The sequence below is a fragment of the Macaca mulatta genome, chromosome 20, assembly GCF_049350105.2.
Source record: "Macaca mulatta isolate MMU2019108-1 chromosome 20, T2T-MMU8v2.0, whole genome shotgun sequence".
NCBI lineage: Eukaryota > Metazoa > Chordata > Mammalia > Primates > Cercopithecidae > Macaca > Macaca mulatta.
The window spans coordinates 34,780,689-34,852,777 of NC_133425.1; positions in this window are offsets into that span (position 1 = coordinate 34,780,689).

Genomic DNA, 72,089 nt, shown 5'->3' on the forward strand with positions numbered 1-72,089 from the left:
AGCCCATAGAGGGCTGAGGTGAAAAAGGAAGTATCCTCAGATGAAATCTGGAAAGAAGCTTTCTGAGAAACTGCTCTGTGATGTGTGACTTCCACTCACAGATTTTCATCTGTATTTCGTGGATCTCTTTGCTAGCATTATTTCTGTGGAATCTGAGAACAGATATTTCGGATCCCTTTGAAGACTATAGGGCCAAAGGAAATATCATCTGATAACAAAGAGAAAGAAGCTTTCTGAGAAACTTCTTTGTGTTCCGTGAAATCATCTCACAGAGTTACAGCGTTCCCCTCAAGAACCCTTTCGCAAAGTCACATCTTGTGGAATTGGCAAAGTGATATTTGGAAGCCCTTTGAGGGCTACGGTGAAAAAGGAAATATCCTCAGATGAAATCTGGAAAGAAGCTTTCTGAGAAACTGCTCTGTGATTATTGACTTCCACTCACAGAGTTACATCTGTATTTCGTGGATCTCTTTGCTAGCTTTATTTCTGTGGAATCTGAGAACAGATATTTCGGATCCCTTTGAAGACTATAGGGCCAAAGGAAATATCCTCCGATAAAAAAGAGAAAGAAGCTTTCTGAGAAACTTCTTTGTGTTCTGTGAAATCATCTCACAGAGTTACAGCTTTCCCCTCAAGAAGCCTTTCGCTAAGACATTTCTTGTGGAATTGGCAAAGCGATATTTGGAAGCCCACAGAGCGCTATGGTGAAAAAGGAAATATCCTCAGATGAAATCTGGAAAGAAGCTTTCTGAGAAACTGCTTAGTGTTCTGTTAATTCATCTCACAGAGCTACATCTGTATTTCGTGGATCTCTTTGCTAGCCTTATTTCTGTGGAATCTGAGAACAGATATTTCGGATCCCTTAGAAGACTATAGGGCAAAAGGAAATATCCTCCGATAACAAAGAGAAAGAAGCTTTCTGAGAAACTTCTTTGTGTTCTGTGAAATCATCTCACAGAGTTACAGCTTTCCCCTCAAGAAGCCTTTCGCTAAGACAGTTCTTGTGGAATTGGCAAAGTGATATTTGGAAGCCCTTAGAGGGCTATGGTGAAAAAGGAAATATCCTCAGATGAAATCTGGAAAGAAGCTTTCTGTGAAACTTCTTAGTGTTCACTTAATTCATCTCACAAAGTTACATCTGTATTTCGTGGATCTCCTTGCTAGCCTTATATCTGTTGAATCGGAGAACAGATATTTCGGATCCATTTGAAGACTATAGGGCCAAAGTAAATATCCAACGATAACAAAGAGAAAGAAGCCTTATGAGAAACCTCTTTGTGTTCTGTGAAATCATCTCACAGAGTTACAGCTTTCTCCTCAAGAAGCCTTTCGCTAAGACAGTTCTTGTGGAATTGGCAGAGTGATATTTGGAAACCCACAGAGGGCTATGGTGAAAAAGGAAATATCCTCAGATGAAATCTGGAAAGAAGCTTTCTGAGAAACTGCTTAGTGTTCTGTTAATTCATCTCACAAAGTTACATCTGAATTTCGTGGATCTCTTTGCTAGTCTTATTTCTTTGGAATCTGAGAACAGATAATTCGGATCCCTTTGAAGACTATAGGGCCAAAGGAAATATCCTCCGATAACAAAGAGAAAGAATCTTTCTGAGAAACTTCTTTGTGTTCCGTGAAATCATCTCACAGAGTTACAGCTTTCCCCTCAAGAAGCCTTTTGCTAAGACAGTTCTTGTATAATTGGCAAAGTGATATTTGGAAGCCCCTAGACGGCTATGCTGAAAAAGGAAATATCCTCAGATGAAATCAGGAAAGAAGCTTTCTGCGAAACTGGTTAGTGTTCTGTTAATTCATCTCACAGAGTTACATCTGTATTTCGTGGATCACTTTGCTAGCCTCATTTCTGTGGAATCTGAGAACAGATATTTCTGATCCCTTTGAAGACTATAGGGCCAAAGGAAATATCCTCTGATAACAAAGAGAAAGAAGCTTTCTGAGAAACTTCTTTGTGTTCTGTGAAATCATCTCACGGAGTTACAGTGTTTCCCTCAAGAACCCTTTCGCAAAGGCACTTATTGTGGAATTGGCAAAGTGATATTTGGAAACCCTTAGAGGGCTACGGTGAAAAAGGAAATATCCTCAGATGAAATCTGGAAAGAAGCTTTCTGAGAAACTGCTCTATGATTATTGACTTCCACTCACAGAGTTACATCTGTATTTCGTGGATCTCTTTGCTAGCTTTATTTCTGTGGAATCTGAGAACAGATATTTCGGATCCCTTTGAAGACTATAGGGCCAAAGGAAATATCCTCCGATAACAAAGAGAAAGAAGCTTTCTGAATAACTTCTTTGTGTTCTGTGAAATCATCTCACAGAGTTACAGCTTCCCCGTCAAGAAGCCTTTCGGGAAGACACTTCTTGTGGAATTGGCAAAGTGATATTTGGAAGCCCATAGAGGGCTATGGTGAAAAAGGAAATATCCTCAGATGAAATTTGGAAAGAAGCTTTCTGAGAAACTGCTTAGTGTTCTGTTAATTCATCTCACAGAGCTACATCTGTATTTCGTGGATCTCTTTGCTAGCCTTATTTCTGTGGAATCTGAGAACAGATATTTCGGATCCCTTAGAAGACTATAGGGCAAAAGGAAATATCCTCCGATAACAAAGAGAAAGAAGCTTTCTGAGAAACTTCTTTGTGTTCTGTGAAATCATCTCACAGAGTTACAGCTTTCCCCTCAAGAAGCCTTTCGCTAAGACAGTTCTTCTGGAATTGGCAAAGTGATATTTGGAAGCCCATAGAGGGCTATGGTGAAAAAGGAAATATCCTGAGATGAAATCTTGAAAGAAGCTTTCTGGGAAACTTCTTAGAGTTCACTTAATTCATCTTACAAAATTACATCTGTATTTCGTGGATCTCTTTGCTAGCCTTATGTCTGTTGAATCGGAGAACAGATATTTCGGATCCCTTTGAAGACTATTGGGCAAAAGTAAATATCCTACGATAACAAAGAGAAAGAAGCTTTATGAGAAACCTCTTTGTGTTCTGTGAAATCATCTCACAGAGTTACAGCTTTCTCCTCAAGAATCCTTTCGCTAAGACAGTTCTTGTGGAATTGGCAAAGTGATATTTGGAAACCCCCAGAGGTCTATGGTGAAAAAGGAAATATCCTCAGATGAAATCTGGAAAAAAGCTTTCTGAGAAACTGCTTAGTGTTCTGTTAATTCATCTCACAAAGTTACATCTGTATTTCGTGGATCTCTTTGCTAGCCTTATTTCTGTGGAATCTGAGAACAGATATTTCGGATCCCTTTGAAGACTATAGGGCCAAAGGAAATATCCTCCGATAACAAAGAGAAAGAAGCTTTCTGAGAAACTTCTTTGTGTTCTGTGAAATCATCTCACAGAGTTACAGCTTTCTCCTCAAGAAGCCTTTCGCTAAGACAGTTCTTGTGGAATTGGCAAAGTGATATTTCGGAGCCCCTGAGGGCTATGTTGAAAAAGGAAATATCCTCAGATGAAATCTGGAAAGAAGCTTTCTGAGAAACTGCTCTGTGATGTGTGACTTCCACTCACAGAGTTACATCTGTATTTCGTGGATCTCTTTGCTAGCCTTATTTCTGTGGAATCTGAGAACAGATAATTCGGATCCCTTTGAAGACTATAGGGCCAAAGGAAATATCCTCCGATAACAAAGAGAAAGAAGCTTTATGAGAAACCTCTTTGTGTTCTGTGAAATCATCTCACAGAGTTACAGCTTTTCCCTCAAGAAGCCTTTCGCTAAGACAGTTCTTGTGGAATTGGCAAAGTGATATTTGTAAGCCCATAGAGGGCTATGCTGAAAAAGGAAATATCCTCAGATGAAATCTGGAAAGAAGCTTTCTGAGAAACTCCTTAGTGTTCTGTTAATTCATCTCACAATGTTACATCTGTATTTCGTGGATCTCTTTGCTAGCCTTATTTCTGTGGAATCTGAGAACAGATATTTCGGATCCCTTTGAAGACTATAGGGCAAAAGTAAATATCCTCCGATAACAAGGAGAAAGAATCTTTCTGAGAAACTTCTTTGTGTTCCGTGAAATCATCTCACAGAGTTACCGCTTTCCCCTCAAGAAGCCTTTCGCTAAGACAGTTCTTGTGGAATTGGCAAAGTGATATTTGGAAGCCCATAGAGGGCTGAGGTGAAAAAGGAAGTATCCTCAGATGAAATCTGGAAAGAAGCTTTCTGAGAAACTGCTCTGTGATGTGTGACTTCCACTCACAGATTTTCATCTGTATTTCGTGGATCTCTTTGCTAGCATTATTTCTGTGGAATCTGAGAACAGATATTTCGGATCCCTTTGAAGACTATAGGGCCAAAGGAAATATCATCTGATAACAAAGAGAAAGAAGCTTTCTGAGAAACTTCTTTGTGTTCCGTGAAATCATCTCACAGAGTTACAGCGTTCCCCTCAAGAACCCTTTCGCAAAGTCACATCTTGTGGAATTGGCAAAGTGATATTTGGAAGCCCTTAGAGGGCTACGGTGAAAAAGGAAATATCCTCAGATGAAATCTGGAAAGAAGCTTTCTGAGAAACTGCTCTGTGATTATTGACTTCCACTCACAGAGTTACATCTGTATTTCGTGGATCTCTTTTCTAGCTTTATTTCTGTGGAATCTGAGAACAGATATTTCGGATCCCTTTGAAGACTATAGGGCCAAAGGAAATATCCTCCGATAAAAAAGAGAAAGAAGCTTTCTGAGAAACTTCTTTGTGTTCTGTGAAATCATCTCACAGAGTTACAGCTTTCCCCTCAAGAAGCCTTTCGCTAAGACATTTCTTGTGGAATTGGCAAAGTGATATTTGGAAGCCCATAGAGCGCTATGGTGAAAAAGGAAATATCCTCAGATGAAATCTGGAAAGAAGCTTTCTGAGAAACTGCTTAGTGTTCTGTTAATTCATCTCACAGAGCTACATCTGTATTTCGTGGATCTCTTTGCTAGCCTTATTTCTGTGGAATCTGAGAACAGATATTTCGGATCCCTTAGAAGACTATAGGGCAAAAGGAAATATCCTCCGATAACAAAGAGAAAGAAGCTTTCTGAGAAACTTCTTTGTGTTCTGTGAAATCATCTCACAGAGTTACAGCTTTCCCCTCAAGAAGCCTTTCGCTAAGACAGTTCTTGTGGAATTGGCAAAGTGATATTTGGAAGCCCTTAGAGGGCTATGGTGAAAAAGGAAATATCCTCAGATGAAATCTGGAAAGAAGCTTTCTGTGAAACTTCTTAGTGTTCACTTAATTCATCTCACAAAGTTACATCTGTATTTCGTGGATCTCCTTGCTAGCCTTATATCTGTTGAATCGGAGAACAGATATTTCGGATCCATTTGAAGACTATAGGGCCAAAGTAAATATCCAACGATAACAAAGAGAAAGAAGCTTTATGAGAAACCTCTTTGTGTTCTGTGAAATCATCTCACAGAGTTACAGCTTTCTCCTCAAGAAGCCTTTCGCTAAGACAGTTCTTGTGGAATTGGCAGAGTGATATTTGGAAACCCACAGAGGTCTATGGTGAAAAAGGAAATATCCTCAGATGAAATCTGGAAAGAAGCTTTCTGAGAAACTGCTTAGTGTTCTGTTAATTCATCTCACAAAGTTACATCTGAATTTCGTGGATCTCTTTGCTAGTCTTATTTCTGTGGAATCTGAGAACAGATATTTCGGATCCCTTTGAAGACTATAGGGCCAAAGGAAATATCCTCCGATAACAAAGAGAAAGAATCTTTCTGAGAAACTTCTTTGTGTTCCGTGAAATCATCTCACAGAGTTACAGCTTTCCCCTCAAGAAGCCTTTTGCTAAGACAGTTCTTGTATAATTGGCAAAGTGATATTTGGAAGCCCCTAGACGGCTATGGTGAAAAAGGAAATATCCTCAGATGAAATCAGGAAAGAAGCTTTCTGCGAAACTGGTTAGTGTTCTGTTAATTCATCTCACAGAGTTACATCTGTATTTCGTGGATCACTTTGCTAGCCTCATTTCTGTGGAATCTGAGAACAGATATTTCTGATCCCTTTGAAGACTATAGGGCCAAAGGAAATATCCTCTGATAACAAAGAGAAAGAAGCTTTCTGAGAAACTTCTTTGTGTTCTGTGAAATCATCTCACGGAGTTACAGTGTTTCCCTCAAGAACCCTTTCGCAAAGGCACTTATTGTGGAATTGGCAAAGTGATATTTGGAAACCCTTAGAGGGCTACGGTGAAAAAGGAAATATCCTCAGATGAAATCTGGAAAGAAGCTTTCTGAGAAACTGCTCTATGATTATTGACTTCCACTCACAGAATTACATCTGTATTTCGTGGATCTCTTTGCTAGCTTTATTTCTGTGGAATCTGAGAACAGATATTTCGCATCCCTTTGAAGACTATAGGGCCAAAGGAAATATCCTCCGATAACAAAGAGAAAGAAGCTTTCTGAATAACTTCTTTGTGTTCTGTGAAATCATCTCACAGAGTTACAGCTTCCCCGTCAAGAAGCCTTTCGGGAAGACACTTCTTGTAAAATTGGCAAAGTGATATTTGGAAGCCCATAGAGGGCTATGGTGAAAAAGGAAATATCCTCAGATGAAATTTGGAAAGAAGCTTTCTGAGAAACTGCTTAGTGTTCTGTTAATTCATCTCACAGAGCTACATCTGTATTTCGTGGATCTCTTTGCTAGCCTTATTTCTGTGGAATCTGAGAACAGATATTTCGGATCCCTTAGAAGACTATAGGGCAAAAGGAAATATCCTCCGATAACAAAGAGAAAGAAGCTTTCTGAGAAACTTCTTTGTGTTCTGTGAAATCATCTCACAGAGTTACAGCTTTCCCCTCAGGAAGCCTTTCGCTAAGACAGTTCTTCTGGAATTGGCAAAGTGATATTTGGAAGCCCATAGAGGGCTATGGTGAAAAAGGAAATATCCTGAGATGAAATCTTGAAAGAAGCTTTCTGGGAAACTTCTTAGAGTTCACTTAATTCATCTTACAAAATTACATCTGTATTTCGTGGATCTCTTTGCTAGCCTTATGTCTGTTGAATCGGAGAACAGTTATTTCGGATCCCTTTGAAGACTATAGGGCAAAAGTAAATATCCTACGATAACAAAGAGAAAGAAGCTTTATGAGAAACCTCTTTGTGTTCTGTGAAATCATCTCACAGAGTTACAGCTTTCTCCTCAAGAAGCCTTTCGCTAAGACAGTTCTTGTGGAATTGGCAAAGTGATATTTGGAAACCCCCAGAGGTCTATGGTGAAAAAGGAAATATCCTCAGATGAAATCTGGAAAAAAGCTTTCTGAGAAACTGCTTAGTGTTCTGTTAATTCATCTCACAAAGTTACATCTGTATTTCGTGGATCTCTTTGCTAGCCTTATTTCTGTGGAATCTGAGAACAGATATTTCGGATCCCTTTGAAGACTATAGGGCCAAAGGAAATATCCTCCGATAACAAAGAGAAAGAAGCTTTCTGAGAAACTTCTTTGTGTTCTGTGAAATCATCTCACAGAGTTACAGCTTTCTCCTCAAGAAGCCTTTCGCTAAGACAGTTCTTGTGGAATTGGCAAAGTGATATTTCGGAGCCCCTGAGGGCTACGTTGAAAAAGGAAATATCCTCAGATGAAATCTGGAAAGAAGCTTTCTGAGAAACTGCTCTGTGATGTGTGACTTCCACTCACAGAGTTACATCTGTATTTCGTGGATCTCTTTGCTAGCCTTATTTCTGTGGAATCTGAGAACAGATAATTCGGATCCCTTTGAAGACTATAGGGCCAAAGGAAATATCCTCCGATAACAAAGAGAAAGAAGCTTTATGAGAAACCTCTTTGTGTTCTGTGAAATCATCTCACAGAGTTACAGCTTTTCCCTCAAGAAGCCTTTCGCTAAGACAGTTCTTGTGGAATTGGCAAAGTGATATTTGTAAGCCCATAGAGGGCTATGCTGAAAAAGGAAATATCCTCAGATGAAATCTGGAAAGAAGCTTTCTGAGAAACTGCTTAGTGTTCTGTTAATTCATCTCACAATGTTACATCTGTATTTCGTGGATCTCTTTGCTAGCCTTATTTCTGTGGAATCTGAGAACAGATATTTCGGATCCCTTTGAAGACTATAGGGCAAAAGTAAATATCCTCCGATAACAAAGAGAAAGAATCTTTCTGAGAAACTTCTTTGTGTTCCGTGAAATCATCTCACAGAGTTACCGCTTTCCCCTCAAGAAGCCTTTCGCTAAGACAGTTCTTGTGGAATTGGCAAAGTGATATTTGGAAGCCCATAGAGGGCTGAGGTGAAAAAGGAAATATCCTCAGATGAAATCTGGAAAGAAGCTTTCTGAGAAACTGCTCTGTGATTATTGACTTCCACTCACAGAGTTACATCTGTATTTCGTGGATCTCTTTGCTAGCTTTATTTCTGTGGAATCTGAGAACAGATATTTCGGATCCCTTTGAAGACTATAGGGCCAAAGGAAATATCCTCCGATAAAAAAGAGAAAGAAGCTTTCTGAGAAACTTCTTTGTGTTCCGTGAAATCATCTCACAGAGTTACAGCGTTCCCCTCAAGAACCCTTTCGCAAAGTCACATCTTGTGGAATTGGCAAAGTGATATTTGGAAGCCCTTAGAGGGCTACGGTGAAAAAGGAAATATCCTCAGATGAAATCTGGAAAGAAGCTTTCTGAGAAACTGCTCTGTGATTATTGACTTCCACTCACAGAGTTACATCTGTATTTCGTGGATCTCTTTGCTAGCTTTATTTCTGTGGAATCTGAGAACAGATATTTCGGATCCCTTTGAAGACTATAGGGCCAAAGGAAATATCCTCCGATAAAAAAGAGAAAGAAGCTTTCTGAGAAACTTCTTTGTGTTCTGTGAAATTATCTCACAGAGTTACAGCTTTCCCCTCAAGAAGCCTTTCGCTAAGACATTTCTTGTGGAATTGGCAAAGTGATATTTGGAAGCCCACAGAGCGCTATGGTGAAAAAGGAAATATCCTCAGATGAAATCTGGAAAGAAGCTTTCTGAGAAACTGCTTAGTGTTCTGTTAATTCATCTCACAGAGCTACATCTGTATTTCGTGGATCTCTTTGCTAGCCTTATTTCTGTGGAATCTGAGAACAGATATTTCGGATCCCTTAGAAGACTATAGGGCAAAAGGAAATATCCTCCGATAACAAAGAGAAAGAAGCTTTCTGAGAAACTTCTTTGTGTTCTGTGAAATCATCTCACAGAGTTACAGCTTTCCCCTCAAGAAGCCTTTCGCTAAGACAGTTCTTGTGGAATTGGCAAAGTGATATTTGGAAGCCCTTAGAGGGCTATGGTGAAAAAGGAAATATCCTCAGATGAAATCTGGAAAGAAGCTTTCTGTGAAACTTCTTAGTGTTCACTTAATTCATCTCACAAAGTTACATCTGTATTTCGTGGATCTCCTTGCTAGCCTTATATCTGTTGAATCGGAGAACAGATATTTCGGATCCATTTGAAGACTATAGGGCCAAAGTAAATATCCAACGATAACAAAGAGAAAGAAGCTTTATGAGAAACCTCTTTGTGTTCTGTGAAATCATCTCACAGAGTTACAGCTTTCTCCTCAAGAAGCCTTTCGCTAAGACAGTTCTTGTGGAATTGGCAGAGTGATATTTGGAAAACCACAGAGGTCTATGGTGAAAAAGGAAATATCCTCAGATGAAATCTGGAAAGAAGCTTTCTGAGAAACTGCTTAGTGTTCTGTTAATTCATCTCACAAAGTTACATCTGAATTTCGTGGATCTCTTTGCTAGTCTTATTTCTGTGGAATCTGAGAACAGATATTTCGGATCCCTTTGAAGACTATAGGGCCAAAGGAAATATCCTCCGATAACAAAGAGAAAGAAGCTTTCTGAAAAACTTCTTTGTGTTCTGTGAAATCATCTCACAGAGTTACAGCATTTCCCTCAAGAAGCCTTTCGCTAAGACAGTTCTTGTGGAATTGGCAAAGTGATATTTGGAAGCCCATAGAGGGCTATGCTGAAAAAGGAAATATCCTCAGATGAAATCTGGAAAGAAGCTTTCTGAGAAACTGCTTAGTGTTCTGTTAATTCATCTCACAAAGTTACATCTGTACTTCGTGGATCTCTTTGCTAGCCTTATTTCTGTGGAATCTGAGAACAGATATTTCGGATCCCTTTGAAGACTATAGGGCAAAAGTAAATATCCTCCGATAACAAAGAGGAAGAATCTTTCTGAGAAACTTCTTTGTGTTCCGTGAAATCATCTCACAGAGTTACCGCTTTCCCCTCAAGAAGCCTTTCGCTAAGACAGTTCTTTTGGAATTGGCAAAGTGATATTTGGAAGCCCATAGAGGGCTGAGGTGAAAAAGGAAGTATCTTCAGATGAAATCTGGAAAGAAGCTTTCTGAGAAACTGCTCTATGATGTGTGACTTCCACTCACAGATTTTCATCTGTATTTCGTGGATATCTTTGCTAGCATTATTTCTGTGGAATCTGAGAACAGATATTTCGGATCCATTTGAAGACTATAGGGCCAAAGGAAATATCATCTGATAACAAAGAGAAAGAAGCTTTCTGAGAAACTTCTTTGTGTTCTGTGAAATCATCTCACAGAGTTACAGCGTTCCCCTCAAGAACCCTTTCGCAAAGTCACATCTTGTGGAATTGGCAAAGTGATATTTGGAAGCCCTTAGAGGGCTACGGTGAAAAAGGAAATATCCTCAGATGAAATCTGGAAAGAAGCTTTCTGAGAAACTGCTTAGTGTTCTGTTAATTCATCTCACAAAGTTACATCTGAATTTCGTGGATCTCTTTGCTAGTCTTATTTCTGTGGAATCTGAGAACAGATATTTCGGATCCCTTTGAAGACTATAGGGCCAAAGGAAATATCCTCTGATAACAAAGAGAAAGAAGCTTTCTGAGAAACTTCTTTGTGTTCTGTGAAATCATCTCACAGAGTTACAGCTTTTCCCTCAAGAAGCCTTTCGCTAAGACAGTTCTTGTGCAATTGGCAAAGTGATATTTGGAAGCCCATAGAGGGCTATGCTGAAAAAGGAAATATCCTCAGATGAAATCTGGAAAGAAGCTTTCTGAGAAACTGCTTAGTGTTCTGTTAATTCATCTCACAATGTTACATCTGTATTTCGTGGATCTCTTTGCTAGCCTTATTTCTGTGGAATCTGAGAACAGATATTTCGGATCCCTTTGAAGACTATAGGGCAAAAGTAAATATCCTCCGATAACAAAGAGAAAGAATCTTTCTGAGAAACTTCTTTGTGTTCCGTGAAATCATCTCACAGAGTTACAGCTTTCCCCTCAAGAAGCCTTTCGCTAAGACAGTTCTTGTATAATTGGCAAAGTGATATTTGGAAGCCCCTAGACGGCTATGGTGAAAAAGGAAATATCCTCAGATGAAATCTGGAAAGAAGCTTTCTGCGAAACTGGTTAGTGTTCTGTTAATTCATCTCACAGAGTTACATCTGTATTTCGTGGATCACTTTGCTAGCCTCATTTCTGTGGAATCTGAGAACAGATATTTCTGATCCCTTTGAAGACTATAGGGCCAAAGGAAATATCCTCTGATAACAAAGAGAAAGAAGCTTTCTGAGAAACTTCTTTGTGTTCTGTGAAATCATCTCACGGAGTTACAGTGTTCCCCTCAAGAACCCTTTCGCAAAGGCACTTATTGTGGAATTGGCAAAGTGATATTTGGAAGCCCTTAGAGGGCTACGGTGAAAAAGGAAATATCCTCAGATGAAATCTGGAAAGAAGCTTTCTGAGAAACTGCTCTGTGATTATTGACTTCCACTCAGAGAGTTACATCTGTATTTCGTGGATCTCTTTGCTAGCCTTATTTCTGTGGAATCTGAGAACAGATATTTCGGATCCCTTTGAAGACTATAGGGCCAAAGGAAATATCCTCCGATAACAAAGAGAAAGAAGCTTTCTGAATAACTTCTTTGTGTTCTGTGAAATCATCTCACAGAGTTACAGCTTCCCCGTCTAGAAGCCTTTCGGGAAGACACTTCTTGTGGAATTGGCAAAGTGATATTTGGAAGCCCATAGAGGGCTATGGTGAAAAAGGAAATATCCTCAGATGAAATTTGGAAAGAAGCTTTCTGAGAAACTGCTTAGTGTTCTGTTAATTCATCTCACAGAGCTACATCTGTATTTCGTGGATCTCTTTGCTAGCCTTATTTCTGTGGAATCTGAGAACAGATATTTCGGATCCCTTAGAAGACTATAGGGCAAAAGGAAATATCCACCGATAACAAAGAGAAAGAAGCTTTCTGAGAAACTTCTTTGTGTTCTGTGAAATCATCTCACAGAGTTACAGCTTTCTCCTCAAGAAGCCTTTCGCTAAGACAGTTCTTGTGGAATTGGCAAAGTGATATTTCGGAGCAAGTGAGGGCTATGTTGAAAAAGGAAATATCCTCAGATGAAATCTGGAAAGAAGCTTTCTGAGAAACTGCTCTGTGATGTGTGACTTCCACTCACAGAGTTACATCTGTATTTCGTGGATCTCTTTGCTAGCCTTATTTCTGTGGAATCTGAGAACAGATATTTCGGATCCCTTTGAAGACTATAGGGCCAAAGGAAATATCCTCCGATAACAAAGAGAAAGAAGCTTTATGAGAAACCTCTTTGTGTTCTGTGAAATCATCTCACAGAGTTACAGCTTTTCCCTCAAGAAGCCTTTCGCTAAGACAGTTCTTGTGGAATTGGCAAAGTGATATTTGGAAGCCCATAGTGGGCTATGGTGAAAAAGGAAATATCCTCAGATGAAATCTGGAAAGAAGCTTTCTGAGAAACTGCTTAGTGTTCCGTTAATTCATCTCACAAGGTTACTCTGTATTTCGTGGATCTCTTTGCTAACCTTATTTCTGTGGAATCTGAGAACAGATATTTCGGATCCCTTTGAAGACTATAGGGCAAAAGTAAATATCCTCCGATAACAAAGAGAAAGAAGCTTTCTGAGAAACTTCTTTGTGTTCTGTGAAATCATCTCACAGAGTTACAGCTTTCCCCTCAAGAAGCCTTTCGCTAAGACAGTTCTTGTGGAATTGGCAAAGTGATATTTGGAAGCCCATAGAGGGCTATGGTGAAAAAGGAAATATCCTCAGATGAAATCTGGAAAGAAGCTTTCTGAGAAACTGCTTAGTGTTCTTTTCATTCATCTCACAAAGTTACATATGTATTTCGTGGATCTCTTTGCTAGTCTTATTTCTGTGGAATCGGAGAACAGATATTTCGGATGCCTTTGAAGACTATAGGGCAAAAGGAAATATCCTCCAAAAACAAAGAGAAAGAAGCTTTCGGAGAAACTTTTTTGTGTTCTGTGAAATCATATCACAGAGTTACAGCTTTCCCCTCAAGAAGACTTTCGCTAAGACAGTTCTTGTGGAATTGGCAAAGTGATATTTGGAAGCCCACGGAAGGCTATGGTGAAAAAGGAAATATCTTCAGATGAAATCTGGAAAGAAGCTTTCTGCGAAACTGCTTAGTGTTCTCTTAACTCATCTCACAGAGTTACATCTGTATTTCGTGGATCACTTTGCTAGCCTTATTTCTGTGGAATCTGAGAACAGATATTTCGGATCCCTTTGAAGACTATAGGGCAAAAGTAAATATCCTCCGATAACAAAGAGAAAGAAGCTTTCTGAGAAACTTCTTTGTGTTCTGTGAAATCACCTCACAGAGTTACAGCTTTCCCCTCAAGAAGCCTTTCGCTAAGACAGTTCTTGTGGAATTGGCAAAGTGATATTTGGAAGCCCATAGAGGGCTATGTTGATAAAGGAAATATCCTCAGATGAAATCTGGAAAGAATCTTTCTGAGAAACGGCTTAGTGTTCTGTTAATTCATCTCACAGAGTTACATCTGTATTTCGTGTCTTTCTTTGCTAGCCTTATTTCTGTGGAATGTGAGAACAGATATTTCGGATCCCTTTGAAGACAAAAGGGCCAAAGGAAATATCCTCCGATAACAAAGAGAAAGAGGCATTCTGAGAAACTTCTTTGTGTTCCTTGAAATCATCTCACAGAGTTACAGCTTTCCCCTCAAGAAGCCTTTCGCTAAGACAGTTCTTGTGGAATTGGCAAAGTGATATTTGGAAGCCCGTAGTGGGCTATGATGAAAAAGGGAGTATCCTCAGATTAAATCTGGAAAGAAGCTTTCTGAGAAACTGCTCTGTGATTTGTGACTTCCACTCACAGAGTTACATCTGTATTTCGTGGATCTCTTTGCTAGCCTTATTTCTGTGGAATCTGAGAACAGATATTTCGGATCCCTTTGAAGACTATAGGGCCAAAGGAAATATCCTCCGATAACAAAGAGAAAGAAGCTTTCTGAGAAACTTCGTTGTGTTTTGTGAAATCATCTCAGGGAGTTACAGCTTTCCCCTCAAGAAGACTTTCGCTAAGACAGTTCTTGTGGAATTGGCAAAGTGATATTTGGAAGCCCATACAGGGCTATGGTGAAAAAGGAAATATCCTCAGATGAAATCTGGAAAGAAGCTTTCTGAGAAACTGCTTAGTGTTCTGTTAATTCATCTCACAAAGTTCCATCTGTATTTCGTGGATCTCTTTGCTAGCCTTATTTGTGAGGAATCGGAACACAGATATTTCGGATCCCTTTGAAGACTATAGGGCCAAAGGAAATATCCTCCGATAACAAAGAGAAAGAAGCTTTCTGAGAAACTTCTTTGTGTTCTGTGAAATGTTCTCACAGAGTTACAGCTTTCCCCTCAAGAAGCCTTTCGCTAAGACAGTTCTTGTGGAATTGGCAAAGTGATATTTGGAAGCCCATAGAGGGCTAGGATGAAAAAGGAAGTATCCTCAGATGAAATCTGGAAAGAAGCTTTCTGAGAAACTGCTGTGTGATATGTGACTTCCACTCACAGAGTTACATCTGTATTTCGTGGATCTCTTTGCTAGCCTTATTTCTGTGGAATCTGAGAACAGATATTTCGGATCCCTTTGAAGACTATAGGGCCAAAGGAAATATCCTCCTATAACAAAGAGAAAGAAGCTTTCTGAGAAACTTCCTTGTGTTCTGTGAAACCATCTCACAGAGTTACAGCTTTCCCTCAAGGAGTCTTTCGCTAAGACAGTTCTTGTGGAATTTGCAAAGTGATATTTGGAAGCCCATAGAGGGCTATGGTGAAAAAGGAAATATCCTCAGATGAAATCTGGAAAGAAGCTTTCTGAGAAACTGCTTAGTGTTCTGTTAATTCATCTCACAAAGTTACATCTGTATTTCGTGGATCTCTTTGCTAGCCTTATTTCTGTGGAATCGGAACACAGATATTTCGGATCCCTTTGAAGACTATAGGGGCAAAGGAAATATCCTCCGATAACAAAGAGAAAGAAGCTTTCTGAGAAACTTCTTTGTGTTCTGTGAAATCATCTCACAGAGTTACAGCTTTCCCCTCAAGAAGCCATTCGCTAAGACAGTTCTTGTGGAATTGGCAAAGTGATATTTGGAAGCCCATAGAGGGCTATGCTGAAAAAGGAAATATCCTCAGATGAAATCTGGAAAGAAGCTCTCTGAGAAACTGCTTAGTGTTCTGTTAATTCATCTCACAAAGTTACATCTGTATTTCGTGGATCTCTTTGCTAGCCTTATTTCTGTGGAATCTGAGAAGAGATATTTCGGATCCCTTTGAAGACTATAGGGCAAAAGTAAATATCCTCCGATAACAAAGAGAAAGAATCTTTCTGAGAAACTTCTTTGTGTTCCGTGAAATCATCTCACAGAGTTACCGCTTTCCCCTCAAGAAGCCTTTCGCTAAGACAGTTCTTGTGGAATTGGCAAAGTGATATTTGGAAGCCCATAGAGGGCTGAGGTGAAAAAGGAAGTATCCTCAGATGAAATCTGGAAAGAAGCTTTCTGAGAAACTGCTCTGTGATGTGTGACTTCCACTCACAGATTTTCATCTGTATTTCGTGGATCTCTTTGCTAGCATTATTTCTGTGGAATCTGAGAACAGATATTTCGGATCCCTTTGAAGACTATAGGGCCAAAGGAAATATCCTCCTATAACAAAGAGAAAGAAGCTTTCTGAGAAACTTCCTTGTGTTCTGTGAAACCATCTCACAGAGTTACAGCTTTCCCTCAAGGAGTCTTTCGCTAAGACAGTTCTTGTGGAATTTGCAAAGTGATATTTGGAAGCCCATAGAGGGCTATGGTGAAAAAGGAAATATCCTCAGATGAAATCTGGAAAGAAGCTTTCTGAGAAACTGCTTAGTGTTCTGTTAATTCATCTCACAAAGTTACATCTGTATTTCGTGGATCTCTTTGCTAGCCTTATTTCTGTGGAATCGGAACACAGATATTTCGGATCCCTTTGAAGACTATAGGGGCAAAGGAAATATCCTCCGATAACAAAGAGAAAGAAGCTTTCTGAGAAACTTCTTTGTGTTCTGTGAAATCATCTCACAGAGTTACAGCTTTCCCCTCAAGAAGCCATTCGCTAAGACAGTTCTTGTGGAATTGGCAAAGTGATATTTGGAAGCCCATAGAGGGCTATGCTGAAAAAGGAAATATCCTCAGATGAAATCTGGAAAGAAGCTCTCTGAGAAACTGCTTAGTGTTCTGTTAATTCATCTCACAAAGTTACATCTGTATTTCGTGGATCTCTTTGCTAGCCTTATTTCTGTGGAATCTGAGAACAGATATTTCGGATCCCTTTGAAGACTATAGGGCAAAAGTAAATATCCTCCGATAACAAAGAGAAAGAATCTTTCTGAGAAACTTCTTTGTGTTCCGTGAAATCATCTCACAGAGTTACCGCTTTCCCCTCAAGAAGCCTTTCGCTAAGACAGTTCTTGTGGAATTGGCAAAGTGATATTTGGAAGCCCATAGAGGGCTGAGGTGAAAAAGGAAGTATCCTCAGATGAAATCTGGAAAGAAGCTTTCTGAGAAACTGCTCTGTGATGTGTGACTTCCACTCACAGATTTTCATCTGTATTTCGTGGATCTCTTTGCTAGCATTATTTCTGTGGAATCTGAGAACAGATATTTCGGATCCCTTTGAAGACTATAGGGCCAAAGGAAATATCATCTGATAACAAAGTGAAAGAAGCTTTCTGAGAAACTTCTTTGTGTTCTGTGAAATCATCTCACAGAGTTACAGCGTTCCCCTCAAGAACCCTTTCACAAAGTCACATCTTGTGGAATTTTCAAAGTGATATTTGGAAGCCCTTAGAGGGCTACGGTGAAAAAGGAAATATCCTCAGATGAAATCTGGAAAGAAGCTTTCTGAGAAACTGCTCTGTGATTATTGACTTCCACTCACAGAGTTACATCTGTATTTCGTGGATCTCTTTGCTAGCTTTATTTCTGTGGAATCTGAGAACAGATATTTCGGATCCCTTTGAAGACTATAGGGCCAAAGGAAATATCCTCCGATAACAAAGAGAAAGAAGCTTTCTGAGAAACTTCTTTGTGTTCTGTGAAATCATCTCACAGAGTTACAGCTTTCCCCTCAAGAAGCCTTTCGCTAAGACAGTTCTTGTGGAATTGGCAAAGTGATATTTGGAAGCCCATAGAGGGCTATGGTGAAAAAGGAAATATCCTCAGATGAAATCTGGAAAGAAGCTTTCTGAGAAACTGCTTAGTGTTCTGTTAATTCATCTCACAGAGCTACATCTGTATTTCGTGGATCTCTTTGCTAGCCTTATTTCTGTGGAATCTGAGAACAGATATTTCGGATCCCTTAGAAGACTATAGGGCAAAAGGAAATATCCTCCGATAACAAAGAGAAAGAAGCTTTCTGAGAAACTTCTTTGTGTTCTGTGAAATCATCTCACAGAGTTACAGCTTTCCCCTCAAGAAGCCTTTCCCTAAGACAGTTCTTGTGGAATTGGCAAAGTGATATTTGGAAGCCCATAGAAGGCTATGGTGAAAAAGGAAATATCCTCAGATGAAATCTGGAAAGAAGCTTTCTGGGAAACTTCTTAGTGTTCACTTAATTCATCTCACAAAGTTACATCTGTATTTCGTGGATCTCTTTGCTAGCCTTATATCTGTTGAATCGGAGAACAGATATTTCGGATCCCTTTGAAGACTATAGGGCCAAAGTAAATATCCAACGATAACAAAGAGAAAGAAGCTTTATGAGAAACCTCTTTGTTTTCTGTGAAGTCATCTCACAGAGTTACAGCTTTCTCCTCAAGAAGCCTTTCGCTAAGACAGTTCTTGTGGAATTGGCAAAGTGATATTTGGAAACCCACAGAGGTCTATGGTGAAAAAGGAAATATCCTCAGATGAAATCTGGAAAGAAGCTTTCTGAGAAACTGCTCTGTGATGTGTGACTTCCACTCACAGAGTTACATCTGTATTTCGTGGATCTCTTTGCTAGCCTTATTTCTGTGGAATCTGAGAACAGATATTTCGGATCCCTTTGAAGACTATAGGGCCAAAGGAAATATCCTCCGATAACAAAGAGAAAGAAGCTTTATGAGAAACCTCTTTGTGTTCTGTGAAATCATCTCACAGAGTTACAGCTTTTCCCTCAAGAAGCCTTTCGCTAAGACAGTTCTTGTGGAATTGGCAAAGTGATATTTGTAAGCCCATAGAGGGCTATGCTGAAAAAGGAAATATCCTCAGATGAAATCTGGAAAGAAGCTTTCTGAGAAACTGCTTAGTGTTCTGTTAATTCATCTCACAGAGCTACATCTGTATTTCGTGGATCTCTTTGCTAGCCTTATTTCTGTGGAATCTGAGAACAGATATTTCGGATCCCTTTGAAGACTATAGGGCAAAGGTAAATATCCTCCGATAACAAAGAGAAAGAATCTTTCTGAGAAACTTCTTTGTGTTCCGTGAAATCATCTCACAGAGTTACAGCTTTCCCCTCAAGAAGCCTTTTGCTAAGACAGTTCTTGTATAATTGGCAAAGTGATATTTGGAAGCCCCTAGACGGCTATGTTGAAAAAGGAAATATCCTCAGATGAAATCTGGAAAGAAGCTTTCTGCGAAACTGGTTAGTGTTCTGTTAATTCATCTCACAGAGTTACATCTGTATTTCGTGGATCACTTTGCTAGCCTCATTTCTGTAGAATCTGAGAACAGATATTTCTGATCCCGTTGAAGACTATAGGGCCAAAGGAAATATCCTCTGATAACAAAGAGAAAGAAGCTTTCTGAGAAACTTCTTTGTGTTCTGTGAAATCATCTCACGGAGTTACAGTGTTCCCCTCAAGAACCCTTTCGCAAAGGCACTTATTGTGGAATTGGCAAAGTGATATTTGGAAGCCCTTAGAGGGCTACGGTGAAAAAGGAAATATCCTCAGATGAAATCTGGAAAGAAGCTTTCTGAGAAACTGCTCTATGATTATTGACTTCCACTCACAGAGTTACATCTGTATTTCGTGGATCTCTTTGCTAGCTTTATTTCTGTGGAATCTGAGAACAGATATTTCGGATCCCTTTGAAGACTATAGGGCCAAAGGAAATATCCTCCGATAACAAAGAGAAAGAAGCTTTCTGAATAACTTCTTTGTGTTCTGTGAAATCATCTCACAGAGTTACAGCTTCCCTGTCAAGAAGCCTTTCGGGAAGACACTTCTTGTGGAATTGGCAAAGTGATATTTGGAAGCCCATAGAGGGCTGAGGTGAAAAAGGAAGTATCCTCAGATGAAATCTGGAAAGAAGCTTTCTGAGAAACTGCTCTGTGATGTGTGACTTCCACTCACAGATTTTCATCTGTATTTCGTGGATCTCTTTGCTAGCCTTATTTCTGTGGAATCTGAGAACAGATATTTCGGATCCCTTAGAAGATTATAGGGCAAAAGGAAATATCCTCCGATAACAAAGAGAAAGAAGCTTTCTGAGAAACTTCCTTGTGTTCTGTGAAACCATCTCACAGAGTTACAGCTTTCCCCTCAAGAAGCCTTTCGCTAAGACAGTTCTTCTGGAATTGGCAAACTGATATTTGGAAGCCCATAGAGGGCTATGGTGAAAAAGGAAATATCCTGAGATGAAATCTTGAAAGAAGCTTTCTGGGAAACTTCTTAGAGTTCACTTAATTCATCTCACAAAATTACATCTGTATTTCGTGGATCTCTTTGCTAGCCTTATGTCTGTTGAATCGGAGAACAGATATTTCGGATCCCTTTGAAGACTATAGGGCAAAAGTAAATATCCTACGATAACAAAGAGAAAGAAGCTTTATGAGAAACCTCTTTGTGTTCTGTGAAATCATCTCACAGAGTTACAGCTTTCTCCTCAAGAAGCCATTCGCTAAGACAGTTCTTGTGGAATTGGCAAAGTGATATTTGGAAACCCCCAGAGGTCTATGGTGAAAAAGGAAATATCCTCAGATGAAATCTGGAAAGAAGCTTTCTGAGAAACTGCTTAGTGTTCTCTTAATTCATCTCACAAAGTTACATATGTATTTCATGGATCTCTTTGCTAGTCTTATTTCTGTGGAATAGGAGAACAGATATTTCGGATCCCTTTGAAGACTATAGGGCAAAAGGAAATATCCTCCGACAACAAAGAGAAAGAAGCTTTCTGAGAAACTTCTTTGTGTTCTGTGAAATCATATCACAGAGTTACAGCTTTCCCCTCAAGAAGACTTTCGCTAAGACAGTTCTTGTGGAATTGGCAAAGTGATATTTGGAAGCCCACGGAAGGCTATGGTGAAAAAGGAAATATCTTCAGATGAAATCTGGAAAGAAGCTTTCTGCGAAACTGCTTAGTGTTCTCTTAACTCATCTCACAGAGTTACATCTGTATTTCGTGCATCACTTTGCTAGCCTTATTTCTGTGTAATCTGAGAAGAGATATTTCGGATCCCTTTGAAGACTATAGGGCCAAAGGAAATATCCTCCGATAACAAAGAGAAAGAAGCTTTTTGAGAAACTTCTTTGTGTTCTGTGAAATCATCTCACAGAGTTACAGCGTTCCCCACAAGAACCCTTTCGCAAAGGCACTTCTTGTGGAATTGGCAAAGTGATATTTGGAAGCCCTTAGAGGGCTATGGTGAAAAAGGAAATATCCTCAGATGAAATCTGGAAAGAAGCTTTCTGAGAAACTGCTCTGTGATTATTGACTTCCACTCAGAGAGTTACATCTGTATTTCGTGGATCTCTTTGCTAGCCTTATTTCTGTGGAATCTGAGAACAGATATTTCGGATCCCTTTGAAGACAAAAGGGCCAAAGGAAATATCCTCCGATAACAAAGAGAAAGAGGCTTTCTGAGAAACTTCTTTGTGTTCCTTGAAATCATCTCACAGAGTTACAGCTTTCTCCTCAAGAAGCCTTTCGCTAAGACAGTTCTTGTGGAATTGGCAAAGTGATATTTGGAAGCCCGTAGAGGGCTATGATGAAAAAGGGGGTATCCTCAGATGAAATCTGGAAAGAAGCTTTCTGAGAAACTGCTCTGTGATGTGTGACTTCCACTCACAGAGCTACATCTGTATTTCGTGGATCTCTTTGCTAGCCTTATTTCTGTGGAATCTGAGAACAGATATTTCGGATCCCTTTGAAGACTATAGGGCCAAAGGAAATATCCTCCTATAACAAAGAGAAAGAAGCTTTCTGAGAAACTTCCTTGTGTTCTGTGAAACCATCTCACAGAGTTACAGCTTTCCCTCAAGGAGTCTTTCGCTAAGACAGTTCTTGTGGAATTTGCAAAGTGATATTTGGAAGCCCATAGAGGACTATGGTGAAAAAGGAAATATCCTCAGATGAAATCTGGAAAGAAGCTTTCTGAGAAACTGCTTAGTGTCCTGTTAATTCATCTCACAAAGTTACATCTGTATTTCGTGGATCTCTTTGCTAGCCTTATTTCTGTGGAATCGGAACACAGATATTTCGGATCCCTTTGAAGACTATAGGGGCAAAGGAAATATCCTCCGATAACAAAGAGAAAGAAGCTTTGTGAGAAACTTCTTTGTGTTCTGTGAAATGATCTCACAGAGTTACAGCTTTCCCCTCAAGAAGCCATTCGCTAAGACACTTCTTGTGGAATTGGTAAACTGATATTTGGAGGCCCATAGAGAGCGAAGGTGATAAAGGAAATATCCTCAGATGAAATTTGGAAATTAGCTTTCTGAGAAACTGCTTAGTGTTCTGTTAATTCATCTCACAAAGGTACATCGGTATTTCGTGGATCTCTTTGCTAGCCTTATTTCTGTGAAATCTGAGAACAGATATTTCGGATCCCTTTGAAGACTATAGGGCCAAAGGAAATATCATCTGATAACAAAGAAAAAGAAGCTTTCTGAGAAACTTCTTTGTGTTCTGTGAAATCATCTCACAGAGTTACAGCGTTCCCCTCAAGAACCCTTTCGCAAAGTCACATCTTGTGGAATTGGCAAAGTGATATTTGGAAGCCCTTAGAGGGCTACGGTGAAAAAGGAAATATCCTCAGATGAAATCTGGAAAGAAGCTTTCTGAGAAACTGCTCTGTGATTATTGACTTCCACTCACAGAGTTACATCTGTATTTCGTGGATCTCTTTGCTAGCTTTATTTCTGTGGAATCTGAGAACAGATATTTCGGATCCCTTTGAAGACTATAGGGCCAAAGGAAATATCCTAAGTTAACAAAGAGAAAGAAGCTTTCTGAGAAACTTCTTTGTGTTCTGTGAAATCATCTCACAGAGTTACAGCTTTCCCCTCAAGAAGCCTTTCGCTAAGACAGTTCTTGTGGAATTGGCAAAGTGATATTTGGAAGCCCATAGAGGGCTAGGGTGAAAAAGGAAATATCCTCAGATGAAATCTGGAAAGAAGCTTTCTGAGAAACTGCTTAGTGTTCTGTGAATTCATCTCACAGAGCTACATCTGTATTTCGTGGATCTCTTTGCTTGCCTTATTTCTGTGGAATCTGAGAACAGATATTTCGGATCCCTTAGAAGACTATAGGGCAAAAGGAAATATCCTCCGATAACAAAGAGAAAGAAGCTTTCTGAGAAACTTCTTTGTGTTCTGTGAAATCATCTCACAGAGTTACAGCTTTCCCCTCAAGAAGCCTTTCGCTAAGACAGTTCTTGTGGAATTGGCAAAGTGATATTTGGAAGCCCATAGAGGGCTATGGTGAAAAAGGAAATATCCTCAGATGAAATCTGGAAAGAAGCTTTCTGAGAAACTGCTCTGTGATGTGTGACTTCCACTCACAGAGCTACATCTGTATTTCGTGGATCTCTTTGCTAGCCTTATTTCTGTGGAATCTGAGAACAGATATTTCGGATCCCTTTGAAGACTATAGGGCCAAAGGAAATATCCTCCGATAACAAAGAGAAAGAAGCTTTCTGAGAAACTTCGTTGTGTTTTGTGAAATCATCTCAGGGAGTTACAGCTTTCCCCTCAAGAAGACTTTCGCTAAGACAGTTCTTGTGGAATTGGCAAAGTGATATTTGGAAGCCCATAGAAGGCTATGGTGAAAAAGGAAATATCCTCAGATGAAATCTGGAAAGAAGCTTTCTGAGAAACTGCTTAGTGTTCTGTTAATTCATCTCACAAAGTTCCATCTGTATTTCGTGGATCTCTTTGCTAGCCTTATTTGTGTGGAATCGGAACACAGATATTTCGGATCCCTTTGAAGACTATAGGGCCAAAGGAAATATCCTCCGATAACAAAGAGAAAGAAGCTTTCTGAGAAACTTCTTTGTGTTCTGTGAAATGTTCTCACAGAGTTACAGCTTTCCCCTCAAGACGCCTTTCGCTAAGACAGTTCTTGTGGAATTGGCAAAGTGATATTTGGAAGCCCATAGAGCGCTATGTTGATAAAGGAAATATCCTCAGATGAAATCTGGAAAGAAGCTTTCTGAGAAACTGCTTAGTGTTCTGTTAATTCATCTCACAGAGTTACATCTGTATTTCGTGTCTTTCTTTGCTAGCCTTATTTCTGTGGAATCTGAGAACAGATATTTCGGAACCCTTTGAAGACTAAAGGGCCAAAGGAAATATCCGCCGATAACAAAGAGAAAGAAGCTTTCTGAGAAATTTCTTTGTGTTCTGTGAAATCATCTCAAAGAATTACAGCTTTCCCCTCAAGAAGCCTTTCGCTACGACAGTTCTTGTGGAATTGGCAAAGTGATATTTGGAAGCCCATAGAGGGCTATGATGAAAAAGGAAGTATCCTCAGATGAAATCTGGAAAGAAGCTTTCTGAGAAACTGCTGTGTGATATGTGACTTCCACTCACAGAGTTACATCTGTATTTCGTGGATCTCTTTGCTAGCCTTATTTCTGTGAAATCTGAGAACAGATATTTCGGATCCCTTTGAAGACTATAGGGCAAAAGTAAATATCCTCCGATAACAAAGAGAAAGAAGCTTTCTGAGAAACTTCTTTGTGTTCTGTGAAATCATCTCACAGAGTTACCGCTTTCCCCTCAAGAAGCCTTTCGCTAAGACAGTTCTTGTGGAATTGGCAAAGTGATATTTGGAAGCCCATAGAGGGCTGAGGTGAGAAAGGAAGTATCCTCAGATGAAATCTGGAAAGAAGCTTTCTGAGAAACTGCTCTGTGATGTGTGACTTCCACTCACAGATTTTCATCTGTATTTCGTGGATCTCTTTGCTAGCATTATTTCTGTGGAATCTGAGAACAGATATTTCGGATCCCTTTGAAGACTATAGGGCCAAAGGAAATATCATCTGATAACAAAGAGAAAGAAGCTTTCTGAGAAACTTCTTTGTGTTCTGTGAAATCATCTCACAGAGTTACAGCGTTCCCCTCAAGAACCCTTTCGCAAAGTCACATCTTGTGGAATTGGCAAAGTGATATTTGGAAGCCCTTAGAGGGCTACGGTGAAAAAGGAAATATCCTCAGATGAAATCTGGAAAGAAGCTTTCTGAGAAACTGCTCTGTGATTATTGACTTCCACTCACAGAGTTACATCTGTATTTCGTGGATCTCTTTGCTAGCTTTATTTCTGTGGAATCTGAGAACAGATATTTCGGATCCCTTTGAAGACTATAGGGCCAAAGGAAATATCCTCCGTTAACAAAGAGAAAGAAGCTTTCTGAGAAACTTCTTTGTGTTCTGTGAAATCATCTCACAGAGTTACAGCTTTCCCCTCAAGAAGCCTTTCGCTAAGACAGTTCTTGTGGAATTGGCAAAGTGATATTTGGAAGCCCATAGAGGGCTAGGGTGAAAAAGGAAATATCCTCAGATGAAATCTGGAAAGAAGCTTTCTGAGAAACTGCTTAGTGTTCTGTTAATCCATCTCACAGAGCTACATCTGTATTTCGTGGATCTCTTTGCTAGCCTTATTTCTGTGGAATCTGAGAACAGATATTTCGGATCCCTTAGAAGACTATAGGGCAAAAGGAAATATCCTCCGATAACAAAGAGAAAGAAGCTTTCTGAGAAACTTCTTTGTGTTCTGTGAAATCATCACACAGAGTTACAGCTTTCCCCTCAAGAAGCCTTTCGCTAAGACAGTTCTTTTGGAATTGGCAAAGTGATATTTGGAAGCCCTTAGAGGGCAATGGTGAAAAAGGAAATATCCTCAGATGAAATCTGGAAAGAAGCTTTCTGGGAAACTTCTTAGTGTTCACTTAATTCATCTCACAAAGTTACATCTGTATTTCGTGGATCTCTTTGCTAGCCTTATATCTGTTGAATCGGAGAACAGATATTTCGGATCCCTTTGAAGACTATAGGGCCAAAGTAAATATCCAACGATAACAAAGAGAAAGAAGCTTTAAGAGAAACCTCTTTGTTTTCTGTGAAATCATCTCACAGAGTTACAGCTTTGTCCTCAAGAAGCCTTTCGCTAAGACAGTTCTTGTGGAATTGGCAAAGTGATATTTGGAATCCCACAGAGGTCTATGGTGAAAAAGGAAATATCCTCAGATGAAATCTGGAAAGAAGCTTTCTGAGAAACTGCTTAGTGTTCTGTTAATTCATCTCACAAAGTTACATCTGAATTTCGTGGATCTCTTTGCTAGTCTTATTTCGGTGGAATCTGAGAACAGATATTTCGGATCCCTTTGAAGACTATAGGGCCAAAGGAAATATCCTCCGATAACAAAGAGAAAGAAGCTTTCTGAGAAACTTCTTTGTGTTCTGTGAAATCAGCTCACAGAGTTACAGCTTTTCCCTCAAGAAGCGTTTCGCTAAGACAGTTCTTGTGGAATTGGCAAAGTGATATTTGGAAGCCCATAGAGGGCTATGCTGAAAAAGGAAATATCCTCAGATGAAATCTGGAAAGAAGCTTTCTGAGAAACTGCTTAGTGTTCTGTTAATTCATCTCACAATGTTACATCTGTATTTCGTGGATCTCTTTGCTAGCCTTATTTCTGTGGAATCTGAGTACAGATATTTCGGATCCCTTTGAAGACTATAGGGCAAAAGTAAATATCCTCCGATAACAAAGAGAAAGAATCTTTCTGAGAAACTTCTTTGTGTTCCGTGAAATCATCTCACAGAGTTACCGCTTTCCCCTCAAGAAGCCTTTCGCTATGACAGTTCTTGTGGAATTGGCAAAGTGATATTTGGAAGCCCATAGAGGGCTGAGGTGAAAAAGGAAGTATCCTCAGATGAAATTTGGAAAGAAGGTTTCTGAGAAACTGCTCTGTGATGTGTGACTTCCACTCACAGATTTTCATCTGTATTTCGTGGATCTCCTTGCTAGCCTTATTTCTGTGGAATCTGAGAACAGATATTTCGGATCCCTTTGAAGACTATAGGGCAAAAGTAAATATCCTCCGATAACAAAGAGAAAGAAGATTTCTGAGAAACTTCTTAGTGTTCTGTGAAATCATCTCACAGAGTTACAGCTTTCACCTCAAGAAGCCTTTCGCTAAGACAGTTCTTGTGGAATTGGCAAAGTGATATTTGGAAGCCCATAGAGGGCTATGCTGAAAAAGGAAGTATCCGCAGATGAAATATGGAAAGAAGCTTTCTGAGAAACTGCTTAATGTTCTGTTAATTCATCTCACAAAGTTACATCTTTATTTCGTGAATCTCTTTGCTAGCCTTATTTCTGTGGAATCGGAGAACAGATATTTCGGATCCCTTAGAAGACTATAGGGCAAAAGGAAATATCCTACGATAACAAAGAGAAAGAAGCTTTCTGAGAAACTTCTTTGTGTATTTTGAAATCATCTCACAGAGTTACAGCTTTCCCCTCAAGAAGCCTTTAGCTAAGACAGTTCTTGTGGAATTGGCAAAGTGATTTTTGGAAGCCCATAGAGGGCTATGGTGAAAAAGGATATATCCACAGATGAAATCTGGAAAAAAGCTTTCTGGGAAAGTTCTTAGTGTTCACTTAATTCATCTCACAAAGTTACATCTGTATTTCGTGGATATCTTTGCTAGCCTTATATCTGTTGAATCGGAGAACAGATATTTCGGATCCCTTTGAAGACTATAGGGCCAATGTAAATATCTTCCGATAACAAAGAGAAAGAAGCTTTATGAGAAAACTCTTTGTGTTCTGTGAAATCATCTCACAGAGTTACAGCATTCTCCTCAAGAAGCCTTTCGCTAAGACAGTTCTTGTGGAATTGGAAAAGTGATATTTGGAAACCCACAGAGGTCTATGGTGAAAAAGGAAATATCCTCAGATGAAATCTGGAAAGAAGCTTTCTGAGAAACTGCTTAGTGTTCTGTTAATTCATCTCACAAAGTTACATCTGTATTTCGTGGATCTGTTTGCTAGCCTTATTTCTGTGGAATCTGAGAACAGATATTTCGGATCCCTTAGAAGACTATAGGGCCAAAGGAAATATCCTCCGATAACAAAGAGAAAGAAGCTTTCTGAGAAACTTCTTTGTGTTCTGTGAAATCATCTCACAGAGTTACAGCTTTCCCCTCAAGAAGCCTTTCGCTAAGACAGTTCTTGTGGAATTGGCAAAGTGATATTTCGGAGCCCCTAGAGGGCTACGGTGAAAATGGAAATATGCTCAGATGAAATCTGGAAAGAAGCTTTCTGAGAAACTGCTCTCTGATGTGTGACTTCCACTCACAGAGTTACATCTGTATTTCGTGGATCTCTTTGTTAGCCTTATTTCTGTGGAATCTGAGAACAGATATTTCGGATCCCTTAGAAGACTATAGGGCCAAAGGAAATATCCTCCGATAACAAAGAGAAAGAAGCTTTCTTAGAAACTTCTTTGTGTTCTGTGAAATCATCACACAGAGTTACAGCTTTCCCCTCAAGAAGCCTTTCGCTAAGACAGTTCTTGTGGAATTGGCAAAGTGATATTTGGAATCCCATAGAGGGCTATGGTGAAAAAGGAAATATCCTCAGATGAAATCTGGAAAGAAGCTTTCTGGGAAAGTTCTTAGTGTTCACTTAATTCATCTCCCAAATTTACATCTGTATTTCGTGGATCTCTTTGCTAGCCTTATATCTGTTGAATCAGAGAACAGATATTTCGGATCCCTTTGAAGACTATAGGGCCAAAGTAAATAAACTACGATAACAAAGAGAAAGAAGCTTTATGAGAAACCTCTTTGTGTTCTGTGAAATCATCTCACAGAGTTACAGCTTTCTCCTCAAGAAGCCTTTCGCTAAGACAGTTCTTGTGGAATTGGCAAAGTGATATTTGGAAGCAAATAGAGGGCTATGATGAAAAAGGAAGTATCCTCAGATGAAATCTAGAAAGAAGCTTTCTGAGAAACTACTCTGTGATATGTGACTTCCACTCACAGAGTTACATCTGTATTTCGTCGATATCTTTGCTAGCCTTATTTCTGTGGAATATGAGAACAGATATTTCGGATCCCTTTGAAGACTATAGGGCCGAAGGAAATATCCTCCTATAACAAAGAGAAAGAAGCTTTCTGAGAAACTTCTTTGTGTTCTGTGAAATCATCTCACAGAGTTACAGCTTTCCCCTCAAGAAGTCTTTCGCTAAGACAGTTCTTGTGGAATTGGCAAAGTGATATTTGGAAGCCCATAGAGGGCTATGGTGAAAAAGGAAATATCCTCAGATGAAATCTGGAAAGAAGCTTTCTGAGAAACTGCTTAGTGTTCTGTTAATTCATCTCACAAAGTTACATCTGAATTTCGTGGATCTCTTTGCTAGTCTTATTTCGGTGGAATCTGAGAACAGATATTTCGGATCCCTTTGAAGACTATAGGGCCAAAGGAAATATCCTCCGATAACAAAGAGAAAGAAGCTTTCTGAGAAACTTCTTTGTGTTCTGTGAAATCATCTCACAGAGTTACAGCTTTTCCCTCAAGAAGCCTTTCGCTAAGACAGTTCTTGTGGAATTGGCAAAGTGATATTTGGAAGCCCATAGAGGGCTATGCTGAAAAAGGAAATATCCTCAGATGAAATCTGGAAAGAAGCTTTCTGAGAAACTGCTTAGTGTTCTGTTAATTCATCTCACAATGTTACATCTGTATTTCGTGGATCTCTTTGCTAGCCTTATTTCTGTGGAATCTGAGAACAGATATTTCGGATCCCTTTGAAGACTATAGGGCAAAAGTAAATATCCTCCGATAACAAAGAGAAAGAATCTTTCTGAGAAACTTCTTTGTGTTCTGTGAAATCATCTCACAGAGTTACCGCTTTCCCCTCAAGAAGCCTTTCGCTATGACAGTTCTTGTGGAATTGGCAAAGTGATATTTGGAAGCCCATAGAGGGCTATGGGGAAAAAGGAAGTATCCTCAGATGAAATTTGGAAAGAAGCTTTCTGAGAAACTGCTCTGTGATGTGTGACTTCCACTCACAGATTTTCATCTGTATTTCGTGGATCTCTTTGCTAGCCTTATTTCTGTGGAATCTGTGAACAGATATTTCGGATCCCTTTGAAGACTATAGGGCAAAAGTAAATATCCTCTGATAACAAAGAGAAAGAAGATTTCTGAGAAACTTCTTTGTGTTCTGTGAAATCATCTCACAGAGTTACAGCTTTCACCTCAAGAAGCCTTTCGCTAAGACAGTTCTTGTGGAATTGGCAAAGTGATATTTGGAAGCCCATAGAGGGCTATGCTGAAAAAGGAAGTATCCGCAGATGAAATATGGAAAGAAGCTTTCTGAGAAACTGCTTAATGTTCTGTTAATTCATCTCACAAAGTTACATCTTTATTTCGTGAATCTCTTTGCTAGCCTTATTTCTGTGGAATCGGAGAACAGATATTTCGGATCCCTTCGAAGGCAATAGGGCAAAAGGAATTATCCTCCTATAACAAAGAGAAAGAAGCTTTCTGAGAAACTTCTTTGTGTTCTGTGAAATCATCTCACAGAGTTACAGCTTTCCCCTCAAGAAGTCTTTCGCTAAGACAGTTCTTGTGGAATTTGCAAAGTGATATTTGGAAGCCCATAGAGGGCTATGGTGAAAAAGGAAATATCCTCAGATGAAATCTGGAAAGAAGCTTTCTGAGAAACTGCTTAGTGTTCTGTTAATTCATCTCACAAAGTTACATCTGTATTTCGTGGATCTCTTTGCTAGCCTTATTTCTCTGGCATCGTAACACAGATATTTCGGATCCCTTTGAAGACTGAAGGGGCAAAGTAAATATCCTCCGATAACAAAGAGAAAGAAGCTTTCTGAGAAACTTCTTTGTGTTCTGTGAAATCATCTCACAGAGTTACAGCTTTCCCCTCAAGAAGCCTTTCGCTAAGACAGTTCTTGTGGAATTGGCAAAGTGATATTTGGAATCCCATGGAGGGCTATGGTGAAAAAGGAAATATCCTCAGATGAAATCTGGAAAGAAGCTTTCTGGGAAACTTCCTAGAGTTCACTTAATTCATCTCACAAAGTTACATCTGTATTTCGTGGATCTCTTTGCTAGTCTTATATCTGTTGAATCGGAGAACAGATATTTCGAATCCCTTTGAGGACTATAGGGCCAATGTAAATATCCTACGATAACAAAGAGAAAGAAGCTTTATGAGAAACCTCTTTGTGTTCTGTGAAATCATCACACAGAGTTACAGCTTTCCCCTCAAGAAGCTTTTCGCTAAGACAGTTCTTGTGGAATTTGCAAAGTGATATTTGGAATCCCATAGAGGGCTATGGTGAAAAAGGAAATATCCTCAGATGAAATCTGGAAAGAAGTTTTCTGAGAAACTGCTTAGTGTTCTGTTAATTCATCTCACAAAGTTATATCTGTATTTCGTGGATCTCTTTGCTAGCCTTATGTCTGTGGAATCTGAGAAGAGATATTTCGGATCCCTTTGGAGACTATAGGGCCAAAGGAAATATCCTACGATAACAAAGAGAAATAAGCTTTCTGAGAAACTTCTTTGTGTTCTGTGAAATCATCTCACAGAGTTACAGCTTTCTCCTCAAGAAGCCTATCGCTAAGACAGTTCTTGTGGAATTGGCAAAGTGATATTTGGAAGCCCGTAGAGGGCTATGGTGAAAAAGGAAATATCCTCAGATGAAATCTGGAAAGAAGCTTTCTGAGAAACTGCTTAGTGTTCTGTTAATTCATCTCACAAAGTTACATCTGTATTTCGTGGATCTCTTTGCTAGCCTTATAACTGTTGAATCGGAGAACAGATATTTCGGATCCCTGTGAAGACAATAGGGCCAAAGGAAATATCCTACGATAACAAAGAGAAAGAAGCTTTCTGAGAAACTTCTTTGTGTTCTGTGAAATGTTCTCACAGAGTTACAGCTTTCCCCTCAAGAAGCCTTTCGCTAAGACAGTTCTTGTGGAATTGGCAAAGTGATATTTGGAAGCCCATAGAGGGCTATATTGATAAAGGAAATATCCTCCGATGAAATCTGGAAAGAAGCTTTCTGAGAAACTGCTTAGTGTTCTGTTAATTCATCTCACAGAGTTACATCTGTATTTCGTGTCTTTCTTTGCTAGCCTTATTTCTGTGGAATCTGAGAACAGATATTTCGGAACCCTTTGAAGACTAAAGGGCCAAAGGAAATATCCTCCGATAAAAAAGAGAAAGAAGCTTTCTGAGAAATTTCTTTGTGTTCTGTGAAATCATCTCACAGAATTACAGCTTTCCCCTCAAGAAGGCTTTCGCTACGACAGTTCTTGTGGAATTGGCAAAGTGATATTTGGAAGCCCATAGAGGGCTATGATGAAAAACGAAGTATCCTCAGATGAAATCTGGAAAGAAGCTTTCTGAGAAACTGCTGTGTGATATGTGACTTCCACTCACAGAGTTACATCTGTATTTCGTCGATTTCTTTGCTAGCCTTATTTCTGTGGAATCGGAGAACAGATATTTCGGATCCCTTTGAAGACTATAGGGCCAAAGGAAATATCCTCCTATAACAAAGAGAAAGAAGCTTTCTGAGAAACTTCCTTGTGTTCTGTGAAACCATCTCACAGAGTTACAGCTTTCCCTCAAGGAGTCTTTCGCTAAGACAGTTCTTGTGGAATTGGCAAAGTGATATTTGGAAGCCCATAGAGGGCTATGGTGAAAAAGGAAATATCCTCAGATGAAATCTGGAAAGAAGCTTTCTGAGAAACTGCTCTGTGATGTGTGACTTCCACTCACAGATTTTCATCTGTATTTCGTGGATCTCTTTGCTAGTATTATTTCTGTGGAATCTGAGAACAGATATTTCGGATCCCTTTGAAGACTATAGGGCCAAAGGAAATATCATCTGATAACAAAGAGGAAGAAGCTGTCTGAGAAACTTCTTTGTGTTCTGTGAAATCATCTCACAGAGTTACAGCGTTCCCCTCAAGAACCCTTTCGCAAAGTCACTTCTTGTGGAATTGGCAAAGTGATATTTGGAAGCCCTTAGAGGGCTACGGTGAAAAAGGAAATATCCTCAGATGAAATCTGGAAAGAAGCTTTCTGAGAAACTGCTCTGTGATTATTGACTCCCAATCACAAAGTTACATCTGTATTTCGTGGATCTCTTTGCTAGCTTTATTTCTGTGGAATCTGAAAACAGATATTTCGGATCCCTTTGAAGACTATGGGCCAAAGGAAATATCCTCCGATAACAAAGAGAAAGAAGCTTTCTGAGAAACTTCTTTGTGTTCTGTGAAATCATCTCACAGAGTTACAGCTTTCCCCTCAAGAAGCCTTTCGCTAACACAGTTCTTGTGGAATTGGGAACGTGATATTTGGAAGCCCATAGAGGGCTATGGTGAAAAAGGAAATATCCTCAGATGAAATCTGGAAAGAAGCTTTCTGAGAAACTGCTTAGTGTTCTGTTAATTCATCTCACAGAGCTACATCTGTATTTCGTGGATCTCTTTGCTAGCCTTATTTCTGTGGAATCTGAGAACAGATATTTCGGATCCCTTAGAAGACTATAGGGCAAAAGTAAATATCCTCCAATAACAAAGAGAAAGAATCTTTCTGAAAAACTTCTTTGTGTTCCGTGAAATCATCTCACAGAGTTACAGCTTTCCCCTCAAGAAGCCTTTCGCTAAGACAGTTCTTGTATAATTGGCAAAGTGATATTTGGAAGCCCCTAGAGGGCTATGGTGAAAAAGGAAATATCCTCAGATGAAATCTGGAAAGAAGCTTTCTGCGAAACTGGTTAGTGTTCTGTTAATTCATCTCACAGAGTTACATCTGTATTTCGTGGATCACTATGCTAACCTCATTTCTGTGGAATCTGAGAACAGATATTTCTGATCCCTTTGAAGACTATAGGGCCAAAGGAAATATCCTCTGATAACAAAGAAAAAGAAGCTTTCTGAGAAACTTCTTTGTGTTCTGTGAAATCATCTCACCGAGTTACAGTGTTCCCCTCAAGAACCCTTTCGCAAAGGCACTTATTGTGGAATTGGCAAAGTGATATTTGGAAGCCCTTAGAGGGCTATGGTGAAAAAGGAAATATCCTCAGATGAAATTTGGAAAGAAGCTTTCTGAGAAACTGCTCTGTGATTATTGACTTCCACTCACAGAGTTACATCTGTATTTCGTGGATCTCTTTGCTAGCCTTATTTCTGTGGAATCTGAGAACAGATATTTCGGATCCCTTAGAAGACTATAGGGCAAAAGGAAATATCCTCCGATAACAAAGAGAAAGAAGCTTTCTGAGAAACTTCTTTGTGTTCTGTGAAATCATCTCACAGAGTTACAGCTTTCCCCTCAAGAAGCCTTTCGCTAAGACAGTTCTTCTGGAATTGGCAAAGTGATATTTGGAAGCCCATAGAGGGCTATGGTGAAAAAGGAAATATCCTCAGATGAAATCTTGAAAGAAGCTTTCTGGGAAACTTCTTAGAGTTCACATAATTCATCTTACAAAATTACATCTGTATTTCGTGGATCTCTTTGCTAGCCTTATGTCTGTTGAATCGGAGAACACATATTTCGGATCCCTTTGAAGACTATAGGGCAAAAGTAAATATCCTACGATAACAAAGAGAAAGAAGCTTTATGAGAAACCTCTTTGTGTTCTGTGAAATCATCTCACAGAGATACAGCTTTCTCCTCAAGAAGCCTTTCGCTAAGACAGTTCTTGTGGAATTGGCAAAGTGATATTTGGAAACCCACAGAGGTCTATGGTGAAAAAGGAAATATCCTCAGATGAAATCTGGAAAGAAGCTTTCTGAGAAACTGCTTAGTGTTCTGTTAATTCATCTCACAGAGTTACATCTGTATTTCGTGGATCTCTTTGCTAGCCTTATTTCTGTGGAATCTGAGAACAGATATTTCGGATCCCTTTGAAGACTATAGGGCCAAAGGAAATATCCTCCGATAACAAAGAGAAAGAAGCTTTCTGAGAAACTTCTTTGTGTTCTGTGAAATCATCTCACAGAGTTACAGCTTTCCCCTCAAGAAGCCTTTCGCTAAGACAGTTCTTGTGGAATTGGCAAAGTGATATTTCGGAGCCCCTAGAGGGCTATGTTGAAAAAGGAAATATCCTCAGATGAAATCTGGAAAGAAGCTTTCTGAGAAACTGCTCTGTGATGTGTGACTTCCACTCACAGAGTTACATCTGTATTTCGTGGATCTCTTTGCTAGCCTTATTTCTGTGGAATCTGAGAACAGATATATCGGATCCCTTTGAAGACTATAGGGCCAAAGGAAATATCCTCCGATAACAAAGAGAAAGGAGCTTTCTGAGAAACTTCTTTGTGTTCTGTGAAATCATCTCACAAAGTTACAGCTTTCCCCTCAAGAAACCTTTTGCTAAGACAGTTCCTGTGGAATTGGCAAAGTGATATTTGGAAGCCCATAGAGGGCTATGGTGAAAAAGGAAATATCCTCAGATGAAATCTGGAAAGAAGCTTTCTGAGAAACTGCTTAGTGTTCCGTTAATTCATCTCACAAAGTTACATATGTATTTCGTGGATCTCTTTGCTAGTCTTATTTCTGTGGAATCGGAGAACAGATATTTCGGATCCCTTTGAAGACTATAGGGCAAAAGGAAATATCCTCCGACAACAAAGAGAAAGAAGCTTTCTGAGAAACTTCTTTGTGTTCTGTGAAATCATATCACAGAGTTACAGCTTTCCCCTCAAGAAGACTTTCGCTAAGACAGTTCTTGTGGAATTGGCAAAGTGATATTTGGAAGCCCGCGGAAGGCTATGGTGAAAAAGGAAATATCTTCAGATGAAATCTGGAAAGAAGCTTTCTGCGAAACTGCTTAGTGTTCTCTTAACTCATCTCACAGAGTTACATCTGTATTTCGTGGATCACTTTGCTAGCCTTATTTCTGTGGAATCTGAGAACAGATATTTCGGATCCCTTTGAAGACTATAGGGCCAAAGGAAATATCCTCCGATAACAAAGAGAAAGAAGCTTTTTGAGAAACTTCTTTGTGTTCTGTGAAATCATCTCACAGAGTTACAGCTTTCCCCTCAAGAAGCCTTTCGCTAAGACAGTTCTTGTGGAATTGGCAAAGTGATATTTGGAAGCCCTTAGAGGGCTGAGGTGAAAAAGGAAGTATCCTCAGATGAAATTTGGAAAGAAGCTTTCTGAGAAACTGCTCTGTGATGTGTGACTTCCACTCACAGATTTTCATCTGTATTTCGTGGATCTCTTTGCTAGCCTTATTTCTGTGGAATCTGAGAACAGATATTTCGGATCCCTTTGAAGACTATAGGGCCAAAGAAAATATCCTCCGATAACAAAGAGAAAGAAGCTTTCTGAGAAACTTCTTTGTGTTCTGTGAAATCATCTCACAGAGTTACAGCATTTCCCTCAAGAAGCCTTTCGCTAAGACAGTTCTTGTGGAATTGGCAAAGTGATATTTGGAAGCCCATAGAGGGCTATGCTGAAAAAGGAAATATCCTCAGATGAAATCTGGAAAGAAGCTTTCTGAGAAACTGCTTAGTGTTCTGTTAATTCATCTCACAAAGTTACATCTGTATTTCGTGGATCTCTTTGCTAGCCTTATTTCTGTGGAATCTGAGAACAGATATTTCGGATCCCTTTGAAGACTATAGGGCAAAAGTAAATATCCTCCGATAACAAAGAGGAAGAATCTTTCTGAGAAACTTCTTTGTGTTCCGTGAAATCATCTCACAGAGTTACCGCTTTCCCCTCAAGAAGCCTTTCGCTAAGACACTTCTTGTGGAATTGGCAAAGTGATACTTGGAAGCCCATAGAGGGCTGAGGTGAAAAAGGAAGTATCTTCAGATGAAATCTGGAAAGAAGCTTTCTGAGAAACTGCTCTGTGATGTGTGACTTCCACTCACAGATTTTCATCTGTATTTCGTGGATATCTTTGCTAGCATTATTTCTGTGGAATCTGAGAACAGATATTTCGGATCCCTTTGAAGACTATAGGGCCAAAGGAAATATCATCTGATAATAAAGAGAAAGAAGCTTTCTGAGAAACTTCTTTGTGTTCTGTGAAATCATCTCACAGAGTTACAGCGTTCCCCTCAAGAACCCTTTCGCAAAGTCACATCTTGTGGAATTGGCAAAGTGATATTTGGAAGCCCTTAGAGGGCTACGGTGAAAAAGGAAATATCCTCAGATGAAATCTGGAAAGAAGCTTTCTGAGAAACTGCTCTGTGATTATTGACTTCCACTCACAGAGCTACATCTGTATTTCGTGGATCTCTTTGCTAGCCTTATTTCTGTGGAATGTGAGAACAGATATTTCGGATCCCTTAGAAGACTATAGGGCAAAAGGAAATATCCTCCGATAACAAAGAGAAAGAAGCTTTCTGAGAAACTTCTTTGTGTTCTGTGAAATCATCTCACAGAGTTACAGCTTTCCCCTCAAGAAGCCTTTCGCTAAGACAGTTCTTGTGGAATTGGCAAAGTGATATTTGGAAGCCCATAGAGGGCTATGGTGAAAAAGGAAATATCCTCAGATGAAATCTGGAAAGAAGCTTTCTGGGAAACTTCTTAGTGTTCACTTAATTCATCTCACAAAGTTACATCTGTATTTCGTATATCTCTTTGCTAGCCTTATATCTGTTGAATCGGAGAACAGATATTTCGGATCCCTTTGAAGACTATAGGGCCAAAGTAAATATCCAACGATAAAAAAGAGAAAGAAGCTTTATGAGAAACCTCTTTGTTTTCTGTGAAATCATCTCACAGAGTTACAGCTTTCTCCTCAAGAAGCCTTTCGCTAAGACAGTTCTTGTGGAATTGGCAAAGTGATATTTGGAAACCCACAGAGGTCTATGGTGAAAAAGGAAATATCCTCAGATGAAATCTGGAAAGAAGCTTTCTGAGAAACTGCTTAGTGTTCTGTTAATTCATCTCACAAAGTTACATCTGAATTTCGTGGATCTCTTTGCTAGTATTGTTTCTGTGGAATCTGAGAACAGATATTTCGGATCCCTTTGAAGACTATAGGGCGAAAGGAAATATCCTCCGATAACAAAGAGAAAGAAGCTTTCTGAGAAACTTCTTTGTGTTCTGTGAAATCATCTCACAGAGTTACAGCTTTTCCCTCAAGAAGGCTTTCGCTAAGACAGTTCTTGTGCAATTGGCAAAGTGATATTTGGAAGCCCATAGAGGGCTATGCTGAAAAAGGAAATATCCTCAGATGAAATCTGGAAAGAAGCTTTCTGAGAAACTGCTTAGTGTTCTGTTAATTCATCTCACAATGTTACATCTGTATTTCGTGGATCTCTTTGCTAGCCTTTTTTCTGTGGAATCTGAGAACAGATATTTCGGATCCCTTTGAAGACTCTAGGGCAAAAGTAAATATCCTCCGATAACAAAGAGAAAGAATCTTTCTGAGAAACTTCTTTGTGTTCCGTGAAATCATCTCACAGAGTTACAGCTTTCCCCTCAAGAAGCCTTTCTCTAAGACAGTTCTTGTGGAATTGGCAAAGTGATATTTGGAAGCCTGTAGAGGGCTATGATGAAAAAGGGAGTATCCTCAGATTAAATCTGGAAAGAAGCTTTCTGAGAAACTGCTCTGTGATGTGTGACTTCCACTCACAGAGTTACATCTGTATTTCGTGGATCTCTTTGCTAGCCTTATTTCTGTGGAATCTGAGAACAGATATTTCGGATCCCTTTGAAGACTATAGGGCCAAAGGAAATATCCTCCGATAACAAAGAGGAAGAAGCTTTCTGAGAAACTTCGTTGTGTTTTGTGAAATCATCTCAGGGAGTTACAGCTTTCCCCTCAAGAAGACTTTCGCTAAGACAGTTCTTGTGGAATTGGCAAAGTGATATTTGGAAGCCCATACAGGGCTATGGTGAAAAAGGAAATATCCTCAGATGAAATCTGGAAAGAAGCTTTCTGAGAAACTGCTTAGTGTTCTGTTAATTCATCTCACAAAGTTCCATCTGTATTTCGTGGATCTCTTTGCTAGCCTTATTTGTGAGGAATCGGAACACAGATATTTCGGATCCCTTTGAAGACTATAGGGCCAAAGGAAATATCCTCCGATAACAAAGAGAAAGAAGCTTTCTGAGAAACTTCTTTGTGTTCTGTGAAATGTTCTCACAGAGTTACAGCTTTCCCCTCAAGAAGCCTTTCGCTAAGACAGTTCTTGTGGAATTGGCAAAGTGATATTTGGAAGCCCATAGAGGGCTGTGATGAAAAAGGAAGTATCCTCAGATGAAATCTGGAAAGAAGCTTTCTGAGAAACTGCTGTGTGATATGTGACTTCCACTCACAGAGTTACATCTGTATTTCGTGGATCTCTTTGCTAGCCTTATTTCTGTGGAATCTGAGAACAGATATTTCGGATCCCTTTGAAGACTATAGGGCCAAAGGAAATATCCTCCTATAACAAAGAGAAAGAAGCTTTCTGAGAAACTTCCTTGTGTTCTGTGAAACCATCTCACAGAGTTACAGCTTTCCCTCAAGGAGTCTTTCGCTAAGACAGTTCTTGTGGAATTTGCAAAGTGATATTTTGAAGCCCATAGAGGGCTATGGTGAAAAAGGAAATATCCTCAGATGAAATCTGGAAAGAAGCTTTCTGAGAAACTGCTTAGTGTTCTGTTAATTCATCTCACAAAGTTACATCTGTATTTCGTGGATCTCTTTGCTAGCCTTATTTCTGTGGAATCGGAACACAGATATTTCGGATCCCTTTGAAGACTATAGGGGCAAAGGAAATATCCTCCGATAACAAAGAGAAAGAAGCTTTCTGAGAAACTTCTTTGTGTTCTGTGAAATCATCTCACAGAGTTAAAGCTTTCCCCTCAAGAAGCCATTCGCTAAGACAGTTCTTGTGGAATTGGCAAAGTGATATTTGGAAGCCCATAGAGGGCTATGCTGAAAAAGGAAATATCCTCAGATGAAATCTGGAAAGAAGCTTTCTGAGAAACTGCTTAGTGTTCTGTTAATTCATCTCACAAAGTTACATCTGTATTTCGTGGATCTCTTTGCTAGCCTTATTTCTGTGGAATCTGAGAACAGATATTTCGGATCCCTTTGAAGACTATAGGGCAAAAGTAAATATCCTCCGATAACAAAGAGAAAGAATCTTTCTGAGAAACTTCTTTGTGTTCTGTGAAATCATCTCACAGAGTTACCGCTTTCCCCTCAAGAAGCCTTTCGCTAAGACAGTTCTTGTGGAATTGGCAAAGTGATATTTGGAAGCCCATAGAGGGCTGAGGTGAAAAAGGAAGTATCCTCAGATGAAATCTGGAAAGAAGCTTTCTGAGAAACTGCTCTGTGATGTGTGACTTCCACTCACAGATTTTCATCTGTATTTCGTGGATCTCTTTGCTAGCATTATTTCTGTGGAATCTGAGAACAGATATTTCGGATCCCTTTGAAGACTATAGGGCCAAAGGAAATATCATCTGATAACAAAGAGAAAGAAGCTTTCTGAGAAACTTCTTTGTGTTCTGTGAAATCATCTCACAGAGTTACAGCGTTCCCCTCAAGAACCCTTTCACAAAGTCACATCTTGTGGAATTTTCAAAGTGATATTTGGAAGCCCTTAGAGGGCTACGGTGAAAAAGGAAATATCCTCAGATGAAATCTGGAAAGAAGCTTTCTGAGAAACTGCTCTGTGATTATTGACTTCCACTCACAGAGTTACATCTGTATTTCGTGGATCTCTTTGCTAGCTTTATTTCTGTGGAATCTGAGAACAGATATTTCGGATCCCTTTGAAGACTATAGGGCCAAAGGAAATATCCTCCAATAACAAAGAGAAAGAAGCTTTCTGAGAAACTTCTTTGTGTTCTGTGAAATCATCTCACAGAGTTACAGCTTTCCCCTCAAGAAGCCTTTCGCTAAGACAGTTCTTGTGGAATTGGCAAAGTGATATTTGGAAGCCCATAGAGGGCTATGGTGAAAAAGGAAATATCCTCAGATGAAATCTGGAAAGAAGCTTTCTGAGAAACTGCTTAGTGTTCTGTTAATTCATCTCACAGAGCTACATCTGTATTTCGTGGATCTCTTTGCTAGCCTTATTTCTGTGGAATCTGAGAACAGATATTTCGGATCCCTTAGAAGACTATAGGGCAAAAGGAAATATCCTCCGATAACAAAGAGAAAGAAGCTTTCTGAGAAACTTCTTTGTGTTCTGTGAAATCATCTCACAGAGTTACAGCTTTCCCCTCAAGAAGCCTTTCGCTAAGACAGTTCTTGTGGAATTGGCAAAGTGATATTTGGAAGCCCATAGAAGGCTATGGTGAAAAAGGAAATATCCTCAGATGAAATCTGGAAAGAAGCCTTCTGGGAAACTTCTTAGTGTTCACTTAATTCATCTCACAAAGTTACATCTGTATTTCGTGGATCTCTTTGCTAGCCTTATATCTGTTGAATCGGAAAACAGATATTTCGGATCCCTTTGAAGACTATAGGGCCAAAGTAAATATCCAACGATAACAAAGAGAAAGAAGCTTTATGAGAAACCTCTTTGTTTTCTGTGAAATCATCTCACAGAGTTACAGCTTTCTCCTCAAGAAGCCTTTCGCTAAGACAGTTCTTGTGGAATTGGCAAAGTGATATTTGGAAACCCACAGAGGTCTATGGTGAAAAAGGAAATATCCTCAGATGAAATCTGGAAAGAAGCTTTCTGAGAAACTGCTTAGTGTTCTGTTAATTCATCTCACAAAGTTACATCTGAATTTCGTGGATCTCTTTGCTAGTCTTATTTCTGTGGAATCTGAGAACAGATATTTCGGATCCCTTTGAAGACTATAGGGCCAAAGGAAATATCCTCCGATCACAAAGAGAAGGAAGCTTTCTGAGAAACTTCTTTGTGTTCTGTGAAATCATCTCACAGAGTTACAGCTTTTCCCTCAAGAAGCCTTTCGCTAAGACAGTTCTTGTGGAATTGGCAAAGTGATATTTGGAAGCCCATAGAGGGCTATGCTGAAAAAGGAAATATCCTCAGATGAAATCTGGAAAGAAGCTTTCTGAGAAACTGCTTAGTGTTCTGTTAATTCATCTCACAATGTTACATCTGTATTTCGTGGATCTCTTTGCTAGCCTTATTTCTGTGGAATCTGAGAACAGATATTTCGGATCCCTTTGAAGACTATAGGGCCAAAGGAAATATCCTCCGATAACAAAGAGAAAGAATCTTTCTAAGAAACTTCTTTGTGTTCCGTGAAATCATCTCACAGAGTTACAGCTTTCCCCTCAAGAAGCCTTTTGCTAAGACAGTTCTTGTATAATTGGCAAAGTGATATTTGGAAGCCCCTAGACGGCTATGGTGAAAAAGGAAATATCCTCAGATGAAATCAGGAAAGAAGCTTTCTGCGAAACTGGTTAGTGTTCTGTTAATTCATCTCACAGAGTTACATCTGTATTTCGTGGATCACTTTGCTAGCCTCATTTCTGTGGAATCTGAGAACAGATATTTCTGATCCCTTTGAAGACTATAGGGCCAAAGGAAATATCCTCTGATAACAAAGAGAAAGAAGCTTTCTGAGAAACTTCTTTGTGTTCTGTGAAATCATCTCACGGAGTTACAGTGTTTCCCTCAAGAACCCTTTCGCAAAGGCACTTATTGTGGAATTGGCAAAGTGATATTTGGAAACCCTTAGAGGGCTACGGTGAAAAAGGAAATATCCTCAGATGAAATCTGGAAAGAAGCTTTCTGAGAAACTGCTCTATGATTATTGACTTCCACTCACAGAGTTACATCTGTATTTCGTGGATCTCTTTGCTAGCTTTATTTCTGTGGAATCTGAGAACAGATATTTCGGATCCCTTTGAAGACTATAGGGCCAAAGGAAATATCCTCCGATAACAAAGAGAAAGAAGCTTTCTGAATAACTTCTTTGTGTTCTGTGAAATCATCTCACAGAGTTACAGCTTCCCCGTCAAGAAGCCTTTCGGGAAGACACTTCTTGTGGAATTGGCAAAGTGATATTTGGAAGCCCATAGAGGGCTATGGTGAAAAAGGAAATATCCTCAGATGAAATTTGGAAAGAAGCTTTCTGAGAAACTGCTTAGTGTTCTGTTAATTCATCTCACAGAGCTACATCTGTATTTCGTGGATCTCTTTGCTAGCCTTATTTCTGTGGAATCTGAGAACAGATATTTCGGATCCCTTAGAAGACTATAGGGCAAAAGGAAATATCCTCCGATAACAAAGAGAAAGAAGCTTTCTGAGAAACTTCTTTGTGTTCTGTGAAATCATCTCACAGAGTTACAGCTTTCCCCTCAAGAAGCCTTTCGCTAAGACAGTTCTTCTGGAATTGGCAAAGTGATATTTGGAAGCCCATAGAGGGCTATGGTGAAAAAGGAAATATCCTGAGATGAAATCTTGAAAGAAGCTTTCTGGGAAACTTCTTAGAGTTCACTTAATTCATCTTACAAAATTACATCTGTATTTCGTGGATCTCTTTGCTAGCCTTATGTCTGTTGAATCGGAGAACAGATATTTCGGATCCCTTTGAAGACTATAGGGCCAAAGGAAATATCCTCCGATAACAAAGAGAAAGAAGCTTTATGAGAAACCTCTTTGTGTTCTGTGAAATCATCTCACAGAGTTACAGCTTTGTCTTCAAGAAGCCTTTCGCTAAGACAGTTCTTGTGGAATTGGCAAAGTGATATTTGGAATCCCACAGAGGTCTATGGTGAAAAAGGAAATATCCTCAGATGAAATCTGGAAAGAAGCTTTCTGAGAAACTGCTTAGTGTTCTGTTAATTCATCTCACAAAGTTACATCTGAATTTCGTGGATCTCTTTGCTAGTCTTATTTCTGTGGAATCTGAGAACAGATATTTCGGATCCCTTTGAAGACTATAGGGCCAAAGGAAATATCCTCCGATAACAAAGAGAAAGAAGCTTTCTGAGAAACTTCTTTGTGTTCTGTGAAATCATCTCACAGAGTTACAGCTTTTCCCTCAAGAAGCCTTTCGCTAAGACAGTTCTTGTGGAATTGGCAAAGTGATATTTGGAAGCCCATAGAGGGCTATGCTGAAAAAGGAAATATCCTCAGATGAAATCTGGAAAGAAGCTTTCTGAGAAACTGCTTAGTGTTCTGTTAATTCATCTCACAATGTTACATCTGTATTTCGTGGATCTCTTTGCTAGCTTTATTTCTGTGGAATCTGAGAACAGATATTTCGGATCCCTTTGAAGACTATAGGGCCAAAGGAAATACCATCTGATAACAAAGAGAAAGAAGCTTTCTGAGAAACTTCTTTGTGTTCTGTGAAATCATCTCACAGAGTTACAGCGTTCCCCTCAAGAACCCTTTCACAAAGTCACATCTTGTGGAATTGGCAAAGTGATATTTGGAAGCCCTTAGAGGGCTACGGTGAAAAAGGAAATATCCTCAGATGAAATCTGGAAAGAAGCTTTTTGAGAAACTGCTCTGTGATTATTGACTTCCACTCACAGAGTTACATCTGTATTTCGTGGATCTCTTTGCTAGCTTTATTTCTGTGGAATCTGAGAACAGATATTTCGGATCCCTTTGAAGACTATAAGGCCAAAGGAAATATCCTCCGATAACAAAGAGAAAGAAGCTTTCTGAGAAACTTCTTTGTGTTCTGTGAACTCATCTCACAGAGTTACAGCTTTCCCCTCAAGAAGCCTTTCGCTAAGACAGTTCTTGTGGAATTGGCAAAGTGATATTTGGAAGCCCATAGAGGGCTATGGTGAAAAAGGAAATATCCTCAGATGAAATCTGGAAAGAAGCTTTCTGAGAAACTGCTTAGTGTTCTGTTAATTCATCTCACAGAGCTACATCTGTATTTCGTGGATCTCTTTGCTAGCCTTATTTCTGTGGAATCTGAGAACAGATATTTCGGATCCCTTAGAAGACTATAGGGCAAAAGGAAATATCCTCCGATAACAAAGAGAAAGAAGCTTTCTGAGAAACTTCTTTGTGTTCTGTGAAATCATCTAACAGAGTTACAGCTTTCCCCTCAAGAAGCCTTTCGCTAAGACAGTTCTTGTGGAATTGGCAAAGTGATATTTAGAAGCCCATAGAGGGCTACGGTGAAAAAGGAAATATCCTCAGATGAAATCTGGAAAGAAGCTTTCTGGGAAACTTCTTAGTGTTCACTTAATTCATCTCACAAAGTTACATCTGTATTTTTGTATCTCTTTGCTAGCCTTATATCTGTTGAATCGGAGAACAGATATTTCGGATCCCTTTGAAGACTATAGGGCCAAAGTAAATATCCAACGATAACAAAGAGAAAGAAGCTTTATGAGAAACCTCTTTGTTTTCTGTGAAATCATCTCACAGAGTTACAGCTTTCTCCTCAAGAAGCCTTTCGCTAAGACAGTTCTTGTGGAATTGGCAAAGTGATATTTGGAATCCCACAGAGGTCTATGGTGAAAAAGGAAATATCCTCAGATGAAATCTGGAAAGAAGCTTTCTGAGAAACTGCTTAGTGTTCTGTTAATTCATCTCACAAAGTTACATCTGAATTTCGTGGATCTCTTTGCTAGTCTTATTTCTGTGGAATCTGAGAACAGATATTTCGGATCCCTTTGAAGACTATAGGGCCAAAGGAAATATCCTCCGATAACAAAGAGAAAGAAGCTTTCTGAGAAACTTCTTTGTGTTCTGTGAAATCATCTCACAGAGTTACAGCTTTTCCCTCAAGAAGCCTTTCGCTAAGAGAGTTCTTGTGGAATTGGCAAAGTGATATTTGGAAGCCCATAGAGGGCTATGCTGAAAAAGGAAATATCCTCAGATGAAATCTGGAAAGAAGCTTTCTGAGAAACTGCTTAGTGTTCTGTTAATTCATCTCACAATGTTACATCTGTATTTCGTGGATCTCTTTGCTAGCCTTATTTCTGTGTAATCTGAGAACAGATATTTCGGATCCCTTTGAAGACTATAGGGCAAAAGTAAATATCCTCCGATAACAAAGAGAAAGAATCTTTCTGAGAAACTTCTTTGTGTTCCGTGAAATCATCTCACAGAGTTACAGCTTTCCCCTCAAGAAGCCTTTTGCTAAGACAGTTCTTGTATAATTGGCAAAGTGATATTTGGAAGCCCCTAGACGGCTATGGTGAAAAAGGATTTATCCTCAGATGAAATCTGGAAAGAAGCTTTCTGCGAAATTGGTTAGTGTTCTGTTAATTCATCTCACAGAGTTACATCTGTATTTCGTGGATCACTTTGCTAGCCTCATTTCTGTGGAATCTGAGAACAGATATTTCTGATCCCTTTGAAGACTATAGGGCCAAAGGAAATATCCTCTGATAACAAAGAGAAAGAAGCTTTCTGAGAAACTTCTTTGTGTTCTGTGAAATCATCTCACGGAGTTACAGTGTTCCCCTCAAGAACCCTTTCGCAAAGGCACTTATTGTGGAATTGGCAAAGTGATATTTGGAAGCCCTTAGAGGGCTACGGTGAAAAAGGAAATATCCTCAGTTGAAATCTGGAAAGAAGCTTTCTGAGAAACTGCTCTATGATTATTGACTTCCACTCACAGAGTTACATCTGTATTTCGTGGATCTCTTTGCTAGCTTTATTTCTGTGGAATCTGAGAACAGATATTTCGGATCCCTTTGAAGACTATAGGGGCAAAGGAAATATCCTCCGATAACAAAGAGAAAGAAGCTTTCTGAATAACTTCTTTGTGTTCTGTGAAATCATCTCACAGAGTTACAGCTTCCCTGTCAAGAAGCCTTTCGGGAAGACACTTCTTGTGGAATTGGCAAAGTGATATTTGGAAGCCCATAGAGGGCTGAGGTGAAAAAGGAAGTATCCTCAGATGAAATCTGGAAAGAAGCTTTCTGAGAAACTGCTCTGTGATGTGTGACTTCCACTCACAGATTTTCATCTGTATTTCGTGGATCTCTTTGCTAGCCTTATTTCTGTGGAATCTGAGAACAGATATTTCGGATCCCTTAGAAGACTATAAGGCAAAAGGAAATATCCTCTGATAACAAAGAGAAAGAAGCTTTCTGAGAAACTTCTTTGTGTTCTGTGAAATCATCTCACAGAGTTACAGCTTTCCCCTAAAGAAGCCTTTCGCTAAGACAGTTCTTCTGGAATTGGCAAAGTGATATTTGGAAGCCCATAGAGGGCTATGGTGAAAAAGGAAATATCCTGAGATGAAATCTTGAAAGAAGCTTTCTGGGAAACTTCTTAGAGTTCACTTAATTCATCTTACAAAATTACATCTGTATTTCGTGGATCTCTTTGCTAGCCTTATGTCTGTTGAATCGGAGAACAGATATTTCGGATCCCTTTGAAGACTATAGGGCAAAAGTAAATATCCTCCGATAACAAAGAGAAAGAAGCTTTATGAGAAACCTCTTTGTGTTCTGTGAAATCATCTCACAGAGTTACAGCTTTCTCCTCAAGAAGCCATTCGCTAAGACAGTTCTTGTGGAATTGGCAAAGTGATATTTGGAAACCCCCAGAGGTCTATGGTGAAAAAGGAAATATCCTCAGATGAAATCTGGAAAGAAGCTTTCTGAGAAACTGCTTAGTGTTCTGTTAATTCATCTCACAAAGTTACATCTGTATTTCGTGGATCTCTTTGCTATCCTTATTTCTGTGGAATCTGAGAACAGATATTTCGGATCCCTTTGAAGACTATAGGGCCAAAGGAAATATCCTCCGATAACAAAGAGAAAGAAGCTTTCTGAGAAACTTCTTTGTGTTCTGTGAAATCATCTCACAGAGTTACAGCTTTCTCCTCAAGAAGCCTTTCGCTAAGACAGTTCTTGTGGAATTGGCAAAGTGATATTTCGGAGCCCCTGAGGGCTATGTTGAAAAAGGAAATATCCTCAGATGAAATCTGGAAAGAAGCTTTCTGAGAAACTGCTCTGTGATGTGTGACTTCCACTCACAGAGTTACATCTGTATTTCGTGGATCTCTTTGCTAGCCTTATTTCTGTGGAATCTGAGAACAGATATTTCGGATCCCTTTGAAGACTATAGGGCCAAAGGAAATATCCTCCGATAACAAAGAGAAAGAAGCTTTATGAGAAACCTCTTTGTGTTCTGTGAAATCATCTCACAGAGTTACAGCTTTTCCCTCAAGAAGCCTTTCGCTAAGACAGTTCTTGTGGAATTGGCAAAGTGATATTTGGAAGCCCATAGAGGGCTATGGTGAAAAAGGAAATGTCCTCAGATGAAATCTGGAAAGAAGCTTTCTGAGAAACTGCTTAGTGTTCCGTTAATTCATCTCACAAGGTTACATCTGTATTTCGTGGATCTCTTTGCTAGCCTTATTTCTGTGGAATCTGAGAACAGATATTTCGGATCCCTTTGAAGACTATAGGGCAAAAGTAAATATCCTCCGATAACAAAGAGAAAGAAGCTTTCTGAGAAACTTCTTTGTGTTCTGTGAAATCATCTCACAGAGTTACAGCTTTCACCTCAAGAAGCCTTTCGCTAAGACAGTTCTTGTGGAATTGGCAAAGTGATATTTGGAAGCCCAGAGAGGGCTATGGTGAAAAAGGAAATATCCTCAGATGAAATCTGGAAAGAAGCTTTCTGAGAAACTGCTTAGTGTTCTTTTAATTCATCTCACAAAGTTACATATGTATTTCATGGATCTCTTTGCTAGTCTTATTTCTGTGGAATAGGAGAACAGATATTTCGGATCCCTTTGAAGACTATAGGCAAAAGGAAATATCCTCCGACAACAAAGAGAAAGAAGCTTTCTGAGAAACTTCTTTGTGTTCTGTGAAATCATATCACAGAGTTACAGCTTTCCCCTCAAGAAGACTTTCGCTAAGACAGTTCTTGTGGAATTGGCAAAGTGATATTTGGAAGCCCACGGAAGGCTATGGTGAAAAAGGAAATATCTTCAGATGAAATCTGGAAAGAAGCTTTCTGCGAAACTGCTTAGTGTTCTCTTAACTCATCTCACAGAGTTACATCTGTATTTCGTGCATCACTTTGCTAGCCTTATTTCTGTGGAATCTGAGAACAGATATTTCGGATCCCTTTGAAGACTATAGGGCCAAAGGAAATATCCTCCGATAACAAAGAGAAAGAAGCTTTTTGAGAAACTTCTTTGTGTTCTGTGAAATCATCTCACAGAGTTACAGCGTTCCCCACAAGAACCCTTTCGCAAAGGCACTTCTTGTGGAATTGGCAAAGTGATATTTGGAAGCCCTTAGAGGGCTATGGTGAAAAAGGAAATATCCTCAGATGAAATCTGGAAAGAAGCTTTCTGAGAAACTGCTCTGTGATTATTGACTTCCACTCACAGAGTTACATCTGTATTTCGTGGATCTCTTTGCTAGCCTTATTTCTGTGGAATCTGAGAACAGATATTTCGGATCCCTTTGAAGACAAAAGGGCCAAAGGAAATATCCTCCGATAACAAAGAGAAACAGGCTTTCTGAGAAACTTCTTTGTGTTCCTTGAAATCATCTCACAGAGTTACAGCTTTCTCCTCAAGAAGCCTTTCGCTAAGACAGTTCTTGTGGAATTGGCAAAGTGATATTTGGAAGCCCGTAGAGGGCTATGATGAAAAAGGGAGTATCCTCAGATGAAATCTGGAAAGAAGCTTTCTGAGAAACTGCTCTGTGATGTGTGACTTCCACTCACAGAGCTACATCTGTATATCGTGGATGTCTTTGCTAGCCTTATTTCTGTGGAATCTGAGAACAGATATTTCGGATCCCTTTGAAGACTATAGGGCCAAAGGAAATATCCTCCGATAACAAAGAGAAAGAAGCTTTCTGAGAAACTTCGTTGTGTTTTGTGAAATCATCTCAGGGAGTTACAGCTTTCCCCTCAAGAAGACTTTCGCTAAGACAGTTCTTGTGGAATTGGCAAAGTGATATTTGGAAGCCCATAGAGGGCTATGGTGAAAAAGGAAATATCCTCAGATGAAATCTGGAAAGAAGCTTTCTGAGAAACTGCTTAGTGTTCTGTTAATTCATCTCACAAAGTTCCATCTGTATTTCGTGGATCTCTTTGGTAGCCTTATTTGTGTGGAATCGGAACACAGATATTTCGGATCCCTTTGAAGACTATAGGGCCAAAGGAAATATCCTCCGATAACAAAGAGAAAGAAGCTTTCTGAGAAACTTCTTTGTGTTCTGTGAAATGTTCTCACAGAGTTACAGCTTTCCCCTCAAGACGCCTTTCGCTAAGAGAGTTCTTGTGGAATTGGCAAAGTGATATTTGGAAGCCCATAGAGGGCTATGTTGATAAAGGAAATATCCTCAGATGAAATCTGGAAAGAAGCTTTCTGAGAAACTGCTTAGTGTTCTGTTAATTCATCTCACAGAGTTACATCTGTATTTCGTGTCTTTCTTTGCTAGCCTTATTTCTGTGGAATCTGAGAAAAGATATTTCGGAACCCTTTGAAGACTAAAGGGCCAAAGGAAATATCCGCCGATAACAAAGAGAAAGAAGCTTTCTGAGAAACTTCTTTGTGTTCTGTGAAATCATCTCACGGAGTTACAGTGTTCCCCTCAAGAACCCTTTCGCAAAGGCACTTATTGTGGAATTGGCAAAGTGATATTTGGAAGCCCTTAGAGGGCTACGGTGAAAAAGGAAATATCCTCAGATGAAATCTGGAAAGAAGCTTTCTGAGAAACTGCTCTATGATTATTGACTTCCACTCACAGAGTTACATCTGTATTTCGTGGATCTCTTTGCTAGCTTTATTTCTGTGGAATCTGAGAACAGATATTTCGGATCCCTTTGAAGACTATAGGGGCAAAGGAAATATCCTCCGATAACAAAGAGAAAGAAGCTTTCTGAATAACTTCTTTGTGTTCTGTGAAATCATCTCACAGAGTTACAGCTTCCCTGTCAAGAAGCCTTTCGGGAAGACACTTCTTGTGGAATTGGCAAAGTGATATTTGGAAGCCCATAGAGGGCTGAGGTGAAAAAGGAAGTATCCTCAGATGAAATCTGGAAAGAAGCTTTCTGAGAAACTGCTCTGTGATGTGTGACTTCCACTCACAGATTTTCATCTGTATTTCGTGGATCTCTTTGCTAGCCTTATTTCTGTGGAATCTGAGAACAGATATTTCGGATCCCTTAGAAGACTATAGGGCAAAAGGAAATATCCTCCGATAACAAAGAGAAAGAAGCTTTCTGAGAAACTTCTTTGTGTTCTGTGAAATCATCTCACAGAGTTACAGCTTTCCCCTAAAGAAGCCTTTCGCTAAGACAGTTCTTCTGGAATTGGCAAAGTGATATTTGGAAGCCCATAGAGGGCTATGGTGAAAAAGGAAATATCCTGAGATGAAATCTTGAAAGAAGCTTTCTGGGAAACTTCTTAGAGTTCACTTAATTCATCTTACAAAATTACATCTGTATTTCGTGGATCTCTTTGCTAGCCTTATGTCTGTTGAAACGGAGAACAGATATTTCGGATCCCTTTGAAGACTATAGGGCAAAAGTAAATATCCTACGATAACAAAGAGAAAGAAGCTTTATGAGAAACCTCTTTGTGTTCTGTGAAATCATCTCACAGAGTTACAGCTTTCTCCTCAAGAAGCCATTCGCTAAGACATTTCTTGTGGAATTGGCAAAGTGATATTTGGAAACCCCCAGAGGTCTATGGTGAAAAAGGAAATATCCTCAGATGAAATCTGGAAAGAAGCTTTCTGAGAAACTGCTTAGTGTTCTGTTAATTCATCTCACAAAGTTACATCTGTATTTCGTGGATCTCTTGGCTAGCCTTATTTCTGTGGAATCTGAGAACAGATATTTCGGATCCCTTTGAAGACTATAGGGCCAAAGGAAATATCCTCCGATAACAAAGAGAAAGAAGCTTTCTGAGAAACTTCTTTGTGTTCTGTGAAATCATCTCACAGAGTTACAGCTTTCTCCTCAAGAAGCCTTTCGCTAAGACAGTTCTTGTGGAATTGGCAAAGTGATATTTCGGAGCCCCTGAGGGCTATGTTGAAAAAGGAAATATCCTCAGATGAAATCTGGAAAGAAGCTTTCTGAGAAACTGCTCTGTGATGTGTGACTTCCACTCACAGAGTTACATCTGTATTTCGTGGATCTCTTTGCTAGCCTTATTTCTGTGGAATCTGAGAACAGATATTTCGGATCCCTTTGAAGACTATACGGCCAAAGGAAATATCCTCCGATAACAAAGAGAAAGAAGCTTTATGAGAAACCTCTTTGTGTGCTGTGAAATCATCTCACAGAGTTACAGCTTTTCCCTCAAGAAGCCTTTCGCTAAGACAGTTCTTGTGGAATTGGCAAAGTGATATTTGGAAGCCCATAGAGGGCTATGGTGAAAAAGGAAATGTCCTCAGATGAAATCTGGAAAGAAGCTTTCTGAGAAACTGCTTAGTGTTCCGTTAATTCATCTCACAAGGTTACATCTGTATTTCGTGGATCTCTTTGCTAGCCTTATTTCTGTGGAATCTGAGAACAGATATTTCGGATCCCTTTGAAGACTATAGGGCAAAAGTAAATATCCTCCGATAACAAAGAGAAAGAAGCTTTCTGAGAAACTTCTTTGTGTTCTGTGAAATCATCTCACAGAGTTACAGCTTTCCCCTCAAGAAGCCTTTCGCTAAGACAGTTCTTGTGAAATTGGCAAAGTGATATTTGGAAGCCCAGAGAGGGCTATGGTGAAAAAGGAAATATCCTCAGATGAAATCTGGAAAGAAGCTTTCTGAGAAACTGCTTAGTGTTCTTTTAATTCATCTCACAAAGTTACATATGTATTTCATGGATCTCTTTGCTAGTCTTATTTCTGTGGAATAGGAGAACAGATATTTCGGATCCCTTTGAAGACTATAGGGCAAAAGGAAATATCCTCCGACAACAAAGAGAAAGAAGCTGTCTGAGAAACTTCTTTGTGTTCTGTGAAATCATATCACAGAGTTACAGCTTTCCCCTCAAGAAGACTTTCGCTAAGACAGTTCTTGTGGAATTGGCAAAGTGATATTTGGAAGCCCACGGAAGGCTATGGTGAAAAAGGAAATATCTTCAGATGAAATCTGGAAAGAAGCTTTCTGCGAAACTGCTTAGTGTTCTCTTAACTCATCTCACAGAGTTACATCTGTATTTCGTGCATCACTTTGCTAGCCTTATTTCTGTGGAATCTGAGAACAGATATTTCGGATCCCTTTGAAGACTATAGGGCCAAAGGAAATATCCTCCGATAACAAAGAGAAAGAAGCTTTTTGAGAAACTTCTTTGTGTTCTGTGAAATCATCTCACAGAGTTACAGCGTTCCCCACAAGAACCCTTTCGCAAAGGCACTTCTTGTGGAATTGGCAAAGTGATATTTGGAAGCCCTTAGAGGGCTATGGTGAAAAAGGAAATATCCTCAGATGAAATCTGGAAAGAAGCTTTCTGAGAAACTGCTCTGTGATTATTGACTTCCACTCACAGAGTTACATCTGTATTTCGTGGATCTCTTTGCTAGCCTTATTTCTGTGGAATCTGAGAACAGATATTTCGGATCCCTTTGAAGACAAAAGGGCCAAAGGAAATATCCTCCGATAACAAAGAGAAACAGGCTTTCTGAGAAACTTCTTTGTGTTCCTTGAAATCATCTCACAGAGTTACAGCTTTCTCCTCAAGAAGCCTTTCGCTAAGACAGTTCTTGTGGAATTGGCAAAGTGATATTTGGAAGCCCGTAGAGGGCTATGATGAAAAAGGGAGTATCCTCAGATGAAATCTGGAAAGAAGCTTTCTGAGAAACTGCTCTGTGATGTGTGACTTCCACTCACAGAGCTACATCTGAATATCGTGGATGTCTTTGCTAGCCTTATTTCTGTGGAATCTGAGAACAGATATTTCGGATCCCTTTGAAGACTATAGGGCCAAAGGAAATATCCTCCGATAACAAAGAGAAAGAAGCTTTCTGAGAAACTTCGTTGTGTTTTGTGAAATCATCTCAGGGAGTTACAGGTTTCCCCTCAAGAAGACTTTCGCTAAGACAGTTCTTTTGGAATTGGCAAAGTGATATTTGGAAGCCCATAGAGGGCTATGGTGAAAAAGGAAATATCCTCAGATGAAATCTGGAAAGAAGCTTTCTGAGAAACTGCTTAGTGTTCTGTTAATTCATCTCACAAAGTTCCATCTGTATTTCGTGGATCTCTTTGCTAGCCTTATTTGTGTGGAATCGGAACACAGATATTTCGGATACCTTTGAAGACTATAGGGCCAAAGGAAATATCCTCCGATAACAAAGAGAAAGAAGCTTTCTGAGAAACTTCTTTGTGTTCTGTGAAATGTTCTCACAGAGTTACAGCTTTCCCCTCAAGACGCCTTTCGCTAAGAGAGTTCTTGTGGAATTGGCAAAGTGATATTTGGAAGCCCATAGAGGGCTATGTTGATAAAGGAAATATCCTCAGATGAAATCTGGAAAGAAGCTTTCTGAGAAACTGCTTAGTGTTCTGTTAATTCATCTCACAGAGCTACATCTGTATTTCGTGTCTTTCTTTGCTAGCCTTATTTCTGTGGAATCTGAGAACAGATATTTCGGAACCCTTTGAAGACTAAAGGGCCAAAGGAAATATCCGCCGATAACAAAGAGAAAGAAGCTTTCTGAGAAATTTCTTTGTGTTCTGTGAAATCATCTCAAAGAATTACAGCTTTCCCCTCAAGAAGCCTTTCGCTGAGACAGTTCCTGTGGAATTGGCAAAGTGATATTTGGAAGCCCATAGAGGGCTATGATGAAAAAGGAAGTATCCTCAGATGAAATCTGGAAAGAAGCTTTCTGAGAAACTGCTGTGTGATATGTGACTTCCACTCACAGAGTTACATCTGTATTTCGTGGATCTCTTTGCTAGCCTTATTTCTGTGGAATCTGAGAACAGATATTTCGGATCCCTTTGAAGACTATAGGGCCAAAGGAAATATCCTCCTATAACAAAGATAAAGAAGCTTCCTGAGAAACTTCCTTGTGTTCTGTGAAACCATCTCACAGAGTTACAGCTTTCCCTCAAGGAGTCTTTCGCTAAGACAGTTCTTGTGGAATTTGCAAAGTGATATTTGGAAGCCCATAGAGGGCTATGGTGAAAAAGGAAATATCCTCAGATGAAATCTGGAAAGAAGCTTTCTGAGAAACTGCTTAGTGTTCTGTTAATTCATCTCACAAAGTTACATCTGTATTTCGTGGATCTCTTTGCTAGCCTTATTTCTGTGGAATCGGAACACAGATATTTCGGATCCCTTTGAAGACTATAGGGGCAAAGGAAATATCCTCCGATAACAAAGAGAAAGAAGCTTTCTGAGAAACTTCTTTGTGTTCTGTGAAATGATCTCACAGAGTTACAGCTTTCCCCTCAAGAAGCCATTCGCTAAGACACTTCTTGTGGAATTGGTAAACTGATATTTGGAGGCCCATAGAGAGCGAAGGTGATAAAGGAAATATCCTCAGATGAAATTTGGAAATTAGCTTTCTGAGAAACTGCTTAGTGTTCTGTTAATTCATCTCACAAAGTTACATCTGTATTTCGTGGATCTCTTTGCTAGCCTTATTTCTGTGGAATCTGAGAACAGATATTTCGGATCCCTTTGAAGACTATAGGGCAAAAGTAAATATCCTCCGATAACAAAGAGAAAGAAGCTTTCTGAGAAACTTCTTTGTGTTCTGTGAAATCATCTCACAGAGTTACCGCTTTCCCCTCAAGAAGCCTTTCGCTAAGACAGTTCTTGTGGAATTGGCAAAGTGATATTTGGAAGCCCATAGAGGGCTGAGGTGAGAAAGGAAGTATCCTCAGATGAAATCTGGAAAGAAGCTTTCTGAGAAACTGCTCTGTGATGTGTGACTTCCACTCACAGATTTTCATCTGTATTTCGTGGATCTCTTTGCTAGCATTATTTCTGTGGAATCTGAGAACAGATATTTCGGATCCCTTTGAAGACTATAGGGCCAAAGGAAATATCATCTGATAACAAAGAGAAAGAAGCTTTCTGAGAAACTTCTTTGTGTTCTGTGAAATCATCTCACAGAGTTACAGCGTTCCCCTCAAGAACCCTTTCGCAATGTCACATCTTGTGGAGTTGGCAAAGTGATATTTGGAAGCCTTTAGAGGGCTACGGTGAAAAAGGAAATATCCTCAGATGAAATCTGGAAAGAAGCTTTCTGAGAAACTGCTCTGTGATTATTGACTTCCACTCACAGAGTTACATCTGTATTTCGTGGATCTCTTTGCTAGCATTATTTCTGTGGAATCTGAGAACAGATATTTCGGATCCCTTTGAAGACTATAGGGCCAAAGGAAATATCCTCCGTTAACAAAGAGTAAGAAGCTTTCTGAGAAACTTCTTTGTGTTCTGTGAAATCATCTCACAGAGTTACAGCTTTCCCCTCAAGAAGCCTTTCGCTAAGACAGTTCTTGTGGAATTGGCAAAGTGATATTTGGAAGCCCATAGAGGGCTAGGGTGAAAAAGGAAATATCCTCAGATGAAATCTGGAAAGAAGCTTTCTGAGAAACTGCTTACTGTTCTGTTAATTCATCTCACAGAGCTACATCTGTATTTCGTGGATCTCTTTGCTAGCCTTATTTCTGTGGAATCTGAGAACAGATATTTCGGATCCCTTAGAAGACTATAGGGCCAAAGGAAATATCCTCCGATAACAAAGAGAAAGAAGCTTTCTGAGAAACTTCTTTGTGTTCTGTGAAATCATCTCACAGAGTTACAGCTTTCCCCTCAAGAAGCCTTTCGCTAAGACAGTTCTTGTGGAATTGGCAAAGTGATATTTGGAAGCCCATAGAGGGCTATGGTGAAAAAGGAAATATCCTCAGATGAAATCTGGAAAGAAGCTTTCTGGGAAACTTCTTAGAGTTCACTTAATTCATCTCACAAAGTTACATCTGTATGTCGTGGATCTCTTTGCTAGCCTTATATCTGTTGAATCGGAGAACAGATATTTCGGATCCCTTTGAAGACTATAGGGCCAAAGTAAATATCCAACGATAACAAAGAGAAAGAAGCTTTATGAGAAACCTCTTTGTTTTCTGTGAAATCATCTCACAGAGTTACAGCTTTCTCCTCAAGAAGCCTTTCGCTAAGACAGTTCTTGTGGAATTGGCAAAGTGATATTTGGAATCCCACAGAGGTCTATGGTGAAAAAGGAAATATCCTCAGATGAAATCTGGAAAGAAGCTTTCTGAGAAACTGCTTAGTGTTCTGTTAATTCATCTCACAAAGTTACATCTGAATTTCGTGGATCTCTTTGCTAGTCTTATTTCGGTGGAATCTGAGAACAGATATTTCGGATCCCTTTGAAGACTATAGGGCCAAAGGAAATATCCTCCGATAACAAAGAGAAAGAAGCTTTCTGAGAATCTTCTTTGTGTTCTGTGAAATCATCTCACAGAGTTACAGCTTTTCCCTCAAGAAGCCTTTCGCTAAGACAGTTCTTGTGGAATTGGCAAAGTGATATTTGGAAGCCCATAGAGGGCTATGCTGAAAAAGGAAATATCCTCAGATGAAATCTGGAAAGAAGCTTTCTGAGAAACTGCTTAGTGTTCTGTTAATTCATCTCACAATGTTACATCTGTATTTCGTGGATCTCTTTGCTAGCCTTATTTCTGTGGAATCTGAGAACAGATATTTCGGATCCCTTTGAAGACTATAGGGCAAAAGTAAATATCCTCCGATAACAAAGAGAAAGAATCTTTCTGAGAAACTTCTTTGTGTTCCGTGAAATCATCTCACAGAGTTACCGCTTTCCCCTCAAGAAGCCTTTCGCTATGACAGTTCTTGTGGAATTGGCAAAGTGATATTTGGAAGCCCATAGAGGGCTGAGGTGAAAAAGGAAGTATCCTCAGATGAAATTTGGAAAGAGGCTTTCTGAGAAACTGCTCTGTGATGTGTGACTTCCACTCACAGATTTTCATCTGTATTTCGTGGATCTCTTTGCTAGCCTTATTTCTGTGGAATCTGAGAACAGATATTTCGGATCCCTTTGAAGACTATAGGGCAAAAGTAAATATCCTCCGATAACAAAGAGAAAGAAGATTTCTGAGAAACTTCTTTGTGTTCTGTGAAATCATCTCACAGAGTTACAGCTTTCACCTCAAGAAGCCTTTCGCTAAGACAGTTCTTGTGGAATTGGCAAAGTGATATTTGGAAGCCCATAGAGGGCTATGCTGAAAAAGGAAGTATCCGCAGATGAAATATGGAAAGAAGCTTTCTGAGAAACTGCTTAATGTTCTGTTAATTCATCTCACAAAGTTACATCTTTATTTCGTGAATCTCTTTGCTAGCCTTATTTCTGTGGAATCGGAGAACAGATATTTCGGATCCCTTCGAAGACTATAGGGCAAAAGGAAATATCCTCCGATAACAAAGAGAAAGAAGCTTTCTGAGAAACTTCTTTGTGTTCTGTGAAATCATCTCACAGAGTTACAGCTTTCCCCTCAAGAAGCCTTTCGCTAAGACAGTTCTTGTGGAATTGGCAAAGTGATATTTGGAAGCCCATAGAGGGCTATGGTGAAAAAGAAATATCCTCAGATGAAATCTGGAAAGAAGCTTTCTGAGAAACTGCTCTGTGATGTGTGACTTCCACTCACAGAGTTACATCTGTATTTCGTGGATCTCTTTGCTAGCATTATTTCTGTGGAATCTGAGAACAGATATTTCGGATCCCTCTGAAGACTATAGGGTCAAAGGAAATATCCTCTGATAACAAAGAGAAAGAACCTTTCTGAGAAACTTCTTTGTGTTCTGTGAAATCATCTCACAGAGTTACAGCGTTCCCCTCAAGAATCCTTTCGCAAAGTCACTTCTTGTGGAATTGGCAAAGTGATATTTGGAATCCCATAGAGAGCTACGGTGAAAAAGGAAATATCATCAGATGAAATCTGGAAAGAAGTTTTCTGGGAAACTGCTTAGTGTTCTGTTAATTCATTTCACAAAGTTACATCTGTATTTCGTGGATCTCTTTGCTAGCCTTATTTCTGTGGAATCTGAGAACAGATATTTCGGATCCCTTAGAAGACTATAGGGCAAAAGGAAATATCCTACGATAACCAAGAGAAAGAAGCTTTCTGAGAAACTTCTTTGTGTATTGTGAAATCATCTCACAGAGTTACAGCTTTCCCCTCAAGAAGCCTTTAGCTAAGACAGTTCTTGTGGAATTGGCAAAGTGATTTTTGGAAGCCCATAGAGGGCTATGGTGAAAAAGGATATATCCACAGATGAAATCTGGAAAAAAGCTTTCTGGGAAAGTTCTTAGTGTTCACTTAATTCATCTCACAAAGTTACATCTGTATTTCGTGGATCTCTTTGTTAGCCTTATTTCTGTGGGATCTGAGAACAGATATTTCGGATCCCTTAGAAGACTATAGGGCCAAAGGAAATATCCTCCGATAACAAAGAGAAAGAAGCTTTCTGAGAAACTTCTTTGTGTTCTGTGAAATCATCACACAGAGTTACAGCTTTCCCCTCAAGAAGCCTTTCGCTAAGACAGTTCTTGTGGAATTGGCAAAGTGATATTTGGAATCCCATAGAGGGCTATGGTGAAAAAGGAAATATCCTCAGATGAAATCTGGAAAGAAGCTTTCTGGGAAAGTTCTTAGTGTTCACTTAATTCATCTCCCAAATTTACATCTGTATTTCGTGGATCTCTTTGCTAGCCTTATATCTGTTGAATCAGAGAACAGATATTTCGGATCCCTTTGAAGACTATAGGGCCAAAGTAAATAAACTACGATAACAACGAGAAAGAAGCTTTATGAGAAACCTCTTTGTGTTCTGTGAAATCATCTCACAGAGTTACAGCTTTCTCCTCAAGAAGCCTTTCGCTAAGACCGTTCTTGTGGAATTGGCAAAGTGATATTTAGAAGCAAATAGAGGGCTATGATGAAAAAGGAAGTATCCTCACATGAAATCTAGAAAGAAGCTTCCTGAGAAACTACTCTGTGATATGTGACTTCCACTCACAGAGTTACATCTGTATTTCGTCGATATCTTTGCTAGCCTTATTTCTGTGGAATCTGAGAACAGATATTTCGGATCCCTTTGAAGACTATAGGGCCGAAGGAAATATCCTCCTATAACAAAGAGAAAGAAGCTTTCTGAAAAACTTCTTTGTGTTCTGTGAAATCATCTCACAGAGTTACAGCTTTCCCCTCAAGAAGTCTTTCGCTAAGACAGTTCTTGTGGAATTGGCAAAGTGATATTTGAAAGCCCATAGAGGGCTATGGTGAAAAAGGAAATATCCTCAGATGAAATCTGGAAAGAAGCTTTCTGAGAAACTGCTTAGTGTTCTGTTAATTCATCTCACCAAGTTACATCTGTATTTCGTGGATCTCTTTGCTAGCCTTATTTCTGTGGCATCGTAACACAGATATTTCGGATCCCTTTCAAGACTGAAGGGGCTAAGGAAATATCCTCCGATAAGAAAGAGAAAGAAGCTTTCTGAGAAACTTCTTTGTGTTCTGTGAAATCATCTCACAGAGTTACAGCTTTCCCCTCAAGAAGCCTTTCGCTAAGACAGTTCTTGTGGAATTGGCAAAGTGATATTTGGAATCCCATGGAGGGCTATGGTGAAAAAGGAAATATCCTCAGATGAAATCTGGAAAGAACCTTTCTGGGAAACTTCCTAGAGTTCACTTAATTCATCTCACAAAGTTACATCTGTATTTCGTGGATCTCTTTGCTAGCCTTATATCTGTTGAATCGGAGAACAGATATTTCGAATCCCTTTGAGGACTATAGGGCCAATGTAAATATCCTACAATAACAAAGAGAAAGAAGCTTTATGAGAAACCTCTTTGTGTTCTGTGAAATCATCACACAGAGTTACAGCTTTCCCCTCAAGAAGCTTTTCGCTAAGACAGTTCTTGTGGAATTGGCAAAGTGATATTTGGAATCCCATAGAGGGCTATGGTGAAAAAGGAAATATCCTCAGATGAAATCTGGAAAGAAGTTTTCTGAGAAACTGCTTAGTGTTCTGTTAATTCATCTCACAAAGTTATATCTGTATTTCGTGGATCTCTTTGCTAGCCTTATTTCTGTGGAATCTGAGAAGAGATATTTCGGATCCCTTTGGAGACTATAGGGCCAAAGGAAATATCCTACGATAACAAAGAGAAATAAGCTTTCTGAGAAACTTCTTTGTGTTCTTGAAATCATCTCACAGAGTTACAGCTTTCCCCTCAAGAAGCCTTTCGCTAAGACAGTTCTTGTGGAATTGGCAAAGTGATATTTGGAAACCCCCAGAGGTCTATGGTGAAAAAGGAAATATCCTCAGATGAAATCTGGAAATAAGCTTTCTGAGAAACTGCTTAGTGTTCTGTTAATTCATCTCACAGAGTTACATCTGTATTTCGTGTCTCCCTTTTCTAGCCTTATTTCTGTGGAATCTGAGAACAGATATTTCGGATCCCTTTGAAGACTAAAGGGCCAAAGGAAGTATCCTCCGATAACAAAGAGATAGAAGCTTTCTGAGAAACTTCTTTGTGTTCTGTGAAATCATCTCACAGAGTTACAGCTTTCCTCTCAAGAAGCCTTTGGCTAATGGAGTTCTTGTGGAATTGGTAAAGTGATATTTGGAAGCCCTTAGAGGGCTATGCTGAAAAAGGAAGTATCCTCAGATGAAATCTGGAAAGAAGCTTTCTGAGAAACTGCTTAGTGTTCTGTTAATTCATCTCACAAAGTTACATATGTATTTCGTGAATCTCTTTGCTAGCCTTATTTCTGTGGAATCTGAGAACAGATATTTCGGATCCCTTTGAAGACTATAGGGCAAAAGGAAATATCCTCCGATAACAAAGAGAAAGAAACTTTCTGAGAAACTTCTTTGTGTTCTGTGAAATCATATCACAGAGTTACAGCTTTCCCCTCAAGAAGCCTTTCGCTAAGACAGATCTTGTGGAATTGGCAAAGTGATATTTGGAAGCCCTTACAGGGCTATGGTGAAAAAGAAATATCCTCAGATGAAATCTGGAAAGAAGCTTTCTGAGAAACTGCTCTGTGATGTGTGACTTCCACTCACAGAGTTACATCTGTATTTCGTGGATCTCTTTGCTAGCATTATTTCTGTGGAATCTGAGAACAGATATTTCGGATCCCTCTGAAGACTATAGGGCCAAAGGAAATATCCTCTGATAACCAAGAGAAAGAAGCTTTCTGAGAAACTTCTTTGTGTTCTGTGAAATCATCTCACAGAGTTACAGCGTTCCCCTCAAGAATCCTTTCGCAAAGTCACTTCTTGTGGAATTGGCAAAGTGATATTTGGAAGCCCTTACAGGGCTATGATGGAAAAGGAAATATCCTCAGATGAAATCTGGAAAGAAGCTTTCTGAGAAACTGCTCTGTGATTATTGACTTCCCCTCACAGAGTTACATCTGTATTTCGGGGATCTCTTTGCTAGCCTTATTTCTGTGGAATCTGAGAACAGATATTTCGGATCCCTTTGAAGACTATAGGGCCAAAGGAAATATCCTCCGATAACAAAGAGAAAGAAGCTTTCTGAGAAACTTCTTTGTGTTCTGTGAAATCATCTCACAGAGTTACAGCTTTCCCCTCAAGAAGCCTTTCGCTAAGACAGTTCTTGTGGAATTGGCAAAGTGATATTTGGAAGCCCGTAGAGGGCTATGGTGAAAAAGGAAATATCCTCAGATGAAATCTGGAAAGAAGCTTTCTGAGAAACTGCTTAGTGTTCTGTTAATTCATCTCACAGAGCTACATCTGTATTTCGTGGCTCTCTTTGCTAGCCTTATTTCTGTGGAATCTGAGAACAGATATTTCGGATCCCTTAGAAGACTATAGGGCCAAAGGAAATATCCTCCGATAACAAAGAGAAAGAAGCGTTTTGAGAAACTTCTTTGTGTTCTGTGAAATCATCTCACAGAGTTACAGCTTTCCCCTCAAGAAGCCTTTCGCTAAGACAGTTCTTGTGGAATTGGCAAAGTGATATTTGGAAGCCCATAGAGGGCTATGGTGAAAAATGAAATATCCTCAGATGAAATCTGGAAAGAAGCTTTCTGCGAAACTTCTTAGTGTTCACTTAATTGATCTCACAAAGTTACATCTGTATTTCGTGGATCTCTTTGCTAACCTTATATCTGTTGAATCGGAGAACAGATATTTCGGATCCCATTGAAGACAATAGGGGCAAAGTAAATATCCTACGATAACAAAGAGAAAGAAGCTTTATGAGAAACCTCTTTGTGTTCTCTGAAATCATCTCAAAGAGTTACAGCTTTCTCCTCCAGAAGCCTTTCGCTAAGACAGTTTTGTGGAATTGGCAAGGTGATATTTGGAAACCACAGAGGTCTATGGTGAAAAAGGAAATATCCTCAGATGAAATCTGGAAAGAAGCTTTCTGAGAAACTGCTTAGTGTTCTGTTAATTCATCTCACAAAGTTACATCTGTATTTCGTGGATCTCTTTGCTAGCCTTATTTCTGTGGAATCTGAGAACAGATATTTCGGATCCCTTTGAAGACTATAGGGCCAAAGGAAATATCCTCCGATAACAAAGAGAAAGAAGCTTTCTGAGAAACTTCTTTGTGTTCTGTGAAATCATCTCACAGAGTTACAGCTTTCCCCTCAAGAAGCCTTTCGCTAAGACACTTCTTGTGGAATGGCAAAGTGATATTTGGAAGCCCATAGAGAGCGAAGATGATAAAGGAAATATCGTCAGATGAAATCTGGAAATAAGCTTTCTGAGAAACTGCTTACTGTTCTGTTAATTCATCTCACAGAGTTACATCTGTATTTCGTGTCTCCCTTTTCCAGCCTTATTTCTGTGGAATCTGAGAACAGATATTTCGGATCACTTTGAAGACTAAAGGGCCAAAGGAAGTATCCTCCGATAACAAAGAGAAAGAAGCTTTCTGAGAAACTTCTTTGTGTTCTGTGAAATCATCTCACAGAGTTACAGCTTTCCCCCAAAGAAGCCTTTCGCTAAGACATGTCTTGGGGAAATGGCAATGTGATATTTGGAAGCCCATAGAGGGCTATGGTGAAAAAGGAAATATCCTCAGATGAAATCTGGAAAGAAGCTTTCTGAGAAACTGCTTAGTGTTCTGTTAATTCATCTAACAAAGTTACATCTGTATTTCGTGGATCTCTTTGCTAGCCTTATATGTGTGGAATCGGAACACAGATATTTCGGATCCCTTTGAAGACTATAGGGCCAAAGGAAATATCCTCCGATAACAAAGAGAAAGAAGCTTTCTGAGAAACTTCTTTGTGTTCTGTGAAATGTTCTCACAGAGTTACAGCTTTCCCCTCAAGAAGCCTTTCGCTAAGACAGTTCTTGTGGAATTGGCAAAGTGATATTTGGAAGCCCATAGAGGGCTATGTTGATAAAGGAAATATCCTCAGATGAAATCTGGAAAGAAGCTTTCTGAGAAACTGCTTAGTGTTCTGTTAATTCATCTCACAGAGTTACATCTGTATTTCGTGTCTTTCTTTGCTAGCCTTATTTCTGTGGAATCTGAGAACAGATATTTCGGATCCCTTTGAAGACTATAGGGCCAAAGGAAATATCCTCCTATAACAAAGAGAAAGAAGCTTTCTGAGAAACTTCCTTGTGTTCTGTGAAACCATCTCACAGAGTTACAGCTTTCCCTCAAGGAGTCTTTCGCTAAGACAGTTCTTGTGGAATTGGCAAAGTGATATTTGGAAGCCCATAGAGGGCTATGGTGAAAAAGGAAATATCCTCAGATGAAATCTGGAAAGAAGCTTTCTGAGAAACTGCTCTGTGATGTGTGACTTCCACTCACAGATTTTCATCTGTATTTCGTGGATCTCTTTGCTAGTATTATTTCTGTGGAATCTGAGAACAGATATTTCGGATCCCTTTGAAGACTATAGGGCCAAAGGAAATATCATCTGATAACAAAGAGGAAGAAGCTTTCTGAGAAACTTCTTTGTGTTCTGTGAAATCATCTCACAGAGTTACAGCGTTCCCCTCAAGAACCCTTTCGCAAAGTCACTTCTTGTGGAATTGGCAAAGTGATATTTGGAAGCCCTTAGAGGGCTACGGTGAAAAAGGAAATATCCTCAGATGAAATCTGGAAAGAAGCTTTCTGAGAAACTGCTCTGTGATTATTGACTCCCACTCACAGAGTTACATCTGTATTTCGTGGATCTCTTTGCTAGCTTTATTTCTGTGGAATCTGAAAACAGATATTTCGGATCCCTTTGAAGACTATAGGGCCAAAGGAAATATCCTCCGATAACAAAGAGAAAGAAGCTTTCTGAGAAACTTCTTTGTGTTCTGTGAAATCATCTCACAGAGTTACAGCTTTCCCCTCAAGAAGCCTTTCGCTAAGACAGTTCTTGTGGAATTGGGAACGTGATATTTGGAAGCCCATAGAGGGCTATGGTGAAAAAGGAAATATCCTCAGATGAAATCTGGAAAGAAGCTTTCTGAGAAACTGCTTAGTGTTCTGTTAATTCATCTCACAGAGCTACATCCGTATTTCGTGGATCTCTTTGCTAGCCTTATTTCTGTGGAATCTGCGAACAGATATTTCGGATCCCTTAGAAGACTATAGGGCAAAAGTAAATATCCTCCGATAACAAAGAGAAAGAATCTTTCTGAAAAACTTCTTTGTGTTCCGTGAAATCATCTCACAGAGTTACAGCTTTCCCCTCAAGAAGCCTTTCGCTAAGACAGTTCTTGTATAATTGGCAAAGTGATATTTGGAAGCCCCTAGAGGGCTATGGTGAAAAAGGAAATATCCTCAGATTAAATCTGGAAAGAAGCTTTCTGCGAAACTGGTTAGTGTTCTGTTAATTCATCTCACAGAGTTACATCTGTATTTCGTGGATCACTATGCTAGCCTCATTTCTGTGGAATCTGAGAACAGATATTTCTGATCCCTTTGAAGACTATAGGGCCAAAGGAAATATCCTCTGATAACAAAGAGAAAGAAGCTTTCTGAGAAACTTCTTTGTGTTCTGTGAAATCATCTCACCGAGTTACAGTGTTCCCCTCAAGAACCCTTTCGCAAAGGCACTTATTGTGGAATTGGCAAAGTGATATTTGGAAGCCCTTAGAGGGCTACGGTGAAAAAGGAAGTATCCTCAGATGAAATCTGGAAAGAAGCTTTCTGAGAAACTGCTCTGTGATTATTGACTTCCACTCACAGAGTTACATCTCTATTTCGTGGATCTCTTTGCTAGCCTTATTTCTGTGGAATCTGAGAACAGATATTTCGGATCCCTTAGAAGACTATAGGGCAAAAGGAAATATCCTCCGATAATAAAGATAAAGAAGCTTTCTGAGAAACTTCTTTGTGTTCTGTGAAATCATCTCACAGAGTTACAGCTTTCCCCTCAAGAAGCCTTTCGCTAAGACAGTTCTTCTGGAATTGGCAAAGTGATATTTGGAAGCCCATAGAGGGCTATGGTGAAAAAGGAAATATCCTCAGATGAAATCTTGAAAGAAGCTTTCTGGGAAACTTCTTAGAGTTCACATAATTCATCTTACAAAATTACATCTGTATTTCGTGGATCTCTTTGCTAGCCTTATGTCTGTTGAATCGGAGAACAGATATTTCGGATCCCTTTGAAGACTATAGGGCAAAAGTAAATATCCTACGATAACAAAGAGAAAGAAGATTTATGAGAAACCTCTTTGTGTTCTGTGAAATCATCTCACAGAGTTACAGCTTTCTCCTCAAGAAGCCTTTCGCTAAGACAGTTCTTGTGGAATTGGCAAAGTGATATTTGGAAACCCACAGAGGTCTATGGTGAAAAAGGAAATATCCTCAGATGAAATCTGGAAAGAAGCTTTCTGAGAAACTGCTTAGTGTTCTGTTAATTCATCTCACAGAGTTACATCTGTATTTCGTGGATCTCTTTGCTAGCCTTATTTCTGTGGAATCTGAGAACAGATATTTCGGATCCCTTTGAAGACTATAGGGCCAAAGGAAATATCCTCCGATAACAAAGAGAAAGAAGCTTTCTGAGAAACTTCTTTGTGTTCTGTGAAATCATCTCACAGAGTTACAGCTTTCCCCTCAAGAAGCCTTTCGCTAAGACAGTTCTTGTGGAATTGGCAAAGTGATATTTCGGAGCCCCTAGAGGGCTATGTTGAAAAAGGAAATATCCTCAGATGAAATCTGGAAAGAAGCTTTCTGAGAAACTGCTCTGTGATGTGTGACTTCCACTCACAGAGTTACATCTGTATTTCGTGGATCTCTTTGCTAGCCTTATTTCTGTGGAATCTGAGAACAGATATTTCGGATCCCTTTGAAGACTATAGGGCCAGAGGAAATATCCTCCGATAACAAAGAGAAAGGAGCTTTCTGAGAAACTTCTTTGTGTTCTGTGAAATCATCTCACAAAGTTACAGCTTTCCCCTCAAGAAACCTTTTGCTAAGACAGTTCCTGTGGAATTGGCAAAGTGATATTTGGAAGCCCATAGAGGGCTATGGTGAAAAAGGAAATATCCTCAGATGAAATCTGGAAAGAAGCTTTCTGAGAAACTGCTTAGTGTTCTGTTAATTCATCTCACAGAGCTACATCTGAATTTCGTGGATGTCTTTGCTAGCCTTATTTCTGTGGAATCTGAGAACAAATATTTCGGATCCCTTTTAAGACTATAGGGCCAAAGGAAATATCCTCTGATAACAAAGAGAAAGAAGCTTTCTGAGAAACATCTTTGTGTTCTGTGAAATCATCTCACAGAGTTACAGCTTTTCCCTCAAGAAGCCTTTCGCTAAGACAGTTCTTGTGGAATTGGCAAAGTGATATTTGGAAGCTCATAGAGGGCTATGGTGAAAAAGGAAATATCCTCAGATGAAATCTGGAAAGAAGCTTTCTGAGAAACTGCTTAGTGTTCCGTTAATTCATCTCACAAAGTTACATATGTATTTCGTGGATCTCTTTGCTAGTCTTATTTCTGTGGAATCGGAGAACAGATATTTCGGATCCCTCTGAAGACTATAGGGCAAAAGGAAATATCCGCCGACAACAAAGAGAAAGAAGCTTTCTGAGAAACTTCTTTGTGTTCTGTGAAATCATATCACAGAGTTACAGCTTTCCCCTCAAGAAGACTTTCGCTAAGACAGTTCTTGTGGAATTGGCAAAGTGATATTTGGAAGCCCGCGGAAGGCTATGGTGAAAAAGGAAATATCTTCTGATGAAATCTGGAAAGAAGCTTTCTGCGAAACTGCTTAGTGTTCTCTTAACTCATCTCACAGAGTTACATCTGTATTTCGTGGATCACTTTGCTAGCCTTATTTCTGTGGAATCTGAGAACAGATATTTCGGATCCCTTTGAAGACTATAGGGCCAAAGGAAATATCCTCCGATAACAAAGAGAAAGAAGCTTTTTGAGAAACTTCTTTGTGTTCTGTGAAATCATCTCACAGAGTTACAGCTTTCCCCTCAAGAAGCCTTTCGCTAAGACAGTTCTTGTGGAATTGGCAAAGTGATATTTGGAAGCCCTTAGAGGGCTATGATGAAAAAGGAAATATCCTCAGATGAAATCTGGAAAGAAGCTTTCTGAGAAACTGCTCTGTGATTATTGACTTCCACTCACAGAGTTACATCTGTATTTCGTGGATCTCTTTGCTAGCCTTATTTCTGTGGAATCTGAGAACAGATATTTCGGATCCCTTTGAAGACTATAGGGCCAAAGGAAATATCCTCCGATAACAAAGAGAGAGAAGCTTTCTGAGAAACTTCTTTGTGTTCTGTGAAATCATCTCACAGAGTTACAGCTTTCCCCTCAAGAAGTCTTTCGCTAAGACAGTTCTTTTGGAATTGTCAAAATGATATTTGGAACCCCTCAGAGGGCTATGGTGAAAAAGGAAATATCCTCAGATGAAATCTGGAAAAAAGCTTTCTGAGAAACTGCTTAGGGTTCTGTTAATTCATCTCACAAAGTTACTTCTGTATTTCGTGGATCTCTTTGCTAGCCTTATTTCTGTGGAATCTGAGAACAGATATTTCGGATCCCTTTGAAGACTACAGGGCAAAAGTAAATATCCTCCGATAACAAAGAGAAAGAAGCTTTCTGAGAAACTTCTTTGTGTTCTGTGAAATCATCTCACAGAGTTACAGCTTTCCCCTCAAGAAGCCTTTCGCTAAGACAGTTCTTGTGGAATTGGCAAAGTGATATTTGGAGGCCCCTAGAGGTCGATGGTGAAAAAGGAAATATCCTCAGATGAAATCCGGAAAGAAGCTTTCTGAGAAACTGCATAGTGTTGTGGTAATTCTTCTCACAAAGTTACATCTGTATTTCGTGGATCTCTTTGCTAGCCTTATTTCTGTGGAATCTGAGAACAGATATTTCGGATCCCTTTGAAGACTACAGGGCAAAAGTAAATATCCTCCGATAACAAAGAGAAAGAAGCTTTCTGAGAAACTTCTTTGTGTTCTGTGAAATCATCTCACAGAGTTACAGCTTTCCCCTCAAGAAGCCTTTCGCTAAGACAGTTCTTGTGGAATTGGCAAAGTGATATTTGGAAGCCCATAGAGGGCTATGCTGAAAAAGGAAATATCCTCAGATGAAATCTGGAAAGAAGCTTTCTGAGAAACTGCTTAGTGTTCTGTTAATTCATCTCACAAAGTTACATATGTATTTCGTGAATCTCTTTGCTAGCCTTATTTCTGTGGAATCGGAGAAGAGATATTTCTGATCCCTTTGAAGACTATAGGGCAAAAGGAAATATCCTCCGATAACAAAGAGAAAGAATCTTTCTGAGAAACTTCTTTGTGTTTTGTGAAATCATATCACAGAGTTACAGCTTTTCCCTCAAGAAGCCTTTCGCTAAGACAGCTCTTGTGGAATTGGCAAAGTGATATTTGGAAGCCCATACAGGGCTATGGTGAAAAAGAAATATCCTCAGATGAAATCTGGAAATACGCTTTCTGAGAAACTGCTCTGTGATGTGTGACTTCCACTCACAAAGTTACATCTGTTTTTCGTCGATCTCTTTGCTAGCCTTATTTCTGTGGAATCTGAGAACAGATATTTCGGATCCCTTTGAAGACTATAGGGCCAAAGGAAATATCCTCCGATAACAAAGAGAAAGAATCTTTCTGAGAAACTTCTTTGTGTTCTGTGAAATCATCTCACAGAGTTACAGCTTTCCCCTCAAGAAGCCTTTCGCTAAGACAGTTCTTGTGGAATTGGCAAAGTGATATTTGGAAGCCCATAGAGGGCTATGGTGAAAAAGGAAATATCCTCAGATGAAATCTGGAAAGAAGCTTTCTGAGAAACTGCTTAGTGTTCTGTTAATTCATCTCACAAAGTTACATCTGTATTTCGTGGATCTCTTTGCTAGCCTTATTTCTGTGGAATCGGAACACAGATATTTCGGATCCCTTTGAAAACTATAGGGCCAAAGGAAATATCCTCCGATAAGAAAGAGAAAGAAGCTCTCTGAGAAACTTCTTTGTGTTCTGTGAAATCTTCTCACAGAGTTATAGCTTCCCCTCAAGAAGCCTTTCGCTAAGACAGTTCTTGTGGAATTGGCAAAGTGATATTTGGAAGCCCATAGAGGGCTATGTTGATAAAGGAAATATCCTCAGATGAAATCTGGAAAGAAGCTTTCTGAGAAACTGCTTAGTGTTCTGTTAATTCACCTCACAGTGTTACATCTGTATTCCGTGTCTTTCTTTGCTAGCCTTTTTTCTGTGGAATCTGAGAACAGATATTTCGGATCCCTTTGAAGACTAAAGGGCCAAAGGAAATATCCTCCGATAACAAAGAGAAAGAAGCTTTCTGAGAAACTTCTTTGTGTTCTGTGAAATCATCTCACAGAGTTACAGCTTTCCCCTCAAGAAACCTTTCGCTAAGACAGTTCTTGTGGAATTGGCAAAGTGATATTTGGAAGCCCTTAGAGGGCTATGATGAAAAAGGAAGTATCCTCAGATGAAATCTGGAAAGAAGCGTTCTGAGAAACTGCTCTGTGATATGTGACTTCCACTCACAGTGTTATATCTGTATTTCGTGGATCTCTTTGCTAGCCTTATTTCTGTGGAATCTGAGAACAGATAATTCGGATCCCTTTGAAGACTATAGGGCCAAAGGAAATATCCTCCGATAACAAAGAGAAAGAAGCTTTCTGAGAAACTTCTTTGTGTTCTGTGAAATCATCTCACAGAGTTACAGCTTTCCCCTCAAGAAGTCTTTCGCTAAGACAGTTCTTGTGGAATTTGCAAAGTGATATTTGGAAGCCCATAGAGGGCTATGGTGAAAAAGGAAATATCCTCAGATGAAATCTGGAAAGAAGCCTTCTGAGAAACTGCTTAGTGTTCTGTTAATTCATCTCACAAAGTTACATCTGTATTTCGTGGATCTCTTTGCTAGCCTTATTTCTGTGGAATCAGAACACAGATATTTCGGATCCCTTTGAAGACTATAGGGCCAAAGGGAATATCCTCCGATAACAAAGAGAAAGAAGCTTTCTTAGAAACTTCTTTGTGTTCTGTGAAATCATCTCACAGAGTTACAGTTTTCCCCTCAAGAAGCCTTTCGCTAAGACAGTTCTTGTGGAATTGGCAAAGTGATATTTGGAAGCCCATAGAGGGCTGTGGTGAAAAATGAAGTATCCTCAAATGAAACCTGGAAAGAAGCTTTCTGAGAAACTGCTCTGTGATGTGTGACTTCCACTCACAGAATTACATCTGTATTTCGTGGATCTCTTTGCTAGCATTATTTCTGTGGAATCTGAGAATAGATATTTCGGATCCCTTTGAAGTCTATAGGGCCAAAGGAAATATCCTCCGATAACAAAGAGAAAGAACCTTTCTGAGAAACTTCTTTGTGTTCTGTGAAATCATCTCACAGAGTTACAGCTTTCCCCTCAAGAAGCCTTTCGCTAAGACAGTTCTTCTGGAATTGGCAAAGTGATATTTGGAAGCCCATAGAGGGCTATTTGGAAAAAGGAAATATCCTCAGATGAAATCTTGAAAGAAGCTTTCTGGGAAACTTCTTAGAGTTCACATAATTCATCTTACAAAATTACATCTGTATTTCGTGGATCTCTTTGCTAGCCTTATGTCTGTTGAATCGGAGAACAGATATTTCGGATCCCTTTGAAGACTATAGGGCAAAAGTAAATATCCTACGATAACAAAGAGAAAGAAGATTTATGAGAAACCTCTTTGTGTTCTGTGAAATCATCTCACAGAGTTACAGCTTTCTCCTCAAGAAGCCTTTCGCTAAGACAGTTCTTGTGGAATTGGCAAAGTGATATTTGGAAACCCACAGTGGTCTATGGTGAAAAAGGAAATATCCTCAGATGAAATCTGGAAAGAAGCTTTCTGAGAAACTGCTTAGTGTTCTGTTAATTCATCTCACAGAGTTACATCTGTATTTCGTGGATCTCTTTGCTAGCCTTATTTCTGTGGAATCTGAGAACAGATATTTCGGATCCCTTTGAAGACTATAGGGCCAAAGGAAATATCCTCCGATAACAAAGAGAAAGAAGCTTTCTGAGAAACTTCTTTGTGTTCTGTGAAATCATCTCACAGAGTTACAGCTTTCCCCTCAAGAAGCCTTTCGCTAAGACAGTTCTTGTGGAATTGGCAAAGTGATATTTCGGAGCCCCTAGAGGGCTATGTTGAAAAAGGAAATATCCTCAGATGAAATCTGGAAAGAAGCTTTCTGAGAAACTGCTCTGTGATG